Genomic DNA, 58,458 nt, shown 5'->3' with positions numbered 1-58,458 from the left:
TGCGCACTTTAACCGCTGGCTAAAGCTTGTCGCCACGCGGAAACTAGACACAAGACAACGCAAGACAACGTGCAAAGATCACACAATACTAGCTTTACATTACATGAGATGAACACGACCTGTAGCCGGGCACTTTTGAAAAGCACGAAAGAACTGATCAATGTCACCGTTGAAGAAAGAATACAAAAAACTTCGCAGCTTTTTTTTTTCGACTTTTTTACCAGAATACAGAAAAACAAGAAACTGCATTACACAATATCGCAAATGTAACTGCAGATAGCAAAATATTAAAGTATTGCTGCAGTGTTCATAGCTTATAACGAAAGCTTGTATACAACGAAAGCACTATTCTCAGAATCACGTTAACAGGTCTCGGTGTAAAAATATGCAACAGACGTTGAAGTAATGCTCGATGAGCTCGGAATAAATGCCCCGTCAGCTGGGAGTGAAATTGTGTGAAAATGATATGCCGCCGCCTCTTACACACTGGATTCAGTCACTATAGGGTGCGCACTCCTCAATGTTATCAGGATTAGTACAGTAGCGAAATATTTTAAAAAGGCAACAACATTCCCACCACAGACGTACCTACCACTGTATGGAGAATCAGTACTTGCAAGGAGGCGTCACGGCAGTTGAAGTGTACGACTAAAATATAATGACGCTATCCAATAGAGAGAACACCAAAAACAGCGCGTTGTTTTGGAGGATAACAAACGCGCGCTTCTATCGCCAGCCCCCGATTTCCAGATAAGTCCAGCCAAGCTCTGTCTATGGCCGTACAGCCATGCACGTAGTGCATGTGCTGCTGTTTCCTCGATGCATTATAGACTGTCTGTTACGGCGCTGTTGTTGGCACGCGAAACTTCAGCGCTGTTTGCCAGTAGGATTAACCACTCCGTAACCACGTCGTACAGCAGAACGCCGACGTGTAGAAGGCTTCGACATGCAAGGGCGTACATTTTTTTTACAGATCTCTTACGATGGCTGCCAGAATAATGCTGTCCCAGTTGAGCGGTGTGCAAAGCATCACATTAATGCATGATAAATCCTACTCCTTACTTTTACAAGACGACATGTCATATCCTTAGAGGTCGACTAACTGCCTTGTTATCCGCCAGGACGCTCCTGCAACGATAGTTTGCATCACGGATACGGGCCAGACGAGAGAGGTACTACAAAATGCAGTGACTGGCGCACTGTACACCTGTACAAGGAGCGCATATGTCGGAGAAAGATTTAAATGATTGATAGTGTTAATCGCTGCAGTGGAGCGCACAGAAGTAATTTAACATTACATGGGCCCATCATGCCACAGTAGCATGTTTAGCTCGTTTAGCTCAGTAGCACGTTTAGTTCAGCAACCGTCTTAAAGCTCCCGACGAAATATTGGCGTAGTCTATGTTTGCGAAACTTTTCTAAGGACTAAATATTGCGGGCAGTCGGAGTGCCAGAATTTCTGCGAGTCGCAGTATTATTCTTACCTGCGCTCTCATAGCAGACTTCCTTGTTCTAACTGGCAGTTGGTGGTTCCACGATCTAGGTAACTGGCTGCCCCTCAGCGACTACGCGCGTGAGCAGCCATTGGCGTTCCACACTTTGCAGAAACACAGGAGCACCAAACGCCTTTTATGCAATCTGGCCACGTCTGGAACAGATTCTCCTATTGTGGCTCGAGGCTTTAAGAAGTTCACTGCATGAACGCTAGGCAGTGGCCAGGCCAAGATCCTCCTGATGATGCTCCGGATACAGTTGATCCAGGAATCCTGCGACGCAATGAGAACACAGCTTGCAAAACGCGCATCTAGTGGGTTCTAACGAATTAATAAGGTGCGTCCATCATGGTACGAAGTTCTTCTACGACCGCTGCTGCTGTCGCAGACCTCAGCGATTGGCACGCGCCCACCATGGCGGTGGGTGCACAATAGTTCGCCCGCCTCCTGCAAAGAAGAAGAAAAAGAACAGGAAAAAATTAGACCCATTCCACTCAGTGAAGGTGGATGACCAGCGAAGCTGTTTAGCGCACGACACAAATGTGACACAGAATTTTGAACAGAGCTCCGAACATATTTATTGTCCTGAACGGTGGTCATCGTGACGATAGGTACGCACAAACATTCGCGTATCATCTATGTTATTAAATCTGTCCGTCACGTAAGACAATGAATGGCTATTACCCCCTTAAGCAGTGGCTCATGCCCCCGTAAACGTGGCCTCCCCATTACGACGACAGAAGTGAAGTGAAATTCCACGCTGGAATGATGAGCGGCAACGGAGCCAGCTGTGGAAGAAGACGAAGACAACGAACGCGGGAGCAGTGGCACGAGCGCGCTCGCGCGGTTGCACCGAGGGACGCCAACGAGCCAGCTGTGAAAAAAGACGACGACGCTCGAGCCATTGATGATGATAATAGTCTTTCTGCGCGGACGCCACAAAATCCCATCTCCTAACCATAGACAGTTTCGCTGTAAAATAATGAAAACAAACCGATCCTGGAAGAATTAAATATTAACGTAGAAATAAAGATCATGAGTCAATCAGACATAAAAGGATGTAGCTATATGAAGAAATAAATAAGGGAGAAACAAAGAAAATTACTCGTCTCAGGCCAGTGGGTTGTGCCATTCATTGAGGCATCATCATCATCATCATCCTATGGCCGTCTGTGCTACCCAAGGAGGTTAAAAAAAATTTTAAACCTCCTTGGTGTTACCCAAGTGTGACCCATCCTCCTTGGTGTGACTCAACGCTATGCGCCGCTGCTGTCTTCTGTCTTCCTCAGTTCTCTGCATTTTTATTTTTCGGCCCAATCAGAGTGCAAGACATTACGAATCTCCCATCACGCTCTGCTTTCCCGAAAAAGAAAATTTGGCACAAATGCCATGGCTGTCACGTTCCGGCATGTGTAAATGGCTTAAGACCTGTGGCCGCTCCCCCTTAGAGAGTTCTCTGCATTTTTAGCGTCCCCTTTCCGATGATTCGGCTTCCCCAATCATCATTCACCCCGAGTGTGATATTTTTTATTTTATTGCAAGACATTACGAATCTGGAGATGAAATGTCGCCACGCGCCGAACGCTGTATGTGCGAGTGAAAGGGTGCGAGGGGCGCGCGCTTTCACGGGGAGTCACGCGGAGAACAAACGCGCGTCTGCGCCGTTCCCTTAAGGCCCGAAAGGCGTCTCTTTCCTCCTTTAAATCACCATATATATAGAAAACGCGCCTTCCGACGCACGAAAGGCCGTGGGGGAGGGGGGAGGGAAGGGAGGCACACCAATGCCATTTATATCAGTCCGGCAACAGTGCCGCACGCATAGCGAACGCGGGCAAAACGCCGACAGCGTGCATTCTGCGTGTTGCCGGTGCTGCTGCATCCGGGCCACTTTTTTATTTTTCGGCCTAATCAGAGTGCAAGACATTACGAATCTCCCATCACGCTCTGCTTTCCCGAAAAAGAAAATTTGGCACAAATGCCAGTTGTATGCATATCCGGGCCACTTGTACATTGTACAGCGAACCTGTCTGATCGAATTGTCATACACCTCCGGAGTCTATGGTCTGTTTTCAACTCCGTTAGCTTAGCCAAGCCGTTTCAGTATGAATTTTACCTATATGTACGGGTTCGAATTCCGGACCAGGACGAATTTTTCTTCAACTACGAAGCTGTGTTTCTGAGAAACCCTTGTGGGTTTCCTTTGGAGCTTCGTGCTAAATACGGGTGGATGTCAATTCTGCCTTTGATAAACCTACCTCCGCTTTGCGAAATTCCGCAATACAAATTTTTAATATACAATTTGTTAACCTATTTTGAGGCTTGCGTTTTTTTTATTGCGCCCCAAACTAAAAGGTATGTACGCTGATTTGGGCACACAATTTTTTTTTCGTTTTGGCACGTAAAACCAAGGAATCAATCAGGGGCACATAATTATACAATTCAATTAAACTCAAGAGCTGCACTATCACCAAGCTTACTTTTATAGCCTTCATTACGTCCGATGCGCGATGCAGGTTCCTGTATGCATCGCGGGCTCTAACGACGCCGGCGTCAGGCTGCATGTTCTCACCGACGCCCGGCCGCTTCGGGGCTCCGACGCAGTCTGCGTTTCTGGCTGTCTGATTGGTTTATGATACCGACTGCGCTTTCGCCACTGTCAGCCTTCGACGCCGCCGCCGCCGCCGCACGGGTACAGCTTCGCTAAAGAAGCAGAGAATCCAGTCTCTTGAGCATCAGGGGAAAAGGCTTCGCAAGAGCAGGCGCCGTCTCCCAATCCTTTATCCACCCGCCGAAGTGGCTAGTGGCGTTGGCGTTTCGCTGGTGAGCCCGAGGGCGCGCAGTCAAATCGCGGCCGCCGAGGACGCGCTTCGATGGAGGCGAAATCCAAAAACGCCAGTTCACGGGGCATGGGGTGCACGAGAACTCCAGGTGGTCAAAATTATTCCGGAGTTTAACCCCATTCCTGCGTGCCTCATAATTATGTCGTGATTCTCTACGTCACACCCGAGAATTTATATGGCCTTTATCCCGGAAGAGGCCACGCTTTCGGCCTACAATAGTATCAAGGGTAACGCGTGTATACCACAAGTGCAAGTAGTAATCGCAGGTTAGTATTTAACTGAACTATAGTTGTTCAGCTGTTGAAAACTCGTCTTAGGAATTGCAGTTTTTCTCAACTTTGTGCAGGCTCGTAAGTTTCTGCATTATCGTGGTGGTCAATCTTTTTTTCTTTCCCCCTCTCCCCTTTCACTTACGTTGACTAGCTCATAGGCACTGGTTGAGGCCAAGCTCTCAGCTGTCACCTAACAATGATTCTCTCCGTCTCCTCTGTATGCGAGAAAAATATGACAAGATGACGCGTAAAGAAAAATACAAGAATTGATGTTATCCCCAAAAATTGCACGTTTCAGTGGTGAAAACCGAACTTAACAAAAAAGCTCGCCGACCCCAGAAAGTTATTATGTACGTACTTTATTTTATATCATCATTCAGACTGTTCACCCCGAAGGATATATTGGGAGGAGATGGAAGATCCTTTGATTTGTGGGCACTCCTTGGCGTCCCTGAGATCACATGAGGCCGGTGTCTCATCAGCCTCAAGCAGAATGGAAGCCGCCATGTATCCTGCGCGTGGTATTGTGATACCTAATTTCAGCGTAATCTGACTGTTATTCAGTTATTACTCGGTGCAGGACACGCCTACTCTATCAGAATTTCTGGAATTTTGTCGCCGATTGTATACCGAAAGGGTCTTGTCTAGTCATATTGCCAGCGTAAGCTGTGCGGTTGCCAGAATTGCACTGAGATAGACAGTGTAGGGTCGCATATGAAAGCTATAACTGGCTTTGACAATCGTCTGCGATGGTTTCTGCTGCAATAGTATTCTGTTTTCTATTCTGCTTCCGGAGTCCGGCTGGCTCCCTAGCTATGGTGGTGAGGCCAGTTGCCTGTACCCATTGATGTCCTCTGTGTGGCCAGTTATAGCATGCCCAGAACGAAAGAAGCCCACTCGGCGGTGGAGGTATTTCGAAGAAAGTCCACGTAATTTAGATATTCTAAGCCACCACACGTGTTGCATGGTACAGATCGTATAATCAACAATTGCATACATAATTACTTAAAGCAATAAACGCAAGAATAGGTAACGCAAGGAATCGCACCCTTCAAGAGCGTCCTCTACGCATCAAGTTGCCTTGAAAAACAAAACTAAAGCTCCTTCGGTAGGAAATTACTGTTCATTCGTTGCATACGAAATTTCCTATGGGTCCGAATCACTGTTCATTCGTTGCATCAAAGAGGGGCTCTCTCGATGATCTACCTGCAAAGCTTTTAACACACACGAAATGCGGCAGGTTTGTTGTTTCCGAGTGCAATGTCGCAACCATATATGGGAAGCAGGAAAGGGGAGAGCTGATGTAGTTGGTGTATATTTGCGGTATAAAAGGGAAAACAGACGAACACCGAAAGAAGTGCTTGTTGTGACTGGGCATTTCCTTTGTCGGCGCTTTAATGTCATCCCTCTATGGGATATAGGCTAATAAATAAAGGCACAAGGGGTCAACAACACAAAGGCGATATTGAGAGGCATAAACAACGGAATAAGTAATGTGAAGTTTACTTGGTAGCCTTCGCCTACGCTGCTTCTTAAATCGTTGTGAGATACAGGACGCCCACAGCACCACAGCACAAGTAAACGTGCATTGTGCTGCACTAGCACTGAGGTGCGGGGAATTTAAACACGAAGCCAGATATAGTGAATAAGGATTTTTTGCGAGGTATTAGGTTAAGTGATACTTGCAGTGATGCGATTAGCTGGTTCATGATGCTGGTTCATGAGTTTTCATGGTTCACGGACAGCGAGCAATCGCAGGTTCCCCTTTGCAATAGATCCCGTGCTAGCAAAGCAAGAATATACGCAGAGCTTGATTTAGCTACGCCTCAGCATGTTTTCATAGGATAAACACGACGTATTCACATGAAATATTGACAGGCTGGCTCAGCTGTAAGTTGCTCATCGCATGTAAATGACCTATAAATCGATAATTATAATTCCATAAAGAAAACAAGGAACACCTCATGATGTTAGACAAATTTTGGTTTTAATCTACCATCAGGTTCACATGTCTTTATTCATTTGAAAGAGGCGCTTGCCACCAGGCGAAAGAAAAAAATGCGCCTTGCTTAACACGTCATTTCGAAGGAGATGCTAAGATCTGCGGTGAGCAGGTGGCGAGAGGAAAATGCGATGACGGAAAGCGATGATGACTTGCGAAATGAAATCGCGCTTATTCATCCCTGTCAGCAGGCACGGCGCCCTTTATTTGGGACATGTGGGCGCCATGTTGTCTGGGACGTCTCGTCCCGGAGATTCAGATTCCCGGGGAGTGGATTCGAACAGCGAGGTCACTACGGCGCTGGTGGTGGTCACGAATTCCTTCACTGGCTTGTCGAAGGGCAGCGTTATGACGTCGTACCGAGGATCGTCGTCTGGGAACCAAGGCAGAAGCTTAGTGCCAGCGCAATAAGCACTTCACCGTTTCAGCTTGAGCCTGTCTCGTGAGTCTATAAATATAACCCGCAACTCGCCTAGAGTAGGTACGAAAGCGAAAGCGTATTGCAGAGATTATATCTCATAAGGGAACCGATATTATTATAAGTACTCCTGAAACTCACTAAGTGGAGATAATAGGTCTGGCCGAAACCCCCTCGCTGAACGATAAGGCCCCTAATCACCTTACATAAATGAGTGTCCCAGGTGCAACATCGGGACCAAGGATAACACTCTGTGAAGGACTTGGTACCCATTACAATGTTCGGTGAAGAAAACCACCCGAACACGTTCGCCAATGGGCGCTTCCAGACGAAGAACGTACACACCTAAAAGCACACGGTGCACATGCCGTATTCGCTTCCAATGTTTCTCGCGGGAAAAGGCGATCAAATGCACTCTTCAACGATCTTTCATGTGAACAAGCGTTAAAAACTGTGGAGCCTATAAAGAATAGGTTGGTAGGGGAGAGACAAAAGAGAATCTTCATGCAAACGTACCTGGCACTTTCTTCCTGGTAGGCGACGCTTTGCTAGAAGATTGTGCGACAACATTCGCAGACTCGGGATTGAACTGCAGCCAGTTACTGCCAGTGGCAAAGCTCCATTCAAGCCAGACTTCCCCATAATGAAGCAACTTCCTTACGCTGTCGCTGTAGGCAAAAAGAGAGGTAATGCGCAATGTCCAAGAAAGTTGTGCATGCATAAAGTTTAATTTTTTTTGTACATGCTGTGATAAGGTGATCAAGGAGAAAATAATAGACAAAGTGGAAAACCCGATCGATCCAATCGGATAATCAACGGTTTATTCCGTCAGCTGGTGTGTGGAGCTTCTTTTGCAAGCATTGACCAAGCACTCTGTAATTTTGGTAATCGCGAATCCAGAAGCACGTCAGAATTTTATTGGCGCCTTGGTTTGCAATTGTCACGAAGAACTTGTACTCGAAAATGTATTGCTGCTTAATAAAGCAACGGGTTACCAATAATTGATTATTGGGAAGTAATGCATGAACAGGAATCATTGGCATGTAAGGGTAAAAACGATGTAACGCTATCTGAGAACCCTGTGACAAAACATCCGATTTTGAACAGCTTTTTTTTATATTTTGAGTTGAAAAGCTTCCGTAGACATTTTTCAGCTTGGCTTGGTGCTGCATTCAAGCAACACACTTTAAAAACAAGACCCGTTCCCACACAAGTTCGCCTCCACATCATCTTACGCTATAATTGTTCACAAGATAAATTTTCAGCCGAACCTGATGCTCGACAAAATGCGTTCTTTTAGTTTTCTTTCATGTCTCTATTAGGTTATAATTCTCTATTAAACAAATGAATAAGACCCATTTCAAGGGGATGCGTGTGACGATACACGTCATGTCACACTTCGATAATGCCAGCTATTAACTGGAAAGATTGTTGACAGCACTCACAGCTACACAAAATGGCATGAATAAAATGACATTACCTATATAACAGAATTCTTCATACATATTAGATAACGTTTCGATTTCGGAATCTAAATTAAAGCCGAAGGTATAGTCTTGTCACATCCTTCACCCGTTTGTTTTTCCTGGTTATTATATGCATATCGAGTTGTGTCAATGTTAGCTGTAAAACGCGAAACTCGAACACTCGTTCTCGTTTTTTGTATTTCCGTTGATTTCCTCAGCCACCAATAACATCGCCTCAAAACGCCCCGCCAACCACGTAAAGCAAGCCAAGCATAAGAATACAGCCTTTGACAAACATAACACAGTCTACTGAAATAGGAAGAGGCTTTGCTGCGGATCTCCCGTTTTATTCAGAGTCTTTCCATCTAGCGAGCTCGACTTCTTTACACTAAACGGTGCAATAATTTTAAACTCATAGTACGTAAGGCCAACTTGTGTGGTGCCTTCAGGTCATGTCACTTCTTTTTCTTGGCTTCCTTTTTCTTCTGTCAGCCGACTTTGTGGTTCCAAACCAAAAGATTTTCCTTGCATGCGTTTTGAGTAGCCAATAAGCAGATGCATTGAGGGCCGATGAACCTGCTAAAGGGTACGTGCGATCCCCCGCGCTCAAAGTAGACGCTGTCTATTTCGATTACTATCACTATGGTATGCTTTTGCACGTCTGAGGTGCAACAAATTATTTGGTCAATGTTGAGCTCGCATATTTCTAAGAGAGTGCTATTTCGAGAATGAAAGTGTGGCTTCTTATAAATAATGGTCTGGTAGCTAAATTAAAACGTCTGTGCGAACATTTTGAATCCTTAAACGTTAGAAAGAAAAAAAAAGCTGTGTTTTTGAAACACCGCATGCATCGCGTAACAAATGGCGTTTTGTGACTCTCGCTTGATATGAACTAGGCACTTTCTTGCAACCATCACGTTTGTAGCTTTTCTCTGCCCTCGCGAACAAGATCGACAGTTGGACCACTTTTAAGATGATTGAAGATGAGAACCAGCAAAAAACGCAACATTCTGTTATAAGTATCACGGCATGAGAAACCGAAGACAAAGAAATAGTGTGGATATGAAGTTTTTGTTCACGTTTTTTCAGGCCATAATACTTTCACCAGTATGCCTGACCAACTAGCTCAAGTAAAAGCTCTGCTACACAACATACACCATGACTATGGTATATATATATATATATATATATATATATATATATATATGTGCAATTTACTTATAATAAGAATTCAATTAGTTCACGTATCGTACATGTGTTTTCTTCCTTGTGTACTTTCTGTTTTTCGCTAGTTTTCAACTTCAAGCCGCCCGAGAAGAGCAATTGACGTCTCATTTGCATCGTAGATGCAAAGATACTGACACACGCTGGGGCAGTATACAAATTTTTAATATACAATTTTTTAACCTCTTTTGGGGCTTGCGATTTTTTTTATTGTGCCCCAAACTAAAAGGTATGTATACGCTCATTTGGGGCACATAATTATACAGTTCAATTGAACTCAAGAGCTGCACTATCACCAAGCTTACTTTTATAGCCTTCGTTATGTCCTATGCTCGAGGCAGGTTCCTGCAGGCATCGCGGGCTCTAACGACGCCGGCGTCAGGCTGCATGTTCTCACCGACGCCCGGATCCTATACGGCCGCTTCGGGGCTCCGACGCAGTCCGCGTTTCTGGATGTCTGATTGGTTTATGATACCGACTGCGCTTTCGCCACTGTCAGCCTTCGTTGCCGCCACCGCCGCCGCACAGGTACAGCTTCGCTAAAGAAGCAGAGAATCCAGTCTCTTGAGCATCAGGGAAAAAGGCTTCGCAAGAGCAGGCGCCGTCTCCCAATCCATGATACTTGCGCCTTTATCCACCCGCCCAGGTGGCTAGTGGCTTTGGCGTTTCGCTGGTGAGCCCGAGGGCGCGCAGTCAAATCGCGGCCGCCGAGGCCGCGCTTCGATGGAGGCGAAATCCAAAAACGTCGGCTCACCAGGCATGGGGTGCGCGAGAACTCCAGGTGGTCAAAATTATTCCGGAGTTTAACCCCATTCCTGCGTGCCTCGTAATTATGTCGTGATTCTCTCACGTCGCACCCCTAAATATATATGGCCTTTATCCCGGAAGAGGCCACGCTTTCGGCCAACAATAGTATCAAGGGTAACGCGTGTATACCACAAGTGCAAGTAGTAATCGCAGGTTAGTATTTAACTGAACTATAGTTGTTCAGCTGTTGAAAACTCGTCTTAGGAATTGCAGTTTTTCTCAACTTTGTGCAGGCTCGTAAGTTTCTGCATTATCGTGGTGGTCATTCTTTTTTTTTTCTTTCCCCCTCTCCCCTTCCACTTACGTTGACTAGCTCATGGGCACTGGTTGAGGCCAAGCTCTCAGCTGTCACCTAACAATGATTCTCTCCGTCTCCTCTGTATGCGAGAAAAATATGACAAGATGACGCGTAAGAAAAATACGAAGAATTGATGTTATCCCCAAAAATTGCACGTTTCAGTGGTGAAAACCGAACTTAACAAAAAAGCTCGCCGACCCCAAAAAGTTAGTATGTACGTACTTTATTTCATATCATCATTCAGACTGTTCACCTCGAAGGATATATTGGGAGGAGATGGAAGATCCTTTAATTTGTGGGCACTCCTTGGCGTCCCTGAGATCACATAAGGCCGGTGTCTCATCAGCCTCAAGCAGAATGGAAGCCGCCATGTATCCTGCGCGTGGTATTGTGATACCTAATTTCAGCGTAATCTGACTGTTATTCAGTTATTACTCGGTGCAGGACACGCCTACTCTATCAGAATTTCTGGAATTTTGTCGCCGATTGTATACCGAAAGGGTCTTGTCTAGTCATATTGCCAGCGTAAGCTGTGCGGTTGCCAGAATTGCACTGAGATAGACAGTGTAGGGTCGCATATGAAAGCTATAACTGGCTTTGACAATCGTCTGCGATAGTTTCTGCTGCAATAGTATTCTGTTTTCTATTCTGCTTCCGGAGTCCGGCTGGCTCCCTAGCTATGGGTGAGGCCAGTTGCCTGTACCCATTGATGTCCTTTGTGTGGGCAATTATAGCATGCCCAGAACGGAAGAAGCCCACTCGGCGGTGAAGGTATTTCGAAGAAAGTCCACGTAATTTAGGTATTCTAAGCCACCACACGTGTTGCATGGTACAGATCGTATAATCAACAATTGCATACATAATTACTTAAAGCAAGAAACTCGAGAATAGGTAATGCAAGGAATCGCACCCTTCAAGAGCGTCCTCTACGCATCAAGTTGCCTTAAAAACAAAACTAAAGTTCCTTTGGTAGGAAATTACTGTTCATTCGTTGCATACGAAATTTCCTATGGGTCGAAATCACTGTTCATTCGTTACATCAAACAGGGGCTCCCTCGATGATCTACCTGCGAAGCTTTTAACGCACACGAAATGCGGCAGGTTTGTTGTTTCCGAGTGCAATGTCGCAACCATATATGGGAAGCAGGAAAGGGGAGAGCTGATGTAGTTGGTGTATATTTGCGGTATAAAAGAGGAAAACAGACGAACACAGAAAGAAGTGCTTGTTGTGACTGGGTATTTCCTTTGTCGACGCTTTAATGTCATCCCTCTATGGGATATAGGCTAATAAATAAAGGCACAAGGGGTCAACAACACAAAGGCGATATTGAGAGGCATAAGCAACGGAACAAGTAATGTGAAATTTACTTGGTAGCCTTCGCCTACGCTCCTTCTTAAATCGTTGCGAGATACAGGACGCCCAGAGCACCACAGCACAAGTACACGTGCATTCTGTTGCACTAGCACTGAGGTGCGGGGAATTTAAACGCGAAGCCACATATAGTGAATAAGGATTTTTTTGCGAGGTATAAGGTTCAGTGATGCTTGCAGTGATGCGATTAGCTGGTTCATGATGCTGGTTCATGAGTTTTCATGGTTCACGGACAGCGAGCCATCACAGGTTCCCCTTTGCAATAGATCCAGTGCTAGCAAAGCAAGAATACACGCAGAGCTTGATTTAGCTACGCCTCAGCATGTTTTCACAGGATAAACACGACGTATTCACATGAAATATTGACAGGCTGGCTCAGCTGTAAGTTGCTCATCGCATGTAAATGACCTATAAATCGATAATTATAATTCCATAAAGAAAACAAGGAACACCTCATGATGTTAGACAAATTTTGGTTTTAATCTACCATCAGGTTCACATGTCTTTATTCATTTGAAAGAGGCGCTTGCCACCAGGCGAAAGAAAAAATGCGCCTTGCTTAACACGTCATTTCGAAGGAGATGCTAAGATCTGCGGTGAGCAGGTGGCGAGAGGAAAATGCGATGACGGAAAGCGATGATGACTTGCGAAATGAAATCGCGCTTATTCATCCCTGTCAGCAGGCACGGCGCCCTTTATTTGGGACATGTGGGCGCCATGTTGTCTGGGACGTCTCGTCCCGGAGATTCAGATTCCCGGGGAGTGGATTCGAACAGCGAGGTCACTACGGCGCTGGTGGTGGTCACGAATTCCTTCACTGGCTTGTCGAAGGGCAGCGTTATGACGTCGTACCGAGGATCGTCGTCTGGGAACCAAGGCAGAAGCTTAGTGCCAGCGCAATAAGCACTTCACTGTTTCAGATTGAGCCTGTCTCGTGAGTCTATAAATATAACCCGCAACTCGCCTAGAGTGGGTACGAAAGGAAAAGCGTATTGCAGAGATTATATCTCATAAGGGAACCGATATTATTATGAGTACTCCTGAAACTGACTAAGCTGGAGATAATAGGTCTGGTCGAAACCCCCTCGCTGAACGAAAAGGTCCCTAATCGCCTTACATAAATGAGTGTCCCAAGTGCAACATCGGGACTGAGGATAACACTCTGTGAAGGGCTTGGTACCCATTACAATGTTCGGTGAAGAAAACCGCCCGAACACGTTCGCCAATGGGCGCTTCCAGACGAAGAACGTACACACCTAAAGCACACGGTGCACATGCCGTATTCGCTGTCAATGTTTCTCGCGGGAAAAGGCGATGAAATGCAGTCTTCAACTATCTTTCATGTGAACAAGCGTTAAAAACTGTGGAGCCTATAAAGAATAGGTTGGTAGGGGAGAGACAAAAAGAGAATCTTAATGCATATGTACCTGGCACTTTCTTCCTGGTAGGCGACGCTTTGCTAGGAGAAGATTCTGAGACAACAGTCGCAGGCCCGGGATTGAACTGCAGCCAGTTACTGCCAGTGGCAAAGCTCCATTCAAGCCAGACTTCCCCATGATGAAGCAACTTCCTTACGCTGTCGCTGTAGGCAAAAAGAGAGGTAATGCGCAATGTCCAAGAAAGTTGTGCATGCATAAAGTTTTTTTTTGTACAGGCTGTGATAAGGTGATCAAGGAGAAAATAACAGACAAAGTGGAAAACCCGATCGATCCAATCGGATATTCAACGGTTTATTCAGTCAACTGGTGTGTGGAGCTTCTTTTGCAAGCATTGACCAAGCACTCTGTAATTTTGGTAATCGCGAATCCAGACGCACGTCAGAATTTTATTGGCGCCTTGGTTTGCAATCGTCACGAAGAACTTGTACTAGAAAATGTATTGCTGCTTACTAAAGCAACCGGTTACCAATAATTGATTATTAGGAAGTAATGTATGAGCAGAAATCATTGGCATGTAACGGTAAAAACGATGTAACGCTATCTGAGAACCCTGTAACAAAACATCCGATCTTGAACAGCTTTTTTTAATATTTTGAGCTCAAAAGCTTCGGTAGACATTTTTCAGCTTGGCTTGGTGCTGCATTCAAGCAACACACTTTAAAAACAAGGCCCGTTCCCACACAAGTTCGCCTCCACATCATCTTATAAACGCTATAGTTGTTCACAAGATAAATTTTCAGCCGAACCTGATGCTCGACAAAATGCGTTCTTTTAGTTTTCTTTCATGTCTCTATTAGGTTATAATTCTCTATTAAACAAATGAATAAGACCCATTACAAGGGGATGCGTGTGACGATACACGTCATGTCACACTTCGATAATGCCAGCTATTAACTGGAAAGATTGTTGACAGCACTCACAGCTACACAAAATGGCATGAATAAAATGACATTACCTATATAACAGAATTCTTCATACATATTAGATAACGTTTCGATTTCGGAATCTAAATTAAAGCCGAAGGTATAGTCTTGTCACATCCTTCACCCGTTTGTTTTTCCTGGTTATTATATGCATATCGAGTTGTGTCAATGTTAGCTGTAAAACGCGAAACTCGAACACTCGTTCTCGTTTTTTGTGCTTCCGTTGATTTCCTCAGCCACCAATAACATCGCCTCAAACGCCCCGCCAACCACGTAAAGCAAGCCAAGCATAAGAATACAGCCTTTGACAAACATAACACAGTCTACTGAAATAGCAAGAAGGCTAACTGAGGCTTTGCTACGGATCTCCCGTTTTATTCAGGTCTTTCATCTAACGAGCTCGACATCTTCACACTAAACGGTGCAATAATTTTAAACTCATAGTACGTAAGGCCAACTTGTGTGGTGCCTTCAGGTCACGTCACTTCTTTTTCTTGGCTTCCTTTTTCTTCTGTCAGCAGACTTTGTGGTTCCAAACCAAAAGATTTTCCTTGCATGCGTTTTGAGTAGCCAATAAGCAGATGCATTGAGGGCCGATGAACCTGCTAAAGGGTACGTGCGATCCCCCGCGCTCAAAGTAGACGCCGTCTATTTCGGTTACTATCACTATGGTATGCTTTTGGACGTCTGAGGTGCAGCAAATTATTTGGTCAATGTTGAGCCCGCATATTTCTAAGAGAGTGCTATTTCGAGAATGAAAGTGTGGCTTCTTATAAATAATGGCCCGGTAGCTAAATTGAAATGTCTGTGCGAGCGTTTTGAATACTTAAACGTTAGAAAGAAAACAAAGCTATGTTTTTGAAACACCGCATGCATCGTGTAACAAATGGTGTTTAGTGACTCTCGCTTGATATGAACTAGGCACTTTCTTGCAACTGTCACGTCTGCGGCTTTTCTCTGTTCTCGCGAACAAGATCGACAGTTGGTCCACTTTTCAGATGATTGAAGGTGAGAACCAGCAAAAAAAACGCAACATTCTCGTGTAAGTATCACGGCACGAGAGACCGAAGGCAAAGAAATAGTGTGGATATGAAGCTTTTGTTCACGTTTTTTTCACGCCATAATACACCAGTATGCCTGACCAACTAGCTCAAATAAAAGCTCTGCTACACAACATACACCATGACTTATATATATTTCTAATTTACTTATAATGAGAATTCAATTAGTTCCCGTATCGCACAAATGTTTTCTTCCTTGTGTACGTTCTGTTTTTCGCTAGTTTTCAACATCAAGCAACACGAGAAGAGCAATTGACGTCTCATTTGCGTCGTAGATGCAAAGATACTGACACCCGCGGGGGCAGCTTTGTGGCTATGGTGTTGGGCTGCTAAGCACTAAGATCGCGGAATCAAATCATGGCCACGGCGGTCGCATTTCAATAGGGGCGAAATGCGAAAACACCCGTGTACTTAGGTGCCCAGTATAGAACCCCAGGTGGTCCAAATTATTCTGGGGTCCACACTACGGCGTACCTCATAATGAAATCAGGATTATGGCTCGTAAAACCCCATAATATTTTAAGATACCAACCTTGAAAGTAGCCAGCTGATCAAAACAGGCAGAATCAGGATCGCGACCCCCGACGAGTAGGCCTCGTGCAACCACACAATGGCTGTGGTCACGGCGTCCCCGTAGGTCCCCTGCAGCCATTGAAGGCTCTCAGAGCGGGCTACCGACCGCAGAAACCGCTCGTGCAGGTTCGCTCCTCCTTGGGGTTCATTGGCTGGGCATCTGGGTGACGAAACATTACAGGTGCAATGAGATGTACTGAAGTAGAGTCGAGCTTTCAAGCCTTGCGAAACGCTTCAAAGTGAGCGTCTCACATCATTATTGCAGATATAACCAATCAGCCGATCCTGGCCAACCTCAGGGGAAGCAGTGGTTCTACTTCGCTATATACCAAGTGCATCAACATATGCACCTGGCTGGTGACCGGAGCTTGGGAAAACATTACGCATTTTCAAAACACATTTTTGAATATATGTGGGGTGAAACATTAGTCACGCGTTCTGTATTAAATCCTCTACAACCTACGGCGATGCGACGATGCGAATACCCGTTGTTATACGACGTGGTTCGGGGAGCAGGCTTAATTGTGCCAGTCAGAGACGCCTCCGAGGGCAGCAAGGAAAAAATTGCGACAACCACTGCACACAACATATATTCAAACACACACAAAAGGCACGTACAAGGGCACAGGTACAGTGTACTAGAATAGGGGTTCTAGTACACTGTAGGCAAAAGGCATGAGGGCAAGCGAGACCAAGCGTCCCTAACAAGCGTTCAGAGCGACTACCACCGCGCACTCACAAGTTTGGCTGGTGTCGCGTCGCTGGATGAACTGCACCAGCGCAGACGGCAGATGATAACGGTTGGGCGTCAACGCCCGGGGGGACCTCTAGATGACACTAAAGTCCCTAGATATTTTTTTTTTGCTTTCTAGCAGAAAATCTGGGGACTTTAGACGACACGTCTTCCGCTCCTGTCACCCAGCAGACGAACAGCAGTCCGCGAGGGTTAGCCGGCTGTCTCCGCTCGAGCAGTTTGTCGGGCGACGCACCACACCAGCTGTCGGAGGGACCCGGTCGAGCGTCAATGCTCGAGGGGACCTCCTAATGAAACGTCTTCCGCTCCCGGCAACCAGTCCGACCGACGAACCAGAGTCATCGCGCGACGCGACACCAGCCAAACCTGTGAATGCGCGGTGATAGTCGCTCTGAACGCTTGGTAGGGACGCTTGGTCTCACTTGCCCCCATGCCCTGTGTGTGCCCTTGTACGTGCATTTTGTGTGTGTTTGAATATATGTTTGCGTGCCGTGATTGTTGCCATTCCGTCCTTGCTGCCCTCAAAGGTGCTCTGACTGACACAATTAAGCCTGCACCCCGAACCACATCATAATACCCGTGTATATTTTTATCCTACGCAGCCTGCAAGCTAATGCAATGCCTATGCTTATGTACCGGAGAGGCCTCAACATCTCATGCAATTGTTATATTTATTTATTGCGCCGCTCACAACCTATGCCGAAACGAAAACAGCAAGTCAAGCAGATTCCAAATGTTTAACGCCTACGCAGTGATGTCAATAGGAAGGAAGCGATGTTTGATGCTTGTCGAGAGAAAAACGGCAATGCCGGGTGTACACGAAGAGAATCCTCATATTCATCTAGTTACATATTGAGGTATTCTGTTTCTACCTCTTGTGTCACAGTGGCCTATACAATATGAAGAATCGCCCGAGAATTGGCACGTACTTAATGGCATATACCGATCAGCTAAATTAAAAAAAAAGAAATCAAGTGGATCAAAGAATCCGCTGAATGTAATTCGCTGTTGCATTAAGACGTAAGTGTGCTTTAGGCATTCGTATCAGCCGGCATTATATGTTTTATGTAGCAACTTTCTTTTGTTACGGTGAACATGAGGAGAACTTGCTGGCACTGCAGCAAGTGTCGAACCCAAGAGCACGGACACGGAAGGCTTCGCTTTAGAATAACGCAAATTTGACGCACATCGTCGAATCGAATCTTTAGCGATGTGGTTAATACAATGCTTGCAACTAAATACAATGCATACAATTGTGTTTATTTTCATTATATGCAACACGTAATGTGATGCAAAGTTTGTGTTCATGCACAGCATCGTTTACAAGCTATGCTGAAAAGCAAAACCAAATCAGCCGCTGTTTATTTTGTAGGTTCTAGTCTGTGTCGTGCTTGCGTGTCACCGTAATCAACAGTCAATTGAGTGTTCCATGTGTTATGAAGATACCGGTAACTTTCCAAAAGAAGTTATCGCCCACTTTACTGTATAGCACCCAAGATTACGAAGAAGCCAACGCATTCTTACGTGATTAAATTTTCGCAGCAGAGAACTTTAGTTTTTCAGAAATTAAAAACACATATATGCGTATTCGTATCACTGCCCGCAAAATTTTGGCGTGATTATAACTTTGCTTTAAAGCGGAATAAAGGGTATTCCTCTGCTTGAAACACATAACAAATGCCTTTTCCGTCATTTTCGTATCGCGCAGAAGTCTCTCAACGACTCAGAAATAAATACCGTTGCGTATGCGAGGGCCAACCGAACATTCCCAGATAACCGTAATGAATGCGTAGGTACCTGACGTTTAGTGCATACAGCGTGGAAAAGGAAGCATACAAAAAGAGCAACTGAAAAAGAAACCCTTTTTCGAGTCGTGAACCGATGACTAGAGTGTCCCGGGTAGATTATTTCAGGAATTTTTTTTTTTTTTGTGTTTCGCAATACTCGTGCTAGAAAGTTGCCCTCGCATACCTGATCTTTTCGCCGAAGAGTACGGCGGCATACTTGACCCACCAAGGCTTGCCTGGCCTTTCCGCGAGGGCGGCCGCCATGAGAAAGCGCTCGTGGAGGGTCGAGTCCGCAAAATTCTTGCAAACTGATGATGAACGGAAAAGGCAATGCAATAAACACTTTTTGGTGATATATCTACAGAATGTAAGATAAGAACGTGCACGGATACCTTTTAACATTCAATTAGGCAAAAACGCGAGCTGCAGCGATCAATAAAAAAGCTACAGACATTTTGAGCATTGTCTACTAAAGCATAAGCTTTGTTTGGCTCGGCTGTGACTTCGTTTTTCTTAGTTTTGCTTAGTTGCCTTTCTTAGCTTATGCACGTCCACCCATGGTCTTTCCGGTGGCAAAGAGTGCTTGGGCTTTTAGTAGACAATTCTCAGAATTCCTGTAGCTTATTTTTCGACTACTGCTGCTCTCACTTTTACCTACTTTTGCTTTTGATTAAGATTTTCTCGCCGCATCCGACCCCGTCAATGCAATTGTACTAATTGAGTCGGATCGCCGAGCACGAGCGCGCCTCGATGGAGCACAGTTGTGGAAAGCGGACACCAGCTGCCGTATATAGTACCGCGCGCGGTGTTGCGTGAGGGGATATTGCATCGCCGCGATAGCATGTCGCAAGACTGTGTTATGCGCGCGTGCCTTGTCCACACAAGCTCTCGCCTGCGTTCTGAATGCGCCTCGGTAAGGCCCAATGAAAACGCGCCAAGCGTCTCAACACGCCTCGATTGCCCACGAGGTGGTCATAACTGGAAGGACGCTCAGCAGCGTTCAATGGCCATTGGGCCACCCCACCATATCATGCAGGCCCGCACCCAAATTTCAGTTGACCCGCCCCCAGATTGCAACTGGCAAGAATGCATTTCGGAAGCAGATCGATGGCAGATTGTCAAAACCCATCGCGCATACTTCTCATAAATCGACATGACACTAACGTCATATCGAGAGACAAGGTGGCAATATGCGCCGACAAAATTAGCCAAGTTCGGCCCGAAAGCGATTAGCGTTTTATTTGTGCCGGTATTTCAAAAAATTTGGATGCTTGAAAATTAGAAGGACTGGGGAAACACACTCGCACATTCTTGAAGCGTGTTTAAATAGCGCGTTTTTGCAACTTCATAGCGGCATGCATAAAACAAGCCGCGATGTATAGGTCCTATCACGTGGCATTCAGCTAACTTGCCTTTCTCAAGAGTGTCTACACACAACCTATGAAAGCCCGCATCCATTCAGATGTGGTTTCGATGCCGTAAATCAATTTATTGCTTAGCTAGAACGGGGACCTTCGTTTTTGCATGTCATCGATTCTAAACGCACTCACGATCTTAAGCAACACTCACCACCAAGGCTTTACAGTGATTGTGCAAAACATTTCACTACTCACCATCCATTGCCAGATTCACTTGACCGTTATTGTCGTTGCCTCTGACTGGGTCTTCAGACGCTGGTGCACTGCCGTTACCGGCCGGCCAAAGGAACAGTGTTCTGACCCAATCCACAAAACTGAAGTTCTGATGATCGTTTCCGTTTGCCTCGCACCCGGGTGCCGACAGCATCACACAGACCGAAACGAAGAGACTTTTAAGGAGAACCATCGTACTGTTTGTTCACTCTGGAATGCTCGTCGTCTTCTTCATGTGGCTACTCAGGCCGCTCGTAGGAGACATTGATGAAAATGCCACCAATGCCTGAATGCATTCTCTATTTGCTGGAATATTAGATTCGGCTCAAGGCTGAAAGCGAAAGGAATGCGTCTACTAAATAAAAACATGCATACCTCTGTGAAACAGGTACTTAGACAATGCACCCCAAGAGAATCTTTTTCTGCTACTAAAAGATTGCAGGAGAGAGAAAGAGACGATATTTAGGCCTGGTTATGAACGAGTATAAATGTCAAACATCATTTTTCATTGAATTTGCTTCGCTTCTCCTAACTGGGGAGGAGGGCATTGTAAACGTCATCTGAATTCCGACCTCTTCCTTCGAAGCACAGCGCCGTGACAGCAAAGTCACCGCGGTATGTCATAAACCATCCATGGGGTACTGGTCACAACCATCCTTGTGAGCTTTGTAGATAACCGAATGTGCCTCCGACTGAGGGTCTATATATATATATATATATATATATATATATATATATATATATATATATATATATATAAATTTCTCCAGCGAGTGTCCCTCTTAGAGTCGTGCTGCTCCCCCAGATATAATACCTGATAACACTTTTCGGCCTGTTATAGGTTCATAATAACTATAATAACATAATCACAGTTCTTTATGACACAGACACTTACATTTATTTGTGCTTTATGCATTGGTAAATTGTAGGCATTTTACGCTCTTGCCGAAAAGTCTGATCATTAGACAGAGACGCACACATGGCACAAGTCATTGCAATAACTTTTAGCAGAGCTAGAAGACTTGTCATTAAAAATAACAGGGATTTCAACGTTTTGTTTACATCTATTTATATATAATAAAGCGCGACAAAATTTATCAGCAAAGACTACAATGCTTGTTTCTATCTCGAAACTTGAGCTGGAATGGACCGGACCGTATTTTGTATACGTGTTTTCGCTGCGCGCTGTATACTGGAGTGTGCACGCTGAATACTCAACTATTTGTAACGTCCTTTTCGTGTCCCATTGAGGAATGCGAACGCGTGTAGCCCTCAAATTATTCGTGGTAGACGCGAGAACTAGAGCTAAATTGCGCCGTAGCCTTTGGTTGACGTCGGCTGATGTTGCTTGTCGCCTTATCGCCCAAAGACTGGACACACACCGATCACGGAATACGCTCGTCGCTCGCCACGCGTAAGCTTGTGACGAAGGAATGGGCGGTCAGTCACGTGATAGAGGCCAAAGCAGGGGTTGGACAGTGGGGCTAGTTTCGGTATTGGCAATAAAGCGCTGCCGTGACACTGGTAGCCAAAGGAAAATTCAGGAACTTCTGCATATGTGGCTCTATCTTTTCAACCTACATAGCAATAAAGTAAAGCGATGCAATTACGTGTAGAAATAAAATGTGTTGTGGCTATTTTCCTTTTTGGCATGCTATATCTTTATTCAGTAGCTTCATTTGTTGCACCAAGGGCGGCGCTTTTGCTTTTATCACTTCGGCTGCCATTCCGTTCGTCTGCGGCTTGCGCTATCTGCACCTCTGCACACGTGCACGCCTTGGCCTTTTACTGTGCGCTGCAATATTTTATTTCTGTATCGGTCAGTGCTCCAGCGATGTATAAAAAACAGAAGAAAGGCCGAAAGACGTTCTGCGCGGTTCTGTGGTGGGCCAATACGGGAAGGGACAGCAGGGCCCCTTTTTTCCGCTTCCAAGAGAATGAAAGGTAAGCACGCTTTTTATGCAGTCGCTATGTAGCGAATAGCCGCTAACCTTATCGAAACGCCTGTGAGACCAAAGGAATGGTATTCTTTATTCTTCTTTCTGGGGTATTCCGTACGTGCTACATTTCTCTGTGGTGTGTCAATACATTGAAGCTATACCTATCAACAGCTGCTCCTGATACGGATGAGCGCTAGCTGACCCGCTGACGAAAATTGCGTTTCGTTATACCTCGGCGACGGCTGTTCGCTTTATGGAATCAAAATCTGATAACTTATCTTTGCTGAAGATGTTTGAATGCTTGCTGCACGGACGAGGGGGTTAAGTTAGAGAACATTGTGCTTGCCTGTTCTTGGTTAGACATTGCAAGTCACCTAGAGCTTCACAGGGTGCGGAAAGCAATTGAAGGAGCGCTGCGCTAGTGCAGAAAGCACTGCAAGCGCTGTTTTCTTCGTGTTGGCTGCTACGGCGCCGGGTGCATTTTACCTTGCGCAGCGAAATTTTGTGTGTCGCTAAAAATATCACCGGCTCGTCTGTTCTTCTTTATCGAATATTCATCTGTGATGTGCGATGTACGCATTGTTAACTGGGAACTAAGCAGAAGAGCAGATTTTGTTCAGAACGAGCGAGTTTACCTTCGTGTCAAGTCGCACTAGCACGCAATGCGTACGAAATGCGGTTACGTTGGCGCTTAACCAGACACGCACTCCGGTAGTCCCGCAAAGTATTGCTCCCCCAGTGCAAAACAAATTATTCTAGAGTAGGAAATGCTCCATACACCGTTTACCAGTGGCTTACAGCTTTTGGAAGATCGTCTTCCAATAATAGGCATTCTGGAGAACTAAGGGAGGCGAGGAGTATACGAAAAGGTTGAACAAACTAATTCGTCAGTGCCCTATTTACAAGCTGTATAAGGAATTCAGGGATGAAGATAATTTTGCTGTACGAAATTGTTCAGTGTTTTCAGACAGCTGTTGAGAAAGCAGCATTACTAAACCAAAATTACAAAAATTTCGTAGGATTGTCTCACTAAAAGTAAAAAAAAAACATGGCTTTTGCTACTCGGGAATTGTAAAAGCTTTATGTATGTAATATTCTTCAATATAGTAGCAGTTAAAATAAGAATTTTGGTTTGTTAAAATGTTGTGTCATATTCTTAGCATAAATCCCACAACAAAATATAAGAGTTGACGTACGTGAATTGAAAGCACTGTGTAGCGGAAATAGTGCTGAAATTTGTTCCTGCGATTGCGTTGTGTGTAAGCATAAAAAGTTATTATTTCCATTTTTTTCCAGACCACAGCTCCAGCACGGTCAACTTCACCTCGTCTTTGTTTAGGTTTGCGAAATGAGCTGTCTTCAGTCTTTCAACCTGTCTCGCTTAACGATATTTTTTTGGATGAGTGATCACAGATAACTGTTGCGACAAACGATTTGCGTTGGTAGGATTGTCTCACGCAAAGTAAAAAAAAGCATGGCTTTTGCTACTCGGGAATTGTAAGAAGCTTTATGTATATGCGCCTATAGAACGTGCAGTTTGCACTGTAGATGCGAGATACTCAGGTCTGCAATATTTTTTTTTGTTGTTGCATCTGTTGCTGTACAAAAGCTGCCTAATAAAATAGCAAAATAAAGCATATTTCACTGCCTGTTATTGTCCTGCCGAAACGCAGTAGCCACGCGCTATGACATGCTGGCTCACGTATCATAAAGGAATAAGGTAAAATTTTAGCACACACAGACGCGCTGCTGGCGTTAATTTAATATGAACCACACACGCAAAAGCAAATGGTCACTACACAAACGAAAGATGCTGAATATAACAGCTGTTAGAATAATGCAGACTGTAACAGCAAGCGGAACTCGTGCTAGTTTCTTCTTGCGTCTGCCGAGAAAATCGCACACTCGTCGAGCGCATTGCAGACAAGCGGGATGGTCGTCTGCCCCTCGTGCATCAGCAAAACCGTTGCCATAACAACAGGCTTATTTTTTTTTCTCAGAAGCATGGCCTACCGAGCGCCAGAGGAGAAACTGGGGCTCGTGAAGCAATTCCCGTTTACCTGGGGGGTGTACAAGCTGACATAACCGTGGCCAAAGTGTGCGCTTGATAGGGCGTCATCAGCGCTGTAAAGGACAAACGACACGCACGCTTGCCGACACGCGAAAGCTTGTGCCTGCCCGCTTGCGTTTGCCGCGCCTCGCAAGGAATGGCGGCTTGAATCTAGAAGACGCGCGCCAGCGCGCGTCTACTAGACTCACTATTTCGCCTCAGTAGGCATCGTTTCGTATTTTTGATATGCAGCCAAGCAAGGGCATTTATATTTGTCTGGAGACCATATACACGCTCGCACCGTGCTTCGACGCATACGATGTGCCCCGCGCCATCTTTGCGTGTGTAGGTGCCCAGGCGCGAGTTTCGCGCGGCGGCAAGCGTATGCGAAGTTTGTGCATGAGATTGATTAGACCAGATGCATCGGACGGGAAGTAAGCGGGCGTCGAAGTATGAAACGAGATGCTGCATTTCTTCCAAGTTTTTTTTTTTTTTTGTGAGCGGAAACTAGTTTTGAAGCTATTCAGCAATTTTTTTGCGTTTAGGCATTATTCCACGTACTTCCAACACCACATGCGGGACAAGCAAGGCAGCATGAAGCGCTTTGATGTCGACGGCTTATTATATCCAGCGCATCAACACGTTTGTTGAAAGTTGAACGAGCAAACGGGGTGAGAGGGGGGGGGGGAGAGAGAAGGGCGGGCACTAGGCATGAGTAGTTGTGTGTTCTAAGACGGGTGCAGTATTATAATGGTTGGAGAGCGAACCATTCGCTTACCCTCTCACGATTGGTCAGAATCGCACTTTGGTGTTCAAAATCGCCATTGTAACTTATCACCCGAAGGCGATTGAACCGTTCTCTTAAGCAGGACATAGTTCAATGTAATCCACTTGCAGAGCCCGCAATCGAAGGAGCGAGTTCATAATATTCGGCTACGTCTGCAAGTCTTAGGAAGCCTCCCTCGAATGCCGACATCGTTGAGCTTCTTTCTTGACCTGCTAGGACAAGCACGGGAACACCACACACACACAGTTCATGTGTCCTGACACGAAAGTGCAGGCTCGGAGCACCACTAACACATTTAGGCAACTCTCCCACCTGCACCACCAAGCTCACTTTATTGAACGTTCGCACAGCACGTTCAGCGAAACATTTAACACCAGTTTTCTTGAAAAAAAGGCGAACCACACACGATAAAACATGAAACCTTCGCACAGCAACACCGGGCCGAGCGTGTTGTCGTCTGCTGCGGAGCAATAATAAATATGGCGAACGGGGCCGAGGAACAGCAGCGCCACGCCGCGGCCGAGCTTCAGTGCAGACATTCTCGGCCAAGACATCGTCTCTCGGGAAGTCACCGCCGTGCACTATATATATATATATATATATATATATATATATATATATATATATATATATATATATATATATATATATATATATACAGCACGACGATAATTTAGCCGGAGCAACATTGCGCCCAGATTTATCGACTGACGTCTCCCAGGACCCAATGTTTGGCTGCTAAATGTGCCCGCACATTCAAGTTGAACTGCGAGCAGTCATTGCCTGCCTGCTGGTCAAGTTCGTGCCCGGCCCTCCTGGAGTTGACAAGGTCGGCCTGTACATCAGTATTCTTGAGCCGTGCTCAGTCAGCAGCCGGACCAGCGAACACACACACAAAAGTGGCAGTGTTTGTCAGCGCAGGGTCTTGGAATGAAAATTAGGAAGAATGCCCTCCCTATCATTGCTCGAGATTCCACAGAGTTGCACTGGAGGCATGTTTTGTCGAGTGACATCATGTCTGAAGCTTAGTAATAGGTGAAGGTAATGCTTAACGGTAATAAAGTAATGATTAAAGTTGATCGTACGATGAAAATCTGGTTTAAAGAAACAGAAAGCATCGTAAAGAAATAAACGTGGACGTCAGTGGGGTGACGAAGCGTCTAGACTACATTCAGCAATGGCGGCGCGGCGTGCGTCTCAAATCGTGTCGATGATCTCGCGTATCTTCTCCAACCGCTGCATCGGCCCATAGCACGTGAAGGGCTCCAGGCCACCGGTGACATCGTACACCAGCCATCCCACATAAAGCAAACTGGTCCCGGATTGGTTCAGACGTTGGTAGGCATTCCTCATCTGCGCATAGAAGAAACTGGCCGCCAATATCCTCCAGAGACCCATCGTACACTATATTGCACACTGCATTCAATACTTTCCAGAATTAACTCTGAATGAATGCGTAAAGTTTTAATCGCGGTTATGAAATAGGGTACTTGGGAAACGGAAGGAATTAAATAATTTGCTGACCACCAGCTTTCCACAATATCAAAACTAATTTGGTAGAGACCATTGTGTCGTCACAGACGACGTGAAGCGCTTGTGCAGTGATTTCTAATGCCCCCATACAGGGACGAGATGGGGGGGGGGGGGGGGGGGGGCATAAATATCGAGCAGGCAGCACCAACATTCAGGCCCACCGCGCGATGGGACATGTTCATCTATTTTGTTAAGATAGCGAAAATCGGTTTTTAGAGCGCAGCTCTTAGGCGCCCCTTCCTGCGACGAGCGTCGGGCGTCGGCGTAACCGAGTGAACGAGTACAGTGCAGAATGAAGGAGAAAACGCGGAGCGCTGCGGCCGATGAAAGACAGCCGCGTATCCGCGGCGCCGGCCGAGCGGGGTAAAGCAAAAAAAGAGCCAGAAAGCTTGCCTTCTCGCATAGCCTTCACCGCAAGCGTTTCCCGGTAACGATTACGGTTGCATAAGATGCAGTTGCCGGGAAGCGGCAACTGTGTGGCCGGCCTAAATAGTGAAGTGCCGCGCATCGCGGCTCTGCCAGTCGGTGCGGTGATCGGTGCAATGCCTCAATATATCTCGAAATGAACACGCATAGAACTACGATCAGATTTCGCATTGGAGAGTATCGTAATCGTCGGGCAATTCTTCACAGTAACAAACATGAGAAGGCGCCTGATTTGTCCATCTTCATAGGTATTTCGTTCTCAGAATGTCACTGTGACATTTAAAACAATGAATTGCTCTCGTTTGTAGAATACCGGCGACCAATAAAAAACAGACATGAAGGGCGATTTTGTCCATGAGGTACCTTCTGGTATTCGTTCTAACACGCTCACTTCGAAATCAGCCGCGAGTGCAAACACTTGCTGTAACAGTGTCGGTCAAGTCATCCTGTGAATCATGGGCAGCACAGGGCTTCGTTAATATTTCGTCCATGCGGTTGGAAGTGATTGGAATGTTTAGACAGTGTAAGATTCTACACCAACTTTCCAAGGTGTTCCTATGTTCATCGCGTTCGCTTAGGGTCTTACACAGTCACAAAGTTGCAGCGCGCATGATACTAAGCACGGTTCGAAGAAAAAATGCTCCATGGCCGGGACTCGAATCGGGATCTACCAAGTCGGAAACAAGCGTTACTCTGCGTAGCTAATGAAAAAAAAAAACGTCGCAGCTTCGCCCGAAAGGCGAAGCATCGCTTGTGATACCAAAGTAGTGGACAGCTATACGAAGAAAGCATAGCAGTTTTATCGGCCTTGTAACTTGTAAACATAGGCACACTAACTAAATTAACAAGCATGGTGTCGTGCGTGCACTAGGAAACATGAACCCATCTCACTCGATGACCACGGTAACTCGCTGTCAAAACGCTGTAGTGAGTAAGCGCGGCAGCAGCAGCAACGAGCGAATTGACCTTCGTCCCGCTGCTTGCATCAACGCGAACTAATAAGCGAAAACAGAGCGCAGCGAGGAAGGACTCTGCCCCCGCCACAGATGGCTTTCAAGATACAGCCGCCCGGGCGAAAGCGCGCGGCGTAGTACGTAGCCTCCCCCCTCCCTACTCTCCCCCCCCCCCCCCCCGGAGCCTTGCGGCCCGGCGAGCGAGCGCGGTCGCACGGGCGGTGCGGACTGGACTGGAAGACGGCGCGCTTCCTTCCCGCCTTCCGGCCTTGCGTGCGCGATATTGAGCCGCGATCGCCGGCTCACCCTCGCACGCTTTCACTCGCACGCTTTCATAGAGCAAACGGCGTGCGGCGACGATTTTATCGCCGGTGGACTTTAAACGGAACCTCACGGCGACGGCGACGGCATAAATGCGTCTGGTGTGCCCATATAATTGGTGTAGCAATGAAGTGAAATTAATCCTGCAGCTTGTAAGACACCGCGCGGATTGTGATGGAAACCGGTTGAACAAGGAATGTCGCTGGTGCCAGCGTTTCGACAACAAAACTTGTGTCCGTCAGGGGAGCGAGTGAGTGGCATTTACTACCCTGAGTAAGGAATGTATCTGTGTCAGGGCAAGAGCTGCATCTTCAGCGCCGCAACTGCAAAGCACCTGCTGTCCTGACAAAGGCCATTTCCTGGAGGACAATTTCCCCCCGTCGATTTGCTGCAGCGACATTTTATTGCGATAGCAATTATATGGACGGGAGGGAGGGAGGGGAGGCGACGTTTAGCTGCGGCACCAAATACGTATTTATATAAAAACGCCGCTCGCGTTCAGTGCGAACGCGGGCAAAACACCGACGGCGTCGACAACAGTTCTGCGCGTTGCTGGTGCTGCTGCATGTCCAAATTTATACAGCTGATAAAGCTACTATCCTTACTCCGTATAGCTCACTACTAATTTGCTATCGCAATAGGTGCTTCGACTTTCGGGTGAAACTGCGACAAATTTTTTCGATCGACCACTGTTAATCGAATCATTCATGCCTCCATTTTCCCGTGAACTGCTGTCTTGATTAGACCGCACACTTTGGTGTGTCTGGCTGCAACGTCACCTCTGAAACCTATAGCGTGGCGCACGTTTTCGCACCACAGATCTCAGGGGCCGTGCCTGCAGCCTTTACGAGCCGCGCCTCGCTCGGCACATGTCACCGCGATGCTAATTTTCCGACAGCAGAGAAGAGAGGCGTTACAGCCGAACCTTGCGGCCACTGTAATTGTAGTGATCGCATTTAAATATTAGGCGATCAGAAGCAGCGTATTCGCAGTCCAAGATTCGTAGTTCTCTAAATGTGTGTGTTTACGATGGTGACCTTATTTCATTTTATAGGGATCGCCTGTTAGGGAGACTATCGCAACCGTTTTCGAGCGCTTGGCGCGCGGTACATGGTATGAAATAGCAATCAAAGACCAGGCAGCAACAAAACCTGCATCGAAGTCTCAATTTCTTTCTTGGAAACGCCATTATGTATATTTATAAAATAGAAGCTACCTTGCGTATACCTCACTCGACTATAGAACATCTTCTTTTCGCGTTTACTTTTTCTTTAGGCAGTAATTCATTTCTATGTGTGTAAGTGTTTCTCACGTCGCATTCTACGGGCTGCAGGAAGAGGTAAGTTAAGTTTTTACAGGCTGCGGAAGTGAAAGCCAACTGTGTAGTCCGGCAACGTATCTGCATTAACTTCTAATCGACGCTATATCCTCAGTGCTATTTCTGAGCTTTATATTTCTGGCCTCTGCGCTTTATAGCAGACGATAGAGCAAGCTGGAGCAAGTGCCAAAACGTCACGATGTTCTGCTGCCACTTAACCGCCTTCTGCGTTTTGACATAACACTCTACACATGCTATACCTCATGGGAAACGACACCCAAAGTGAGCGGCATAAAACAATTATGGTAAGTTATTTGGGAGGCTCCGAGGGTTGCCATTATCTTAACCTGAAATTCTTTTATGGCGGGCTACAACGAAAATCGGTTCGTCGTACATACGTCACACTGTCATCATCACAAAAATGTTCCGGTGTCCCCGCGAGATCGCGCCACCTTGCGATTTTGTATAGGGTGCCTCGATGTTAGTGCGTTGTATCGAGGCACCCTAGTTTTGTAATTTTGTGAGAAGGAAGGAGCTGAAAGAGGCACATTCGGGGAAGGGTAGGACTACACAGGAGGGAGGGAGGGAGGGAGGGAGGGAGGGAGGGAGGGAGGGAGGGAGGGAGGGAGGGAGGGAGGGGCCACCCGCGGACGGGTGGGGGAGTCTCTATAGGATCGGTTGGAAACGAGTCATGTATTGCGGTAAGGACACAGGTAGCGACGTACTCACCGTGGCCTCTGATCCTCGTGGGTTCTGTTTACGCTGCGAAGTGGCACATACCTCGTGTGCTTGCTATAGCTGTAATTAGTGCACCTTTTAAGCGAAGCTGTAATTATTAAAAGACTGTGCCCATTTATGGACTTGTATTGGTGAATGTGGTATAAAACTGCTCACTGTTTCTTATAATACACGTTACATTTCGTTTTATGACCGATTCCCTTGAAAGATGGATCAAACAATAGTTTTACAAAAACGTGAGAAGATCGATTTATCACGTCAGTGGCTCCTTTGGACACAAGAGATACGTTAGATCGTACGAGTGGGGGAAGGTATCTTCACCTTGTATTGAATCGTGGCTTCAGTATCAAAGCTGGCCACGTCTTTGGTCGTGATCTCGGTGAAAGCACATCCTCCACCGCCCGCATACGTAATCGCAGGATCACTTTGGGTGAAATGCCAAGAGCATTCCTGCAAAGGCGTCACGCCGGCAGAAGAGGGGATCAAAAGCGTCGCTCAAAAAGGGGGGCCATGACATGGTCGTCACACTATTGTCATTTTATCCTTGTAGCTGAGAGCAGAAGGGCTAGTACAGTTATACGCGTACTCAAAGTTAGAAACTAGGCTTCCAGCTCACATTTTAACTTTAAATTACAATTCTAAATCGCTGCCTCTAACCTCTTCCCCCCTGACAGTGACCGCCATTTTGGTTTTGGCTTGTTTGATGTTATGAAGTGCAGGGCCAATGGAGCAAGAAAATAAACTAGGAGAAAGCATTGCGTCCCTCAGCCAGACCTGGCAAGCCAACTCATCGTGAAGCCACCCCTTCGCTGTTTCGCCCTCAGAAAATCAGCCCAACACGTGACCCCGCTGCTTGGAGGACTCAGCCCAGTGGTCTTGGCTCGTGGTATGCTTCTAATCGAGTCGCACTTGTTCGGGTGCCTTGCCAACCTCCCTGTGCACATACTCTCCCGATACGTTCATGCAATTTCAGTCGTTTACACTGCAACGTATACGTTTAAAGTGTCTTCTTCGCAGCCTGCGAGTGGGTGGCAGCCGCGCTTAGTTGTCGCCATCGTTGCCTTTCCAGAAGAGCATGGGCTGATTGCGGCTGGTGCGACGGAGGATGGCACTAAAATTTACCACGGTCAGGAGAACGTGTTGGGCCGAATCTATTGACTTCAGCCGTGTTGCGCAATGCTTGTTTTCCTTCTGCTTTCTTTTTCCCTTCCTTCGAGGTGGACCCTCCACTGTGTCGTCTGCTCAGAACAATCTGGAAACCAAGTGAGCGCCGTGCCGGACTCTGATATAGCTCCACGCTCTGGGGCCCAATGATCCAGCATGGGTGTCGCCATTGCAACGTGCTCACTTGAGCGATAAAAACAGCACAGACCACAGAACGCCGCTGCAGAATTTTTGCAGAGTGTCAGCTTTCTCGGGATGACCGCCCGACCGATCCTCACACGCGTCAACGAAAGGCCGCGTAAGACCCGTACATTTACCACAAATAATGCGCACAAATTCACCGCCCGTCAGAGTTACCCGACTCTTGAGTACGGTTGAATTGTGATATCATTCGAATAGAAAGTGTCTGCCACACCGAATAGCGCGAAAGTTTTGACAGCTTGCTATGGGAAGCGCGGGGTTTCAAACTCCGAAATTTGGTGCAACGGGCCCTTTAACAGACTTTTGGACAATTTTCTTCTGCTAAAACGGTCCGAAAGCAAGAACAAAATTACACGCTTTGAAATTTGCGATGTCACGCTGACGTACAAACACAGGTTTCGGCGAGAAATTCCCGAAATATGAGTGTGGCCTTGATTATCTAGAGTAATATTCAGCCATCTTCTGTATATGAATTAAAATTATGTTCTGAAACAAGTACTTTGCCAGTTTAAACTGGCCTATCGTAGCTATCTGCAGTTCCTACAAAACGAAATTGAAAAGTACCACTAAGCAATCCTATAGAGATAGATAGCGCTTTCAAAAGTACCTTTACGTGCCTTTCTTAGGCTGGAAAATGTCCCGCATTCACAGCCAAAATTGCGGTCAATTTTTTCCGTCTTCACACATCGCGCCCAAGAACACGGCACCAATGACACCATTCTGATGCAACAAAATTCCGCAATGCTTTAAATTTTGGGAAACTCTGTATGTTGGTAGAGTACTGTAAATTTTGCTAGGTAGAGCTTCTGTTTTTTTTTTTTTTTTTTTTGCGACATAAGCAAAGACATTCAGTTTGAGTTCGCAACTATTCTCGGGCAGACAACGTTAAAGTTATGAAACAAAAGAAGGCCGCTGCTGGCTTGGACTGCCGAGTAACGTGACCAGCTTCTTTCTTTTTATTGCTTTTTTTCTCTTCCTTTTATACTAAGCTTCCAGCAATAAAAAATTCGCCTATTGTATCTAAACGCAAAGTACTCTACTAATGTCACTTGATTTATTATTCGTCCAGAGCCCCGTTTCTTATCTACCCTAGTTGAAACACAAAACGTGGTTAGGTGAATAGCCATATTACTCTGTGTGCATTCCCTCGAAATAAAAATTCGGCAGAATGAATGAATGAACTAAATCAGCTTTACTCATGGATCCTGCGAGTCGTAGGGAATCGTCGACCCCTACGAAGCGGGCTTCTCCCACGACGGGACCGGAAGCCGAAGCTCGGCGGCGGCGTCGTGGACTCGCTGGACGGCCCAGAGTTGAGGAGCGAGCAACTCTCTCCTCATGGCTCGATCGAAGCTTTCAGAACCTATCTGAGAATGACTGTCGATGGCAATTGTGCGCTTAGCATTGAAGAAATATATCGACACAACATCTTGGAGCCATATAAAACGACTTACGTATGAGGCCATGTACTGCAGCGGAATTTCTACCTCATGCTTTCTCCTATATCAACACTTTGCGCCGTCTAGCGGTGCCACAGCGAAGCATGAACGTGGCCTCCGAAATGAACGGCGCGCTAGTGCAAGCGCGAGAGGAACTTCGAAAGTTTTCTAGAGGTAAAGTCGGCGTGTCGAAATGCCGCTGGGTGCTGGGCTCCTCTCCCGCTGCACAGCTGCTACTGCACCCTCCTTTCCACTGCATATGCTGCGCCGTCTATGGGCTCCGTCATAATGTCCGCGGTCAGCGTGGATTCGATTCCACCGCGAGAATCGGAAAATTAAAATATTGTAATGTGTTAGCATTCTTCGGGTAATTAACGCACTTTCCTGTAGTTAACTATGTTTCTATCTATGTTTACATCTATGTATCTGTCTATGGTTGTATCCAACCACTTTCCCGCCTGCTTTCTTGACTTGGCAGTCCATGGTCCAATGACTAGCGCGTCGGGCTGCTGTTCTGGGGTAGCAGAGTTCTAAACCAACCATCAGCCCAACTTGGGTCGCTGAGTATGTGCCAATGCGTACATATACGTGCGACTCTTCAACTAAATATCTTCACGCCGACACGGGTCAGGTTAGATGAGTGACTGGGTACAGGCACCGATGTTCGAAGAAACCATTTGACACCGACTTGAAGCACCGGATATGTGCCACACTGTGTGCGCTGGTAGTCAATGAACCTCTTTGGTGCCAACTTGAGTCAGGCTGCGCCACATATGAACTAAGTATGTGCCGCATTTCAATGAACGTCTTTCACGACAATGACAACGCTTTAGCGAGAAGCGCCACGAATGCGCTGCGCATGTGCCGTTCTTCGAAGAACCTCTCGTCAACTTGGCCGGGTCGCCGAGTATATGCCACTGGGTGTGCGGCCAGCGATAGAACAATTCTCAGCAGTCGCAGGCACCGCGGTACTCCCCGCTTCTCGTCTCAACGGCCACGCGCGGACTTCTCGGCAGTGCCACAAGACAGCGCAGCGTGCCCGGAAAGAAGAGCGAGAGAGGAGCCCGGTAGCCACATGACGCGTTTATAAGAGTTAGAACGCACCGGTGCAACATGCATTTCGTATGCCAGGCGCAAGCTTCGCAGCGGCGGGGCTCGATGGCCCGAATGTTCTCAGGGAAGTGTCGAAAGACGTGTCCCTCTGCAGTACACGCCCAAAACGTAACTCGTTTCGACGATGGGAATACGTTGTGGTCCCTGTATTGATTAATTGCTGAATGCATTAGCATCGACTCTCGTCGTAACGTGGGTTCTGCCGAATTTTCGCTATTTGCCATCCGAGCAAAAGACACTAATAACTTTGTTTGCGACATCATTTATACAGTGGTAATGATATACGTGCGTATGCCTGTACTTCCGTTAAAAAGAAAGCTGAACAAAAGCGTAGAACAAGAACAAAGAGAAGAACAAGAACAAAGAGCGTAGAAGTACCAAGCTCGGATATTGAGAAGCGTTTTCGATGCATTTGGAAGACTTCGGTTAGTAGCAAAACAGAGCCGTAGGAGTCCTAAAGGGTGTAAGAACTCCCACGTGCAGCTTTGATGTCTTCCGAGTATGAGTTGCTCTGATTTGTATACGTCTGCTAAGGTTACTTCGTGTGTCCTTGTCAATCAGCGCAAAACAAAAAGTTCAGCACCAATAAGGAATCAAACGCAAGCCGATAGTCCGGGATAGATTAAAAGGGGAGGAGGTCGAGCTGGGACATTCTTGTAATCAGTAAACGATAACCAGAGGTATCTTAAACCAACTGAATTAATGTTAGCGCAAGATTGTGCTGCTTCGGCAGTAGATGACGTGACGATATTGAGATTTGTCTAAACACAAGACGGGTACCGCTAACGCACGAGAGATATAATTAGATGCTTCTAGTTCGGCGATTCTTCAATTGTTATGTCCTACAAGTAGTCTCCGGCACGCAAGCGAACGAAAGTGGGAACTCAAGAAATAAAAGTACCAGTAATTCGAGTTGCATAACTTATGTATATTTCTTGCCACAGGTCATTGATTTTCTCTGAAATTTAGAAAGACGTGCCCGCGTTGCTGCGCGCTGAGATTTGGCGTCAGTGCCACATTATTGTAGCGCGCTACCTCGTGCATATAACGCCTTAGGCGCAACATGAAAATAGTCTGTGAAAAAGAAATTGCGCCCATTGTTTGCCAACGTGATTGAAATTCAGCAGCGTGAAGCTCCATAAACACTCTGGCGCATATTGTATTTGAGACAGATGGCTCTCGCATAAAAAGAATAGTGAACTGGGATTGTCATCGTTATTTATCTCTCTTTATATATATATATATATATATATATATATATATATATATATGTTAGTTCAGGCTGGGAGAGGAAGCAAACTACGTTGCTAGCGACAATGGTGATGGTTTCCACGTTTTTTTCGGGTGACCAGTGGTAGGAGCAAGCAGTGCATACTTAAGTTTTTTTTTATTGTCCTACTTTTAAAATTCTGTAGTTTTCTTTTTTAATGTTAGCTAAACATAAGGATGCACTCACCTCCTCGTAACGGAGACTGCGATGAGTGCTGCTGGTAACATTACCCAGCTGCTCCGAGGCCAGATGCGTCAACTTTACGCCCGTGAACAAGTCCCATCGTAGGCTGATCGTCAAGGCGAAGGTGAATACTGGTGATTTGATTTTCGAAATGAGATCCACAGCACCTTCCTGCGGCGGTTTCAAGAAATTAGGCAGATGCCATCGGAAGACGATTGTCGAAGACAAGCTTTGGCTGAAGACCTGTTCTGATATGCTGCTGCCGATGCTGATTGGTTAGCGCTACTGTGGTCTCCGAGATCACAATGCGCCGGCGCAATAGGTGGTGTACAAAATGACACATTGTCTATGACACATTTGTAGCTATGCGACTGCTTCCGGTGCATGCAGCCACCAAAAATGCGTGGCCTTCGAGATTTGTTTCTTTTTTTTTTTTTTTTTTACCCACAGAGAGGTCATGAGCTGTCTGGGCGCTCCGACATGTACTGCCTCTAGTATCGACCCTTGTTACAAACCACCGTGAAAAAACCCTACGATGAAACTTATTGTGCGCGAGTGTCGCACCAGCTTTGATTCCCACCAGTCAGTTGTTGCCGGTCTCCGCGATTGGTCCATTTTACTCGACCGGACAAAGTCTCCGCGCAGAGTGGAGGGAAGGTTTCACTTAAGAAAGACTGTAAGCAAGCCAGGATTTTTCTCCTCAGCAGTATCCTTGTACATTTAGAACAAAGCTAACCTATTTTAGAACATCACTCGGTAATAATAAAAGGCTTATTGGTAACATTGCCTCAGAGACCTTGCGCCATGCAGTGACAATAAGAAGTTGACAGTCCCTTTAGCATGCGCTAAAGAGGATGAAGGCGAAAGCCTGCACGCTCACGAGACATTCATTAAATTACTTGACATTCTCGTTCGAATGCGTTGTTACTTGCTATTACTTGTTTCCCACGCACAAAAGTCGTGGTTTCGAGTGTCTTAATTAACTCTGCTTTAGGTAACGATTCCTTAATTAACTGTGCCTCAAGTAACACCAAAGATCGTGGGTTCGAGAGCCTGAACTCTAGCTTAATTAACTTTGCCTTAATTAACACCAAAAGTCGTGGATTCGATTCCCAATAAAGCTCGTGGGTTCTACCCCCAATTTATGTGCCATTGAATTTTCCGGACGGTCAGATTTTCGGCGCATCAGCTATCTAATGTTTTCGTCTTAATAGCAATCAATGGTGCACACACATCAAAAGTACGTCGTTTCCCCGGAAAATGGACATTTTAGAAAGTCAGAAGGCCCCTTAGAGCTTACACACAATTTAAATGAACACGAAAGCCTGAATAAAAGCTATGCTAAAAACACACGCCCTGGGAATTTTAAAAGCGACCTGTCCAGAACGCGAATACCAAACACATTTACAAAGACCATAACTGATTATCATAGTTCACCGCAACTTCTAACAATTATCCTCACTGAAGTTATTTTTACACCGTAAGCTGTAAAAATAACTTCAGTGAGAATAATTGAGGATAAAGGGTCCAATGCAGCGTGCGCAGGCGATGAGATGCGATTCAGACGAGGCGCGCAATCAACGCGATTCCGATGTGAGATGTTCGCCCCGTATTCTAGATACCTCTTCGGTACATGGTATGGCGTCTCCTCGCAAGGTACGAACGCTGCTGAAGAATCGAATCGTAGAGCTACGTGCGCAGCTACAACAAGGCATCATCGGGCTCAGCAGCCTGCTGTGCAGAGAGCATTACAAGCCGCAGCTCAGCCGTCGACTCCGGGGTTCAGATTGTTCTCGTCAAAACGAGACAAAGAGATTTTCTCGCGAAGACCCTGGTTTGCGTGGTGACGAAATTGGATCTACTCTTGAGCCGCTTCACCAGTTTACGCTGTGACTGTGCTGCGTGTGACGCGCAGGGCTGTGACTTTTTTTAGCTTTTGAGCCTCGAATCAGCGTTCAGTAATAAACGTACATGCTCCATGATGAGCAGGGTTGCGTGGTAGTCCACTGCCCTTGCGTAAATTATGCATGGTAGTCAATTGCCTCTCAAATCTCAACAGAAAGTCCACAGAAGGCAACAAAAAAATCAGAGCCCTTCCACTACTGTGAAGGTGGAAGTTGGCGAAGCTGGACTATCGTGGGTCTGCTGCAGTGAATATTCCCACACGATGAGAATCGACATATCGTCGTTGTGTATTACCCAACCGAACATGTCTATCATGAACATTCCGGTTGCGAAACTCGCGTTGAAACATGGCCGTCGCACCGGGGAAGTTGGCGCTACCGTTGCCGAGGCGTGCACCACCGTTGTCGGGTTCCAGGAGGGCAAGACGATGAATACGCTTGGCCTCAACATCGAGCTCCCGCAACTCGGGGTCAGTGGCTCTTCACTGAATTTTGGCCTCAACATCGCGCTCCCTCAACTCGGGATTCGCGGCTATTCACTGACGTTTCGACTAGGATTCGGAAGCCGTCACGCTGGAATCGGCCCGTCGATGACGAGCCCTTTCCGGTGCGCGTTCGCGGCGGCGTTGCTCAAACGCGTTAGCACACGTCGTCAGTTGCTCATGACTGACTCATACCTCCTTAAGCAATGGCTCATACCCCCATAAGCGCGGCCTCCCCATTACGATGACAGAAGAGAAGTGAAATTCTACGCTGGAATGATTAGCGGCAGCGCAGCCATCTTTGGAAGCATACGACGATGAAGAACGCGGTAGCAGTGGCACGAGCCCAAACCGAGGGGCGCCAACGAGCCAGCTGCGGAAAAAGACGATGCTCGAGCCAATGCTGATGAGTGTAAACAGCGGAGCTGTTTAAAGGGGCCCTGAACCACTTTATCGAAGTGCAGATTGGAAGTGAAAATAGGCTATTTCAGAATCACCTTGCCGCAAAAAGTACTTCAATGCGTTCTGCAGAAGCGGACTTATCGGCAATCAAACACGGCCTCCGTTGTGCTCCCCTACCTCCCAATGCCTTGCACTGCGAAGGCAACGGCGGAGTGGGGCGGGGCCACAACGCTCCGCCTCCGAGACGTCACCGTTGCGCGCAGTTCAAATTTCATTTTGGACTTGTGATTTTGGTGCCTACGAAGCGCTAAACGTAAGCGAAACGCGGTTGTCCTCAGCGAGCTGCAGTGCGCTTAGCCAGTGGACTCGTGGCTGCACTTCACGGCGGCCGCGGTGTAGCCGACCGCAGCGACCAATAGCAGCCGCGTATTGGAGTGTGCTTTATTAAGAAATCAAGCACACAGAAAAGAGCGAGGATCACGGGGTTTTTGAAACGAGAGCATTTGAGAGAAAGGTGACTTCGTGCTCCGCTTGCGAGCTCCACGGACCGCGTACGACAGCCCAACTTGGCTGAAATGTTGACAACAGTGTATGATACCGGCGGACTATGTTATTTCACCGAGCCCGAGGGTTGGTTCAGGGCTCTTTTAAGAATGGCCGTTATTCCGTTAGTCGTCCACAAAAGAAATGTGGGCCGATCTTGGCGGTTGTGCAGAAAGGGTCCAAGCGCAATGGCACATAATGAACTAGCGAAGCTGAGCCTGGCTAAGTCTAGATAAGCATAGTTTGGACTGCTTAAGCTTAGTCAGTCATCGATAGCCAATCGATAGCCAATCAATACCCAATAAATTTCGTAAAATGCTGGGGATGACTTGGTAGTGCTTAGCCTAGCCCAAATACGTAGCCAATACTGTGATAGCCAATCAATAGCTAATCGATAATCGATGAATATTCAATAAATTCCGAAAATGCGGGGGATGACTTGGTAGTGCTTAGCCTAGCCCAAATTCGTAGCCCATACCTTGCGATAGCCAATCGATAGCCAATCGATAGCTAATCAATAATCAATCAATGATCAATATATTCCGGAAATTGATGGGGATGACTTGGTAGTGCTTACTCTAGCCGAAATACATGGTCGATACCTTTCGATATCTGATCAATAGTCAATCAATAGCTAATCTATAATCGATCATTATTCAATAAATTTTGTAAAATGCGGTGGATGACTTGGTAGTGCTTACCCTAGCCCAAATACGTAGCCAGTACCTTGCGATAGCCAATCGATAGCCAATGAATAGCTAATCGATAATCGATTAATAATCAATAACTTCCAGAAAATTCTGGCGATGACTTGGTAGTGCTTAGCCTAGCCCAAAAGCCAGGACTACCTAGGTGCCCGTCAGCTCCGCTGTCTCTTTAGCAATGCGCCTCCAGTGCAAGCTACGTCAGTTTGTTTTTATTTATTTTTTTCTACAAACGGATACGATCCTGGGGGACCTAGTCCTTAACAGCTTCGCTGTAAAATCAAAATAGACACGACATAATTTCTTTGTGCGCTTTTGCGAAGTTGTCTTGCACACCAAATGGGTTACAGTAATGAGTCGAGTTCCACTCCATATTTGCAGGAGTAAAGATGAAAAAATCCAGTCGGCAAAGCGAAAAGCGCTTGTTCGGGCCACTTCATATATGACATGCAAGCACCACATGATTACAAACAAAAATGGGGAGGGCAATACTTAGACGATATCTTCGCTACGAGCACAGATTTTCCGTTGTGCGGACGCAAGCTTAGCCTAGCGCAATAGTATCCCTGTATAGAGCATAATACAAGAACCTTAGTATCTCAAGAACCCTCTCCGCTATCTACCGAAACAGATGCCAGTCAGGAAAACTGCGAACGGCAAAAGTAAAACGAAAAGAAACATTGAGCACTTGAAAAATGCATCGAATGGAAGAAGAAAAAAAAAACACGATATTTTCGAAAACAATCGTCTGCACATTAGTCAAAAATAAATGTGCAGAGGCTGTTGAGAGGAGATGGCACTGACATCGCCAGTGTTGTTCAGCTGTGCCTAAGTCGGAAGTTCTCCGCAGAGCATGGTTCCTTTCGGGCGGCGTGAGAGATTAGGCGGTGAAAGTGCAAGGTCCGCGTGGACAGAAAACGGGCGACTCTTATCCCTTTAGCAGCGTACATAGAAATTTTAGAAAGACTGACAGACACAGACGGATGAACGGACGCATGGATGGATGGATTTCATGCTTTGTATACGGATGGTGATAGGCATCTTCTCATGCTAAATGGACAGGTCGCGCTGTGCGGAGCAGGCAAACAGAACTAGATCTCTAGGACTTCTTTCTGGGGTTTTACGTGCCAAAACCAGTTCTGATTGTGAGGCACGCCGTAGTGGAGGGCTCCGGATTAATTTTGACTACCTCGGGTTCTTTAACGTGCACTACAACGCAAGCACAAGGACGTTTTTGCATTTCGCCTCCATCGAAATGCGGCCGCCGCGGCCGGGATTCGATCCCGTGATCTCATGCTCAGCAGCGCAACGCCTTAGCTGACTGGGCCACCGCGGCGGGTACTAGATATCCATGACTTTACGGTGTGAGTGATGCCTGGCTCGAAGGATGCTCAACTGTTAGTAACTTACTATTGTCGGTTCGTCCCCAGATGCGAGGCAGAGCCTGTTCCAGGCAGAAGACGGCTGGACAAACGAGCTCGTCTGGCTCGTGATGGTCAGGAGCATCACGAAGCGGAGGTAACCACTGGATAAGAGCGTCAGACAGCATTGTTGGGATGTCACAAAATATTACCGTTGTTGCACAGAGGGGTGCACACCCACACTTCTAAATACCTTGCTTCACTGCTCTTTAACAACATTTAGGAAAAAATCCTGCGAACACATGCTTATTTGGACCGATAAAGCAAGATTGGCTGCTGCCTCCTCGTTATCGAGGACATCATTTCAATCATGCTCGACACAGGAATTCGCTAGACGACTACTCGATACTATGGTTCGTACTTTTGGCATCAATGAAGGGTGGTTGCAAAAGAATTCCGTTCCTCGGGTGCATGCTGACTTAGAAACCTCGGGTCGATAGTTTAATCCGGAGCTATCCACTAGGCATCTCGCGTAGCCAGTGTGTTGCTTCGTGGCAGTAAACATATCATCATCATCAGCCTACATTTATGTCCACTCCAGGACGAACGCCTCTCCCTGCGATCTCCAATTACCCCTGCCTTGCGCTAGCTGATTCCAACTTGCGCCTGCAAATTTCCTAACTTCATCACCCCAGCTAGTTTTCTGCCTTCCTCGGCTGCTCTTCTCTCCTCTTGGTATCCATTCTGTAACCCTAATGGTCCACCGGCTATCCATCCTACGCATTACATGGCCTGCCCAGCTCCATTTCTTTCTCTTAATATACATTATAATCCGCGCTATCCCCGTTTGCTCTCTGATCCGCATTGCCCTTTTCCTGTCTCTTATCGTTAGGCCTACCATTTTTTGTTCCATCCATCTTCGTGTGGTCCTAAACTTATTCTAGAGCTTCATTGTTAACCTCAAAGTTTCTACCCCATATGTTAGCACCGGTAGAACGCAATGATTGTACAATTTTCTTTTTAACGACAGTGGTAAGCTCCCGGTCAGGATTTGGCAATGCCTGCCGTATGCACTCCAACCCAATTTTATTCTTCTGTAAATTTCTTCCTCGGGACCAGGGTCTCCTGTGAGTAATTGACCTAGCTAAACGTACTCCTTTACAGACTTTAGAGGCTGACTGGAGATGCGCAATCCTTGTTCCCGTGCAGGCTACTTAACACTGTCTTTGTCATCTGCATAATAATATTAAACCCCACTCTTACACTCTCTCGGTTTAGGTCCTGAATCATTTGTTGTAATTCGTCCCCATTGTTGCTGAATACGACAATGTCATCTGCAAACCGAACGTTGCTCAGATATTCGCCGATGACCCTCGCTCCTAAGCCTTCCCAATCAAAGAGCTTGAATACCTTTTCTAAGCATGCAGTGAATAGCATTGGAGAGATTGTCTCGTTGCCTGACCCTTTTCTTGATAGGTAACTTCCTACTTTTATTGTGGATAACCAAGGTAGCTGTGGAATCCTTGCAGATATTTGCCAAGATATTCACGTATGCCTCCTGCACTCCTTGATTACGCAATGCCTCTATGACTGCTGGCATCTCTACTGAATCAAATGCCTTTTCATAATCTATAAAAGCTATGTAGAAAGGTTGATTGTACTCCGCAGATTTTTCAATTACCTGATTGATGAAATTAATATGATCCATCGCAGAGTATCCCTTCTTGAAGCCAGCCTGTCCTCTTGGTTGACTGAAGTCAAGTCTTGGCATGATTCTATTGAAAATTATCTTGGTGAATATTTTGTACAATAGACCGATCCCACCGACCGATCTGCGCATGCGCCGGCTTTCCGGAAGTAGCACGGCCACCATCTTGGTTGTAGTCAACTGGTCAACCACACAACCGTAGTGCAGCCACTGTAACCGCAATCCGCGCTCGTTGAGTACTGCGCACGAGCTTCCCAGACATCTCTACGACTCCACCACCGAGAAACATTCGTCATGTATTTTAAGAAATTACATCAGCTGTTCATTGCAGCATGTGAGGGGAATGATGAAAAGAGCCTGCGGCTCCTTCATTTCGGTTGTTACCCGCTGATAACGCGTTGGGTATCATATTTGTTCGAGCTTTGTATGTAGTCGATAATCGATGAATAATCAATTACGGAAAATGCTGAGGATGACATGGTAGTTCTTAGCCTAGCCCAAAAACGTGGCCAATCATTGCGATAGGCAATCAATAGCTAATCAATAATCGATGAATAATCAATTCCTGAAAATGCTGGGGATGACTTGGTAGTTCTTTGCCTAGCCCAAATACGTGGCCAATACCTTGCGATAGGCAATCAATAGCTAATCGATAATCAATCAATAATCAATAAATTCCGGAAAATGCTGGACATAACTTGGTATTGCTTAGCCTAGCCAAAATACGTGGCCAATACCTTGCGATAGGCAATCAATACCTAATCGATAATCAATCAATAATCAATAAATTACGGGAAATGCTGGGCATGACTTGGTAGTGCTCAGCCTAGCCCAAATACGTGGTCAATAGCTTGGGATAGGTAATCGATAGCCAATAGCTAATAGATAATCGATAAATCTATAAATTCCGGAAAATCTAAGTACACGGGTGTTTTCGCATTTTGCCCCCATCGAAATGCGGCCGCTATTCGTCCCCGTATTTCTTCTCGCGCTGTGTAGTACCACTACCACCTATTAATCCGTTGGATCCACTTCTCTCGAAGCTTTCGCTCTTTAGAAAACACATAGAACCCGAAGCCTTTGTCCCTTGTGTGGTTGTTCTAGCACCCAAGAACGCAGCAGGTCAATCCTCCCATCGCACGATGGCTCTACACGAACCATAAAAATTGCCAAAAAGCGTTCGGAAACAGGACGCACAGGCACTCCGGGCGGCTCGAGCGGCCGGATGACTACAAGTACCAGCATGCACCGCGGCAGCGGTGGCGTCGTGAAACTGGCCGGTGGGATCGGTCTATTCTGAAAGCAAGTTAATGGTTATATATTCTTCAATTCTTTAACGTCTCTCTTCTTATGGATTAGTATAATATTGGTGTTCTTTCAGCTCTCTGGTGTACTTGAAGTCATAAGGCATTGCGTATAAAGGGCTGGAAGCTTTTCAAGCATAACATCTCCCGCATCTTTCAATAAATCGACTGCTACTCCAACTTCTCCAGCGGCTTTTCTCTTGGTCATGTCTTGCAAGGCCCTTCTAACTTCATCACTAGTGATAGAAGGAGGCTCGGTAACCTGTTCATGACCACTTCGAATGAAAGTAGCTTGGCTGCTCAGGGCACTGCACACGTCAGCGTTGAATTCTTCCGCTGCTTTAACTATGTCATTTACATTGCTGATGATATTACCCTGCTTATTTTTTAGTGAATACATCTTGCCTTGTTCTATGCCAAGTTTTCTTCTCACATATTTCGTGCTGCATCCGTATTTTACGTCTTCCTCAATCTTTCCCACGTTATAATTTCGAATATTCCTTATTTCCTTCTTGTTAATCAGTTTTGACAGTTCAGCGATTTCTATCTTATCTCTTGAGTTTGACACTTTCATGTTTTGCCGTTTCTTTATTAAGTCCTTTGTTACTTGGGAGAGCTTACCTAATGGTTGCCTTGGTGTCTTACCACTCACTTCAGTTGCTGCTTCGGAGATCAACCTAGTTACGGTTTCATTCATTACATCTATGCTATCTGCACCTTTACGTTCTAAAGCTGCATATTTATTTACGAGTATCAGCCTGAATTGGTCTGCTTTTACCCTTACTGCGTCTAGGTTTGCCTGTTTCTGCTTGACTAATTTTTCTCTTTCTTTCTCCAAAGTGAAAGAAATCCTAGACATCGCTTACCTATGATCACTTCACTTAACCATACCTAGCACTTCTACATCCTGCACTATGCTGGGATCGGCAGAAAGTATGAAATCTATTTCATTCCTTGTTTCTCCATTAGGGCTTTTCCAGGTCCACTTCATGTTTCGGGCTTCCTGAAGAATGTATTCATTATTCGCAGCCTATTCATTTCCGCGAATTCTACCATCATCTCTCCTCTAGTGCTCCTAGAATCAATACTATTGTTGCCAATTGCTTGCTCACCAGCCTGGTTTTCCCCCAAACACAATTAGTCACTAAACAGATGAAACTGAATACGAATCATTTGGGTGGAACGGATTTCTCAGTGAAGTTGGAAACAAACATGACATTTTGGACTCAACTGTACTTTTTTTTTCTCTTTCCAAGGGGTTCTAAATTGCTTGGTCTACTTTCATGCAGCTCGAGGTCCCGGGTTTGTTCAGGCCGTGGTGACTGCATTTCTATGGGGGCGAAGTACAAGAACGCCGATGTACTTAGATTGGGTCCACCTTAAAGCACCCCATTCAGTCAAAATTTATCTGTAGGCTCCCATTATGGCCTACCTCATAATTAGATCGTGGTTCTGACACGCAAAAGCCTAGAATTTTAACGCTATAGCGTTTAAGGCCCCTTGTCGCAGAAAATCCGGCGTCGGCGTCAGCGTCGGTGTTGGTCCGCGGCCAAGGAAATCATCCATAACCACCCCGACCACGCAGGCCCTCTCCGCGGGGAGCAGAGGCGATGGGAAACTAATCGAATTTCTCGAAGCAAAATGCGTCAGGAAAATCGTAAAGTACGACGTAACCAAAACCTACAGAAGGGATAGCGTCGGACTGTAATTTTAAGTATACGAGAAAACATAATTCTCGTACGTGGAAACTCAAACACAAGCCCTTTTTTTCAGCATTTCTGCCACTCATGCAGCGCCGCGCCGCGGTTTGCTCCTTGCAAAAAATACCATCCAGATGGCGCTCGCGTCCTGAGCAGCCGCACGCGCTGACGAATTTGGAGAAAAAAGAAAGCTGCAGTTGCCAGCAAGCTTAATAAGCAGCCAAGGATCTCTGAATGCTATCGTGTTCCATTCTTAAAGGCGAAGCTTAAGCGTCCTTCAATTTTTTTTACAAGTATATCAGTTTAACGTACATCTATACATAAATCTACGCCTGTCTCCCATTCAGTGATGGTACTTTTACTTCAAATCGGGGCACTTGTACCGCTTCAATGATGATGGGTGCCAAAGAATGGGAAAGTTTCCCCCACTCCCCTCCCCCCTCACTTGTTTCTTCTGGCGGTTTTGGCAACATTTCAACTACTTTGTGCTTTGTTGAAATATTATGCTTCCCGAATTTAAGGGTAATAAAATGTCGCATGTATGTCATTGCTTACAGAATACCGAATTACGACATACTTAGCCAGGGAGCGCAACCCTTGTAGGTACACAATGTGACGCCGAATGCATTCGGTTATTTGCTTTGGTCAGTGTTGTATGCGTGCGCTCTCTCCATTTCTTAGGATGAAAAGCATGTCAAAACAATATGACTTTCTATAGCTCATTGTAGCAGAATGTTCAAAAGATGGCAGATAGGAAGGATGTGTTCGTGCTTCCTGTTTCTTCCAAAACGTAAATATGAACTAGAGCACAGTTCTATGACCGAGTAAAAGAATATTCCTAAGTACATTTCGCTTACTTCGAAATGGTGTTAAGGCCTTCCAAGAGTCCCTGATAAGACTGTGGAAGTATGGCCAGATATCGTGGTCTGAAGGCGAAGAAGTTGGCAACTTCGCTTTTGCCAATGCCAAGTCCTGTCATGACTTCGGTGAATCGCTGCATAGAAGTGTAACAGACAGTTCGTTACGACTAGGGCCCAGTCACAAAAAATCTGCTTCAGATAATTTATGAAACTGTCTACAGTTATTATTTCTCAGAACCAGATTTATTCATCTATCAAAAGTTGAGACACAAAATATTTCGTTTACTTTTTTTATCTTTAGGTGCATGAAATCAAAATGCTGAGAAAGCTTCACTGTGGCTACAGTTGCGACGACGCACGTCCCACAAATTGCTGAGAAAATTTTGTCCGTGAAAGTTCCCTCTTCTATTGGCTGTTCTAGTGTACGACACAAACCTTCGCTTGTAGGTAATAAAGGAGGTATACGCGCTAATTCGGGACCGCTATGGCCTCGGAAACTACGATGGTGAAACGGTGTGAGTTATCGCTACCTAATGCTTCTGTCAGAGCTGTATCCTGTACAAGAATAATGCGTCATGCACCTGACGACATGTGAGCATTTCCGATAGGCTTAACGTCACGCTAATAACAGAACTGACAACAGCTCTAGTTGGTCTTGATTCATCTTTGAAATGCTTGTTATCGCAGTTTCTGATGCGCATGCGTATTCACCTTCGCGTTTACGTCGTGTTGAATAAATAAGCGTTTCTTTTTTTTTTCAATATTGGTCATTTGACGTCTTTAGCCCATTTCTGGGCGACCTGGACCACAGAAATTATTTAGAACCCTGTATTGTGTCCCGCAACAAAAAAGCAAACCCAAAAGCTGTCATTATCAGTCCTGCGCACAGGCAAGTATGATAATTCATTAGAACAAACTTTATTATCAATACCCTTTTAACCATACCTTCACGCATACGTGCAGGTATAGCACACAACGTGTTTCTTTATTTATGCTAGCCATATTTTCGCATAATTTTTTTTTACAGCGCCGCTGTATATGGCTAGCCGATTCGTCCGTCTGTCACCTGTACGCCGAAAACTATCATCATAAGCAATGGCTCGAGCGTCGTCGTCTTCTTCCACAGCTGGCTCGTTGGCGCACCTCGGTGCAACCGCGCGAACGCGCTCGTGCCATTGCTCGCGCGTTCGTCGTCGTCGTCTTCCTCCACAGCTGCCTCCGTTGCCGCTCATCATTCCAGCGTAGAATTTTACTTCTCTTCTGTCGTCATAACGGGGAGACCACGTTTACGGGGGTATGGGCCATTGCTCAAGGTAGTATGAGCCATTCATTGTCTTACGTGACGGACAGATTTAATTTTGACGCAGTTTAATTTTGAAGAACCGTGAGCGGTAACGCGACAACGGTGAACTGCGGGCGTACCGTCAGTGACGTGGTTCGCTCCGTCGCAGTCGAACGTGTGTGTAACCTCATTAAGAAAAACAAGGACGTAATCAATAACTGAGAACGACTTTAATGTATCGCCGGCATTAACCCAGTGATAAACACCGGGGCCACACGTTTCAGCTTCGCTGGGTAACCATCTGTACAGAGTGCTTGGGTGGTGATTTTCTTTGGTTGATAGATACGTTGCTTCTACAAGCGCACTGCTGGCGCTATTAAGGCCACAAGCTGGGGCGGATTGCCCCTCTATCGAACAACGCTGGCACAGCAAGTTTCCGCTAACACATGCTACATTCATTCGTCAGGCTATATTTGAAAAGGCAGAGCAACTTCCATTCGCTTGTTTTGACAAGCCTCTCTTCTATGGAATTGATTTGTTTTACTCCTATATAACCAAGTCACCTCATCTAAAACTATGAAGAAATAAAAAAAAATCCTTTTGTAGCAGATACGACGGAGTGAATTTCTGTGGCGGCTACAAGATTCCACTATCGTGCAAAAGAATCTACGTCACGAACAGCACGTTGCTTGAACCACTGGCTCAAGGAGAACAAGTACGCCTCACTAATGCCTCTGAATATTGGCAGCGCACAGCCCGAGATGCAAATGTGGGCGCATTGTAGCTGTCACTTCAATTCTAGGAGGATCGTAGATCAAACAGGGAGATAAATTTCGGAACCGCATGCCATGTTATCTAGAACTGTAGCCCAGTGCGTCAGCACTCCTTCTATCGGCTTGTGAGAGAAAGCAAACGGACTTGCTCCGCAGCGATTGAAGGCAAAGTCACGTGATTCAAAGAGTTTTCTACAATAATTGCTAAACGGAATTCTGGTGCCGCGACCGTTCATCCTCCATGCTAATGATGGCTAGTAATTGGATTTGTCTGTTCTTCGTGCTTGTGAATTCAGATGTTCTGCGCCGCGAGCGCCCCCCCCCCCCCCCTGCGCGGTTGTATCTTGAAATGCCATCTGCGGCGGGGGCACAGTCTGACCTCCCTGCGTTTTCGCGGCTAAGATCGCGTTGATGCGAGGGCCGGCGTGAAGATCAATTGGCTCGCTGCTGCGCTTACTCACTCCAGCGTTTTGACAGCCGGTTTCCGCGGTCATCTAGTGAGAAGCGTTCATGTTTGCTTGTGCACGCGGGACAACGTGCTTGTTAACTTAGTGTGCCTGTATTTACAAGTTTACACGGCCAATAAAACTACTATCCTTACTTTGTATAGCTGTCCATTAATTTGCTGTCGCAATCGATGCTTCGCCTTTCGGGCGAAACTGCGACTTTTTATTTCATCGGTTCACGTTTCTCCCGCCTTGAGTTTCCGATAAACACCCATTGACAACTTGCGTTCCTCTATGTTCGTTGTTGTCGGAGTTGTTTGCTAACGCGATAAGGTGGAACTCTACTAACTCATTCCTCTATGTTCGTTGTTGTCGGAGTTGTTTGCTAACGCAATAAGGCAGAACTCCGCTAACTACCCCATCTTAAGCATTGTTTGCTGCTCAGCAGCACCGCTTTACATGTAGTGCTCTAAAAGGGTGGGAGCTTAATCACACGCAGACCCACCTGGCGTCGTCATTATTGCTGTAATATGAAAAAACTGCACCATACTGCGTTCATCAATAGATTTTACAGTCAACTGGAAATCGAAGTGTCACGTTTGAATGATGGTATGAGGTTCCAGACGTCCTGGCATTATTTTACCGAGTGAGGGCAGTGACCCGAAACAGCCCACCGGACTTGAGACTAACAGCATGCAGATGCAGATAATTCTGCTTCATTCTGCAGTCCACTGGATCTAAATTAACCACAGCACTTGACTTCAACTTTTCTCTTTTTTTTGCATGCCTTATTTAGTGGTTCTCGCTTCTAGGTCTCATACGCTGTCCAAATAACAGGTATGATATTCCACCAGTCTATATTCATTCAATGCTTGCCTTTTGAGAACCCTAAGAAGACAACGATGGTTAGTATTATACTAAGACACACCAAAATCTATCTCACTACAAAACTGCGGACACCCTATTTGTCCTTTGAAATCGCTCTTGAAAGTACAGCAATATACAATCAGCATAAATGGAAACGCTAACGAGAAAGGACTGATCAGAGCGTCTGTTAACGACTAATTACATCGACATGCGACGTGCAATTGCTCTGTAGCCAGTTTTCAACCATAGAGTATCCTAAATTGAATGTTTCGGAGGGTAGGCAGCTCAGCTATTTCATATATACCTGATGTATTAAAGCGACAAGACACAAAGACACGACGAGTAATTGTTTTGTCTGGGCTTTCTCTGTTACTTTGTTTGCGACTTAATACCTCGAGTAGGTTTCGGAGGCTGACTTAAGCCACTGTCACAAACGCGGGTGAAATTAAGAATTAGGCAGCGCATAAGAATAGTTTAGAAATTGCTTACGTTTCAATTTGTGCTGATCTGTGTATTTGGCGCTGGGTCAACAATATTGGGGGTCACACTCTGCCAGTAGCTGCCTACCTACTTGTCAGAACACGGCACAGAGGGCGCACCACGTTCTAGCAATACAGAACATTGTGGAGCGACATAATCCATAATTTTATGCAGGTAGTCACTATCATTATGAAAGGAAACATCGAATTTGTTTTTAATAAGCAATTACTTGTGGTGCATGAATTCAAATCTGACATCTCCTGCAACAGGTAACATTTCTGCTTGACATAAAAGTCGCATTGAGCACTTTTGTGTGGTAAGTGTTCTAAAAAGTCAGTAAAAAAAAACTCGAATAAAATTTGGGAACTTACTTTTATTTTGATCGAGTGTGCACATTAAGCAAATTGGTAAAGCTGAATTTTCAATAATGTCCAGATGCAACGTATTTGCTTTTTTAATATTACATTCAGGTCCATTTTCACAAGTCAGTGCGGCAATGACGTCATTCTTCTTATTTGTTTATTTATTTATTTATTTAATTATTTAGTTATTTGGTACATACGGCTGGTCTTAGTGCCAGGCCTTGGCCAGAATTGCGTATGCATACAATAAAAACATCGAACAGCGATAGCAAGTAAACAAAACAATGGACAGAAAGAACAAGAAAGATATCTGCAAAATTTCACATAGACCATATCTTATCGCTGCAACTTTTTCGATGCACAGCATCTCTGACTGTTTTTACATGTGAAAAGTGACGCCGCTATGCTGCCTTCTCAGGTTTACGCCGACAACAGTGGCGCAGTTCTATTCCTAGACCAGTTATTTCTCAGTTCATCCGGGCTCATTTTCGCTCCTGGTGTCCACTTGTCACGACTAGACTCCTTGCAACCACTCTCCCAACCTCGAAACAAAGTAATCGCTATGATTTTAAGTGACTACGCGACAAGGTAAAAGCAACGTCAGGAAGGTAAACCTGGGCAGGTGCCCTTAAGCTCAGCCGATACCACAGTCGAATCCTGAACACGAAGCTGGAAACGTGGCCCATCTTGTTGAATAAATCTGGCATTGACATGTCTAACGCACTGTCAAAACTCACCTCGTAGACACTATTTAGAATCCCAGCGTTGATCGTCAGTATGGCGCGGCTATACACCGACGCATTCAGCAGACTCACTTCCCCGAGGATCCCAAAGCCGTACAGCGGTACTGTTTGCAGTATGTCCCGTGCAGTGTCTGTCAGCGTAGTTTTGTCGAGAGTCGTCGTAAGAGACGACACAACGGTATCGTAGACGTTGACGCTGAACATGCACTTGGACACGGTGGCATATCGTCCCAGCTGTTCGTAGGCTGCGCCTGCAAAGCCGAGCACAGATTGATGACTCTTTGCAGCTTTGTCAGGTTTGACTAGATGCCACCAAACTGGCTACTTTTGGGACCTCTGAAGCACAATGCCTCCGAGATTCGCCGAGCACACGCGGGCGTACCATCGGATGTCGGAGGCCATTAGCTTAACTATGGAACTTTGTACTAGAAATAGTATAGGAGAAAAAAATCTAGGGCTATGTGCGGCGCCGTCACATTCCTTCATCCCGCGCAGAAATATTTGGCAAGATACGAGTTTGTCTAAATTTCGCCCGCTTGCACGAGCCCCATCTGTATTTAGGGACACGCACCCTCGAAAGAGCTGGGATTTAGGTGGACTCTGTAAATCAGCTGATAGAACGGATCAGTTTCTGAAGTATACCCTGCGATGCTATGCAAGAACATTGTGCACTTGCAAGCGGCACAGCTAAAATGTAATGAACAATAAAGTATCCGCAATGCGCGAAATCATGCCAAATTGCGAAAAAATATATGCAGTCTCCATATTTACCGAATGGAAGGTCTTCCTCTACCAAACACAGCATGTAACTCAGTGCTCGCAGGTTATACGGGTGCTGTGATTGCAGCTGGGCTACTTTCTGGACCTCACTGCTTTTAGTGATCCTTTGGCGTCGAAAACTTCTGTGGTTGGTAGTATTCTTTGTCTTTCTTTAGTACAAATAATACATTGATATAAACGTAGGTGGTGCCTCTTGCCAGAGTATGTTATGAAGGAGAATATTCGTTAAGGGCAAATTCAACAAATGCCATTATTTTCTCGTCATCTTCATTAGACTGACTACTGTTTATGCCATTGGCTTCACACGTACCGTAACAATTTGCAGGGCTTGGGGCCAGTGTAAAAAAATTGCGGCAGAAGCGACCCTCGATGATTATCTAAGTCAATGTGAAGTATTTCTCCCCTGTATGTGGCGCAAAGCCCGAACGAATTCCCATCATCCCGGGGAAACACTCAATCGAGGATGGTCACATACGCGTTCCGCGAAACCCTCGCGACGTACAATCGGAACCACAGGGGGTCGCAGACCAAGGAGGTTGAAAGAATATCCTCGAGTGGAGGTGATATCCTAAAGGTGAAGCCGGCCACCACAATCTTACTAGGAAAATCGAGTACCCTTAGCATGTGGCGCAGAAAAGGTGGCGTTTTCTTCTCAGTTCCAAAAGCTTTCACAAGGACAATTTTGCACTACAGATACTTCTCGATGTGTGTTTGCGTCACTAGCTTTAAGATGAAGCTTGAAGGTCTTGGCAACTTGTATGGAAGATCATTATATCACTATTCTGCCTCTCTCTCTAAAATTTAAATAAACAGAGCAAAAGCAGTTGAACTGCGACTGTTCTCCATCTAGTCAGCATGCTTTCAAGGTTGAAGTCGGGGAGAGCGCTGGCTTCACCTCTGCTGCTAAGAATGTGTGAGGGCTGCCACTTAGATTCTTTATAGCGATAGCTCTATTACTCCAGGTACAAACCCAGAATGCGCCTGGTTCCGTAAATCTGACCTTCAAGCTCAGCAAGCTCAAACTGGGACAGCCTGCCACTACCGGCGGCTGCTACGTACGCCGAGTGGGCGCCCATATCTTGAAAGTGATCTGCGATGTGGCCAAAGGGCGTGGTCGCGCGGACCTCATCCTCAAAGCCATCGGCGATGTGTGCAAAGTGCGCCAAGTGCTGGTAGCTTCGTATGAGCTGCGCTTTCGATGCTTAGTTCGTGTTGAAGCGAGACTCAGCATGAAGGTCAATTCGCTCGCTGCTGCTGCCGCGGCGAGCAGCGTCTGTGTCCTTTCCCAAGACAAGCAAAACGGTGATATTGCTCGACAAGCTTGGTTTAACCACGTTCAACCGCGGCAATTTTTCTTAAACCTCCTTGACAGAGACGCTACACGCTGCGTGTAATTCGCTTTCGATAAAGTGCTTTTGAAAGTACGCGACTGTGTCCTGCAAGTGGCGGTCCTTCAATCGCCACCGCTTGGTCTCGTCGGCCAGTTCAGCGGCCATTCGCTTGGCGTGGCGCTGTTCTTCGGCCGCGCATCGTTTCTCTTGTAGCTCGCACTCAAAGGTCACGCGTGTCCCGTCGACCCGTCACTTCGCCTCCTGCCTCGCCGCATACTCTCTAGTCTCTGTAGAGCCTTTACACTCTTACACTCCTCTTCTGCTTGAAACTTTCGAGGGCCCATTGTTGTAGCTGCAAGAAGAGGCCCACGCGCAACATAGCGCAGCTAGCGCAACCAGGGCACGTCTACTTGCGGCGCGCACAACTGTACCCAAGAGTGGAGGAAGCAGAGGTGGCGCCAAGCCAGTTGCGGTGTGCGAGCGGGCGCGTGGCAGGCGCGCGCAACGATGACCATGGAAACTTAGAGTGGGGAAGTCGTTGCGCTTTTCAACTGCGACGACTGCTGCTTGGTCTCAGGGTCGTACCCGCCAACCTAACTCCCGTCCCTGTGATGATCCTTAATGCGAAAGACAAGGTCACTCGTTGGGCTTCGATCGATTCTGCTTATTTCGCTCCCTCCCTAAAATTAAACACCCAGCTCAAAAGGTCGCCTATTCTGAGACGATTGCTTGAATCAAGTTCGAGTCACAGAAGAGTGTTCCACTTGTTCCCCAAAGGGGACTTACAGGACATGTTCGCTAATTGACAGGAACGCTGGGAGCGCTGTATTACAATGTCAGGTGACGATTTCTAAGGTGACAGTGTTTTAATGTGCATAAATAAATTACTTTTTTCAAAGCAGTGCCAGTCTCGAAACTTTCTGAGACCACCCTTTTAGACCATCTTATGTATACACAAAAGGCATAACTATACTAAAGGAGCACAAACCCCTATTATACTCTCAGACCAGTGGAATCTACTGTTAGTGTTTCTATTTCGTGCACCTCTACGTGCACCCAAAGCTTGTTACACGATCGATCGTTTGCGCATCGGAAGCGTAGTGGTTAAAGGGTGCACTCACGGTTGTACTTCCCATCCGCCTCCTGTGGAATATCGAACATGATGTAGTCGCACACTCCCGGACTAGGCACCAGACTGTTGACAATCTTTTCTTTCTCAATGGGATCTGTCTGGTACTGCGGAGACACCATGTGGCACACCAAGGGGGGCTTCACTGAGGAGAAATCGAACATGCAATGTGTACGCGGTTAATTCGCTCGGAAGAACCCAGAGTCCTGCAGCCATGCGAGAGTATCGCTGCACCTTCATGGATGCCAAGAGTATCATCTGCCTTTCTTACTTGCGCAAGAGCTTGCAATCTGATGTGTTCACGAATATACTGTTCTGCGGCAAAGCTGTTATTCACGGTATCACACGTGTGGCGGACCAGTAATTAGGGCATCGAAAGTGCTGTTTTGATGGAATTGCTTTTGAAATCAACATAGTTGGTCTACTTTACGATGATATGCTAAGAAGAAAGAAGAGGTTAGCTTTTGTGGAAGTTATGCCGGCACATAGGTTACAGTTAGAGAGGATAAAACGAACTCAGTTATCTTGCACTATATGTAGTCAGGCAATTAGGTTTTCTTTAATGGGACCTCAAACGGTTGGAAGCGAAATCTAGTTTAGAACAACCATTTGCGGTGCGTTCTTTATTTAGAAATGCACGGAGAATGAAAAACATTTCAGGAAAGAAAATTGTTTATATCTTGAACGCATGTAGAAATGTACGTGAAGTTTTAGTCGCACGATTATGTAAATCCTATACAAATCACGGCTATGCGTTCAACTGTGCTTACTTTCAACCTATGCAACGTGCAAGCTCATGAACTGTTTGTTTATCCGCCACAAAGGTGATAACTTCATTAGCATGCCATTTTTTTAAGTTTGTGCACTACAGCACTCACAAATGAAAACACCAAACGCCGCAGCGTTGGACATGCGATATGCCACGATATGCCATATATATATATATATATATATATATATATATATATATATATATTGTAAGCATTTATGCGGACTTTACGCTGATCGTTCCAATCGAAAGAACTGTACCTAGCAAGGAGCTTGTGGAGGGCGGAGGAAATGCTGGCGAAGTTCGGGATGCAACGTCGAAAGTATGAGGCGAGTCCAAGGAAGCTGCGCAGTTCTTTTGCACGAAGTGGGCGTGGAAAGTTGAGCGCTGCGGAAATTTTGTCCGGATCAGGCTGGATGCCGCCTGTGCTAACGAGATGACCTGCAGGACTTTAATCGTTGAGCTTGCTAAATGGCACTTCTTCGTGTTTAGTTGCAGTCCGGCATTATATAGAAAGGCATGTGAGGCACTTCATCTTCATCTGTACAATATATATGTATATATATATATATATATATATATATATATTGTACAGATTAAAATCGGGCCCCTCGGTTCCCTTTCTTCTCGTTCACTACATAACGATGGCTCTAATCCGGCAACAATAATGCCTTCAGGTAGCATATGTGGGTTTATTGACCAGTTGCCATCACCCAAAAGGATCACGTGCTCGTGACGCCTGCTGCAGAAAGGATGTTCCACATCCGCCCAATGGGTTGTGAGTGGTGGCGCTGGCTAACACTCCCAGGGTTAGTTCTAGTTGTAAAACATAAATACCCCAGAAAGTGGATGAGAAAACGGTTCCGCGGTAGCTCAATGGTGAGAGCATCGCACGCGTAATGCGAAGACGTGGGTTCGTTCCCCACTTGGGGACAGTTGTTTCTTCATCAATTTTCATTATATTTATCATTTCTTTAATTAAATTATTAAGTACAAGTAATTTTCCCCTATGTTTTCCTTGGTGTTATTGTTTGTTGGCTCATTATGATATGCTTGTATATATATATACGTGTGTGTGTGTGTGTGTGTGTGTCGGCCTTCATCAAGGATATACAGGGTGTTTCAGCGAACACCTTCAAAGTTTATTTAAGGTTGCCTATGGCAGATAGCCCAATTCTAGTGAGTAAGATGGTCTACTCAAAGAGGCGGACATTACTTGCAAAAAACATTGAAATGCTTAATCGACTAATTAGAAAAAATTTACTAATTAAGTTTTTAACTAATCACCTGATGGCCCATATTGCAATTTACAAATTGTAGCCGTGGAGTTCGCAAGGCGGATCCACTTAGAATTAATTTTCAGGATGACACCAGTTTCGAGATATTAATTCCCGAACTTTGCGGAGAAATGCATTGGCGTTCCAGTTAATTTTGTGCTTCAATGCATAAAGCGACGTTTTCTTAAGAACCTAACTGGAACGCCAATGCATTTCTCCGCAAAGTTCGGGAATTACCATCTTGAAACTGGTGTCATCCCGAGAATTTGTTCCAAGTGGATCCGCCTTGCGAACTCCACGGCTACAATTTGTAAATTGCAATATGGGCCATCACGTAATTAGTTAAAAACCTAATTAGTGAATTTCTGTTAATTATTCGACTATGCATTTCAATTTCTTGTGCAAGTATAATGTCCGCCTCTTCGAGTAGACCAGCTCATGAACTAGAATTGTGCTATCTGCCGCAGGCAACCTTTAAGAATTTTCGAAAGGTTTCGCTGAAACACCCTGTATATATATATATATATATATATATATCCGTTGAGATAACGAGCTACTCAGCATGCAGCCATGCTAAACCCGGCAAATCAGACAAAAGAAAACGCCCAGACGAAGTTCTCCATGTTAAATTAAAAAAAGAAATGTGATGCTAACACCCCGAGTCTGCATAGTGAGTTAGTGGAGGCGCGCCCAGTACACCAGCTTGTTTACGTTCCGCACCCGTGCGGATGCGGTCGCTGCGGCTGGGAATCGCGCCCGCGACCTTGTTCTTGTTCAGCAGCAGACCGCCATAGTCACTGAGAGAACGCAGCGAGTGTGAGGTGGATCTGTTCTGAAAGATGGGAATGACGTAAAGACAGGCATTGAGAAAGCTAAGGGGAAAGCCAGGAAAGCCAGAGTGGACAATTCGGCTTAGCACCCAACGCTTGGGCAGACATTAGTGCTAACACAAAACGTGTGGCACCCTTCCTGATTTTCTGAGCATTTCGATTTTCTTTAAGAGCGCAGCTCTTAAGGGCCCGTTCCTGCGGCGAACGTCGGCGGCGGCGTAACCGAGCGAACGAGCACAACAGCGAAAGATGAAAGACGGGAGCCGCTAACGGCGGAGGCTTATGAGAGCGGCCCCTTCAGTGACTTGCGCGCGGGGAACTGGTTTCATGCGGACCCGCCAGTACGCTCACTGCCTACTCGTATCTAGTATCAGCCGGACCGCTGGTTTCGTACTACCGTTTGCTCGCGTCAGCTCTCGCTCGCGCTTGTTTGGTTTCAAGGAGGTTTAAATAAAACTTGCTTTAGTGGAGGGGCGCCCCTGAGCTGAAGCTGCGTGCCGCCATTTTGTCAAAGGCAGAAAGCGCGCCTTCCGCCACGGCAGCCGCAGTGCTTAGTCAGCGTGGTGGCGTACGGACGTTGTAATGGTTGCATCGTGCGTTGCGTTAGACTGCACAAGTCGAGCGA

The 58,458-nt window shown here is 46.1% G+C and overlaps 1 protein-coding gene and 1 long non-coding RNA gene across 3 annotated transcripts; both read right to left on the bottom strand.

The window, feature by feature from the left end:
- Window positions 1-6,623: 6,623 nt before the first annotated feature.
- On the bottom strand, window positions 6,624-16,431 carry LOC125940766 (uncharacterized). 2 transcript variants are annotated; one of them, XR_007463973.1, is made up of 3 exons: window positions 16,148-16,431; window positions 13,620-13,774; window positions 6,624-6,980 (listed from the first exon to the last, which is right to left on the bottom strand). It is a non-coding gene; the product is annotated as an uncharacterized LOC125940766 (long non-coding RNA). The 2 variants fall into 2 exon arrangements; XR_007463972.1 differs by lacking the exon at window positions 6,624-6,980 and adding an exon at window positions 12,890-13,057.
- A 9,859-nt stretch (window positions 16,432-26,290) lies between these two features.
- On the bottom strand, window positions 26,291-55,195 carry LOC125940765 (uncharacterized). The gene is made up of 7 exons (XM_049657310.1): window positions 54,950-55,195; window positions 51,712-51,968; window positions 46,762-46,898; window positions 41,242-41,356; window positions 35,800-35,967; window positions 30,748-30,876; window positions 26,291-26,490 (listed from the first exon to the last, which is right to left on the bottom strand). Exons 1-7 carry the CDS (start codon window positions 55,119-55,121, stop codon window positions 26,335-26,337), a joined length of 1,134 nt encoding a protein of 377 aa, XP_049513267.1. The 5' UTR covers window positions 55,122-55,195; the 3' UTR covers window positions 26,291-26,334.
- Between the last annotated feature and the right edge of the window lie 3,263 nt (window positions 55,196-58,458).

Source organism: Dermacentor silvarum, chromosome 10 (assembly GCF_013339745.2).
Source record: "Dermacentor silvarum isolate Dsil-2018 chromosome 10, BIME_Dsil_1.4, whole genome shotgun sequence".
NCBI classification, from domain to species: domain Eukaryota; kingdom Metazoa; phylum Arthropoda; class Arachnida; order Ixodida; family Ixodidae; genus Dermacentor; species Dermacentor silvarum.
This window is presented reverse-complemented; position numbering and strand designations above follow the sequence as displayed.

Bases quoted from the DNA above. Each gene is read 5' to 3' on its own strand.
- LOC125940765 (XM_049657310.1), bottom strand. From the start codon at position 55,121: ATGTTCGATTTCTCCTCAGTGAAGCCCCCCTTGGTGTGCCACATGGTG. The intron at 46,899-51,711 runs GTGAGTTTTGAC...ACTTCTATGCAG, and splicing joins TTCTAAATAGTGTCTACGAG to CGATTCACCGAAGTCATGAC. The intron at 30,877-35,799 runs GTGAGTGCATCC...ACGCCTTTGCAG, and splicing joins GCAGTCTCCGTTACGAGGAG to GAATGCTCTTGGCATTTCAC.